This window comes from Leptodactylus fuscus, chromosome 10 (genome assembly GCF_031893055.1).
Source record: "Leptodactylus fuscus isolate aLepFus1 chromosome 10, aLepFus1.hap2, whole genome shotgun sequence".
Taxonomy (NCBI): Eukaryota; Metazoa; Chordata; class Amphibia; order Anura; family Leptodactylidae; genus Leptodactylus; species Leptodactylus fuscus.
In genome coordinates, this window is record NC_134274.1 from 63,727,161 (window position 1) to 63,798,779 (window position 71,619).

Sequence of the window (71,619 nt, forward strand, 5' to 3'; positions counted from 1 at the left end):
GACCTCTCATACTGATTCCGGCTCTAACCTCTTAGTCTGATTCCGGCTCTGACCTCTCCTACTGATTCCGGCTCTGACCTCTCAGTCTGATTCCTGCTCTGACCTCTCAGTCTGATTCCGGCTCTGACCTGTCAGTCTGATTCCGGCTCTGATATCTCATACTTAATCCGACTCTGACCTCTCAGTCTTATTCCGGCTCTGACCTCTCAGTCTTATTCTTGCTCTGACCTCTCAGTCTGATTCTGGCTCTGACCTCTTAGTCTGATTCCAGCTCCTACCTCTCAGTCTGATTCTGGTTTTGACCTCTCAGTCTGATTCTGGCTCTGACCTCTCATTCTGATTCTGGCTTTGGCCTCTCAGTCTGATTCTGGCTCTGACCTCTTATACTGATTCTTTCTCTGATCTCTCTGACTTATTCTGGCTCTGACATCTCAGTCTGTTTCCGGCTCTGACCTCTCATTCTGATTCTGGCTCTGACCTCTCAGTCTGATTCCGTCTCTGACCTCTCCTACTGATTCTGGCTCTGACCTCTCAGTCTGACTCCGACTCTGACCTCTCAGTCTTATTCCGGCTCTGACCTCTCAGTCTGATTCCAGCTCTGACCTGTCATACTGATTCTGGCTCTGGCCTCTCAGTCTTATTCTGGCTCTGACTTTTCAGTCTGATTCCGGCTCTGACTTCTCAGTTTGATTCTGGCTCAGACCTCTCAGTCTGATTCCGGCTCTGACCTCTCCTACTGATTCCGACTCTGACCTCTCAGTCTGATTCTTGCTCTGACCTCTCAGTCTGATTCCGGCTCTGACCTCTCAGTCTGATTCCAGCTCTGACCAGTCATACTGATTCTGGCTCTAACCTCTCAGTCTGATTCTGGCTCTGACTTCTCAGTCTGATTCTGGCTCCGACCTCTCAGTCTGATTCCGTCTCTGACCTCTCATACTGATTCTGGCTCTGACCTCTCAGTCTGACTCCGACTCTGACCTCTCAGTCTTATTCCGGCTCTGACCTCTCAGTCTGATTCCAGCTCTGACCTATCATACTGATTCTGGCTCTAACCTCTCAGTCTTATTCTGGCTCTGACTTTTCAGTCTGATTCCGGCTCTGACTTCTCAGTTTGATTCTGGCTCAGACCTCTCAGTCTGATTCCGGCTCTGACCTCTCAGTCTAATTTCGGCTCTGACCTCTCAGTCTGATTCCGGCTCTGACCTCTCCTACTGATTCCGACTCTGACCTCTCAGTCTGATTCTTGCTCTGACCTCTCAGTCTGATTCTGGCTCTGACCTCTCAGTCTGATTCCGGCTCTGACCTCTCCTTCTGATTCCGGCTCTGACCTCTCCTACTGATTCCGGCTCTGACCTCTCCTACTAATTCCAGCTCTGACCTCCCAGTCTGATTCCCGCTCTGACCTCTCATTCTGATTCTGGCTCTGACCTCTCAGTCTGATTCTGGCTCTGACTTCGCAGTCTGATTCTGGCTTTGACCTCTCAGTCTGATTCTGGCTCTGACCTCTTATACTGTTTCTTTCTCTGACCTCTCTGTCTTATTCTGGATCTGACCTCTAAGTCTGATTCCGGCTTTGACCTCTCAGTCTGATTCTTGCTCTGACCTCTCAGTCTGATTCTGGCTCTGACCTCTTAGTCTGATTCCAGCTCCTACCTCTCAGTCTGATTCTGGTTTTGACCTCTCAGTCTGATTCTGGCTCTGACCTCTCATTCTGATTCTGGCTTTGGCCTCTCAGTCTGATTCTGGCTCTGACCTCTTATACTGATTCTTTCTCTGATCTCTCTGACTTATTCTGGCTCTGACATCTCAGTCTGTTTCCGGCTCTGACCTCTCATTCTGATTCTGGCTCTGACCTCTCAGTCTGATTCCGTCTCTGACCTCTCATACTGATTCTGGCTCTGACCTCTCAGTCTGACTCCGACTCTGACCTCTCAGTCTTATTCCGGCTCTGACCTCTCAGTCTGATTCCAGCTCTGACCTGTCATACTGATTCTGGCTCTAACCTCTCAGTCTTATTCTGGCTCTGACTTTTCAGTCTGATTCCGGCTCTGACTTCTCAGTTTGATTCTGGCTCAGACCTCTCAGTCTGATTCCGGCTCTGACCTCTCCTACTGATTCCGACTCTGACCTCTCAGTCTGATTCTTGCTCTGACCTCTCAGTCTGATTCTGGCTCTGACCTCTCAGTCTGATTCCAGCTCTGACCTCTCCTTCTGATTCCGGCTCTGACCTCTCCTACTGATTCCGGCTCTGACCTCTCCTACTAATTCCAGCTCTGACCTCCCAGTCTGATTCCCGCTCTGACCTCTCATTCTGATTCTGGCTCTTACCTCTCAGTCTGATTCTGGCTCTGACTTCGCAGTCTGATTCTGGCTTTGACCTCTCAGTCTGATTCTGGCTCTGACCTCTTATACTGATTCTTTCTCTGACCTCTCTGTCTTATTCTGGCTCTGACCTCTCAGTCTGATTCCGGCTCTGACCTCTCAGTCTGATTCTGGCTCTGACCAGTCATACTGATTCTGGCTCTAACCTCTCAGTCTGATTCTGGCTCTGACATCTCAGTCTGATTCTGGCTCCGACCTCTCATTCTGATTGTGGCTCTGACCTCTCAGTCTGATTCCAGCTCTGACCTCTCCTTCTGATTCCGGCTCTGACCTCTCATACTGATTCCGGCTCTAACCTCTTAGTCTGATTCCGGCTCTGACCTCTCCTACTGATTCCGGCTCTGACCTCTCAGTCTGATTCCTGCTCTGACCTCTCAGTCTGATTCCGGCTCTGACCTGTCAGTCTGATTCCGGCTCTGATATCTCATACTTAATCCGTCTCTGCCCTCTCAGTCTGATTCTGGCTCTAACCTCTCAGTCTGATTCTGGCTCTGACCTCTCAGTCTGATTCCTGCTCTGACCTCTCAGTCTGATTCCGGCTCTGACCTGTCAGTCTTTTTCCGGCTCTGATATTTCATACTTAATCCGTCTCTGCCCTCTCAGTCTGATTCTGGCTCTGACCTCTCAGTCTGATTCCGGCTCTGACCTCTCAGTCTGATTCCGGCTCTGACCTCTTAGTCTGATTCCGGCTCTGACCTCTCCTTCTGATTCCGGCTCTGACCTCTCAGTCTGATTCCGGCTCTGACCTCTTAGTCTGATTCCAGCTCCTACCTCTCAGTCTGATTCTGGTTTTGACCTCTCAGTCTGATTCTGGCTCTGACCTCTCAGTCTGATTCAGGCTTTGACCTCTCAGTCTGATTCTGGCTCTGACCTCTTATACTGATTCTTTCTCTGATCTCTCTGACTTATTCTGGCTCTGACATCTCAGTCTGTTTCCGGCTCTGACCTCTCATTCTGATTCTGGCTCTGACCTCTCAGTCTGATTCCGTCTCTAACCTCTCATACTGATTCTTGCTCTGACCTCTCAGTCTGACTTCGACTCTGACCTCTCAGTCTTATTCCGGCTCTGACCTCTCAGTCTGATTCCAGCTCTGACCTGTCATACTGATTCTGGCTCTAACCGCTCAGTCTTATTCTGGCTCTGACTTTTCAGTCTGATTCCGGCTCTGACTTCTCAGTTTGATTCTGGCTCAGACCTCTCAGTCTGATTCCGGCTCTGACCTCTCAGTCTGATTTCGGCTCTGACCTCTCAGTCTGATTCCGGCTCTGACCTCTCCTACTGATTCCGACTCTGACCTCTCAGTCTGATTCTTGCTCTGACCTCTCAGTCTGATTCTGGCTCTGACCTCTCAGTCTGATTCCGGCTCTGACCTCTCCTTCTGATTCCGGCTCTGACCTCTCAGTCTGATTCCGGCTCTGACCTCTCCTACTGATTCCGGCTCTGACCTCTCCTACTAATTCCAGTTCTGACCTCCCAGTCTGATTCCCGCTCTGACCTCTCATTCTGATTCTGGCTCTGACCTCTCAGTCTGATTCTGGCTCTGACTTCACAGTCTGATTCTGGCTTTGACCTCTCAGTCTGATTCTGGCTCTGACCTCTTATACTGATTCTTTCTCTGACCTCTCTATCTTATTCTGGCTCTGACCTCTCAGTCTGATTCCGGCTTTGACCTCTCAGTCTGATTCTGGCTCTGACCAGTCATACTGATACTGGCTCTAACCTCTCAGTCTGATTCTGGCTCTGACTTCTCAGTCTGATTCTGGCTCCGACCTCTCCGTCTGATTCTGGCTCTGACCTCTCAGTCTGATTCCGGCACTAACCTCTTAGTCTGATTCCGGCTCTGACCTCTCCTACTGATTCCGGCTCTGACCTCTCAGTCTGATTCCTGCTCTGACCTCTCAGTCTTATTCCGGCTCTGACCTGTCAGTCTGATTCCGGCTCTGATATCTCATACTTAATCCGTCTCTGCCCTCTCAGTCTGATTCTGGCTCTGACCTCTCAGTCTGATTCTGACTCTGACCTCTCAGTCTGATTCCTGCTCTGACCTCTCAGTCTGATTCTGGCTCTGACCTGTCAGTCTTTTTCCGGCTCTGATATTTCATACTTAATCCGTCTCTGCCCTCTCAGTCTGATTCTGGCTCTGACCTCTCAGTCTGATTCCGGCTTTGACCTCTCAGTCTGATTCCGGCTCTGACCTCTTAGTCTGATTCCGGCTCTGACCTGTCAGTCTTTTTCCGGCTCTGATATTTCATACTTAATCCGTCTCCGCCCTCTCAGTCTGATTCTGGCTCTGACCTCTCAGTCTGATTCCGGCTCTGACCTCTCAGTCTGATTCCGGCTCTGACCTCTTAGTCTGATTCCGGCTCTGACCTCTCCTACTGATTCCGGCTCTGACCTCTCAGTCTGATTCCGGCTCTGACCTCTTAGTCTGATTCCAGCTCCTACCTCTCAGTCTGATTCAGGTTTTGACCTCTCAGTCTGATTCTGGCTCTGACCTCTCAGTCTGATTCTGGCTTTGACCTCTCAGTCTGATTCTGGCTCTGACCTCTTATACTGATTCTTTCTCTGACCTCTCTGACTTATTCTGGCTCTGACATCTCAGTCTATTTCCGGCTCTGACCTCTCATTCTGATTCTGGCTCTGACTTCTCAGTCTGATTCCGTCTCTGACCTCTCATACTGATTCCGGCTCTGACCTCTCAGTCTGACTCCGACTCTGACCTCTCAGTCTTATTCCGGCTCTGACCTCTCAGTCTGATTCCAGCTCTGACCTGTCATACTAATTCTGGCTCTAACCTCTCAGTCTTATCCTGGCTCTGACTTTTCAGTCTGATTCCGGCTCTGACTTCTCAGTTTGATTCTGGCTCAGACCTCTCAGTCTGATTCCGGCTCTGACCTCTCAGTCTGATTTCGGCTCTGACCTCTCAGTCTGATTCCGGCTCTGACCTCTCCTACTGATTCCGACTCTGACCTCTCAGTCTGATTCTTGCTCTGACCTCTCAGTCTGATTCTGACTCTGACCTCTTAATCTGATTCTTGCTCTGACCTCTCAGTCTGATTCCGGATCTGACCTCTCCTACTGATTCCGGCTCTGACCTCTCCTACTGATTCCGGCTCTGACCTCTCCTACTGATTCCGGCTCTGACCTCTCCTACTAATTCCAGCTCTGACCTCCCAGTCTGATTCCCGCTCTAACCTCTCATTCTGATTCTGGCTCTGACCTCTCAGTCTGATTCTGGCTCTGACTTCGCAGTCTGATTCTGGCTTTGACCTCTCAGTCTGACTCTGGCTCTGACCTCTTATACTGATTCTTTCTCTGACCTCTCTGTCTTATTCTGGCTCTGACCTCTCAGTCTGATTCCGTTTTTGACCTCTCCTACTGATTCAGACTCTAACCTCTCAGTCTGATTCTGGCTCTGACCTCTCGGTCTGATTTCGGCTCTGACATCTCAGCCTGATTCTGGCTCTGACCTCTCATACTGATTCCGGCTCTGACCTCTCACTCTTATTCTGGCTGTGACCTCTCATACTGATTTTGGCTGCGACTTCTCCGACTGATACTTGCGCTGACTTCTCAGTCTGATTCTGGCTCTGACCTCTCAGTCTTATTCCGGCTCTGACCTCTCAGTCTGATTCCGGCTCTGACCTCTCAGTCTGATTCCGGCTCTGACCTCTCCTACTGATTCCGGCTCTAACCTCTCAGTCTGATTCCGGCTCTGACCTCTTCTACTGATTCCGGCTCTGACCTCTCCTACTAATTCGAGCTCTGACCTCCCAGTCTGATTCCGGCTCAGACCTCTCATTCTGATTCTGGCTCTGACCTCTCAGTCTGATTCTGGCTCTGACTTCTCAGTCTGATTCTGGCTCTGACCTCTTATACTGATTCTTTCTCTGATCTCTCTGACTTATTCTGGCTCTGACATCTCAGTCTGTTTCCGGCTCTGACCTCTCATTCTGATTCTGGCTCTGACCTCTCAGTCTGATTCCGTCTCTGACCTCTCATACTGATTCTGGCTCTGACCTCTCAGTCTGACTCCGACTCTGACCTCTCAGTCTTATTCCGGCTCTGACCTCTCAGTCTGATTCCAGCTCTGACCTGTCATACTGATTCTGGCTCTAACCTCTCAGTCTTATTCTGGCTCTGACTTTTCAGTCTGATTCCGGCTCTGACTTCTCAGTTTGATTCTGGCTCAGACCTCTCAGTCTGATTCCGGCTCTGACCTCTCAGTCTGATTTCAGCTCTGACCTCTCAGTCTGATTCCGGCTCTGACCTCTCCTACTGATTCCGACTCTGACCTCTCAGTCTGATTCTTGCTCTGACCTCTCAGTATGATTCTGGCTCTGACCTCTCAGTCTGATTCCGGCTCTGACCTCTCCTACTGATTCCGGCTCTGACCTCTCCTACTAATTCCAGCTCTGACCTCCCAGTCTGATTCCCGCTCTGACCTCTCATTCTGATTCTGGCTCTGACCTCTCAGTCTGATTCTGGCTCTGACTTCGCAGTCTGATTCTGGCTTTGACCTCTCAGTCTGATTCTGGCTCTGACCTCTTATACTGATTCTTTCTCTGACCTCTCCGTCTTATTCTGGCTCTGACCTCTCAGTCTGATTCCGGCTCTGACCTCTCAGTCTGATTCTGGCTCTGACCAGTCATACTGATTCTGGCTCTAACCTCTCAGTCTGATTCTGGCTCTGACTTCTCAGTCTGATTCTGGCTCCGACCTCTCATTCTGATTGTGGCTCTGACCTCTCAGTCTGATTCCGGCTCTGACCTCTCAGTCTGATTCCGGCTCTGACCTCTTAGTCTGATTCCGGCTCTGACCTCTCCTACTGATTCCGGCTCTGACCTCTCAGTCTGATTCCTGCTCTTACCTCTCAGTCTGATTCCGGCTCTGACCTGTCAGTCTGATTCCGGCTCTGATATCTCATACTTAATCCATCTCTGCCCTCTCAGTCTAATTCTGGCTCTGACCTCTCAGTCTGATTCTGGCTCTGACCTCTCAGTCTGATTCCGGCTCTGACCTCTCAGTCTGATTCCGGCTCTGACCTCTTAGTCTGATTCCAGCTCCTACCTCTCAGTCTGATTTTGGTTTTGACCTCTCAGTCTGATTCTGGCTCTGACCTCTCAGTCTGATTCTGGCTTTGACCTCTCAGTCTGATTCTGGCTCTGACCTCTTATACTGATTCTTTCTCTGATCTCTCTGACTTATTCTGGCTCTGACATCTCAGTCTGTTTCCGGCTCTGACCTCTCATTCTGATTCTGGCTCTGACCTCTCAGTCTGATTCCGTCTCTGACCTCTCATACTGATTCTGGCTCTGACCTCTCAGTCTGACTCCGACTCTGACCTCTCAGTCTTATTCTGGCTCTGACCTCTCAGTCTGATTCCAGCTCTGACCTGTCATACTGATTCTGGCTCTGACCTCTCAGTCTTATTCTGGCTCTGACTTTTCAGTCTGATTCCGGCTCTGACTTCTCAGTTTGATTCTGGCTCAGACCTCTCAGTCTGATTCCGGCTCTGACCTCTCAGTCTGATATCGGCTCTGACCTCTCAGTCTGATTCCGGCTCTGACCTCTCCTACTGATTCCGACTCTGACCTCTCAGTCTGATTCTTGCTCTGACCTCTTAGTCTGATTCTGGCTCTGACCTCTCAGTCTGATTCCGGCTCTGACCTCTTAGTCTGATTCCAGCTTCTACCTCTCAGTCTGATTCTGGTTTTGACCTCTCAGTCTGATTCTGGCTCTGACCTCTCAGTCTGTTTCTGGCTTTGACCTCTCAGTCTGATTCTGGCTCTGACCTCATACTGATTCTTTCTCTGACCTCTCTGACTTATTCTGGCTCTGACATCTCAGTCTGTTTCCGGCTCTGACCTCTCATTCTGATTCTGGCTCTGACCTCTCAGTCTGATTCCGTCTCTGACCTCTCATACTGATTCTGGCTCTGACCTCTCAGTCTGACTCCGACTCTGACCTCTCAGTCTTATTCCGGCTCTGACCTCTCAGTCTGATTCCAGCTCTGACCTGTCATACTGATTCTGGCTCTAACCTCTCAGTCTTATTCTGGCTCTGACTTTTCAGTCTGATTCCGGCTCTGACTTCTCAGTTTGATTCTGGCTCAGACCTCTCAGTCTGATTCCGGCTCTGACCTCTCCTATTGATTCCGACTCTGACCTCTCAGTCTGATTCTTGCTCTGACCTCTCAGTCTGATTCTGGCTCTGACCTCTTAGTCTGATTCTGGCTCTGACCTCTCAGTCTGATTCCGGCTCTGACCTCTCCTACTGATTCCGACTCTGACCTCTCAGTCTGATTCTTGCTCTGACCTCTCAGTCTGATTCTGGCTCTGACCTCTTAGTCTGATTCTGGCTCTGACCTCTCAGTCTGATTCCGGCTCTAACCTCTCCTACTGATTCCGGCTCTGACCTCTCAGTCTGATTCCGGCTCTGACCTCTCCTACTGATTCCGGCTCTGACCTCTCCTACTAATTCCAGCTCTGACCTCCCAGTCTGATTCCCGCTCTGACCTCTCATTCTGATTCTGGCTCTGACCTCTCAGTCTGATTCTGGCTCTGACTTCGCAGTCTGATTCTGGCTTTGACCTCTCAGTCTGATTCTGGATCTGATCTCTTATACTGATTCTTTCTCTGACCTCTCTGTCTTATTCTGGCTCTGACCTCTCAGTCTGATTCCGTCTCTGACCTCTCCTACTGATTCCGACTCTGACCTCTCAGTCTGATTCTGGCTCTGACCTCTCGGTCTGATTTTGGCTCTGACATCTCAGCCTGATTCTGGCTGTGACCTCTCATACTGATTCCGGCTCTGACCTCTCACTCTAATTCTGGCTGTGACCTCTCATACTGATTCTGGCTGCGACTTCTCCGACTGATTATTGCGCTGACTTCTCAGTCTGATTCTGGCTCTGACCTCTCAGTCTTATTCCGGCTCTGACCTCTCAGTCTGATTCCGGCTCTGACCTCTCAGTCTGATTCCGGCTCTGACCTCTCCTAATGATTCCGGCTCTAACCTCTCAGTCTTAATCCGGCTCTGACCTTTCAGTCTGATTCTGGCTATGACCTCTCAGTCTGATTCTGGCTCTGACTTCTCAGTCTGATTCAAGCTCTGGCCTCTCAGTCTGATTCTGGTTCTGACCTCTCATACTGATTCTGGCTCTGACCTCTCATACTGAATCTGGCTCTGACCTCTCAGTCTGATTCTGGCTCTGACCTCTTAGTCTGATTAAAGCCCTGACCTCTCAGTCTGATTCCGGCTCTGACCTCTCATACTGATTCCGGCTCTGACCTCTCAGTCTTATTCCGGCTCTGACCTCTCAGTCTGATTCCGGCTTTGACCTCTTAGTCTGATTCCGGTTCTGGCCTCTCCTACTGATTCCGGCTCTGACCTCTCAGTCTTATTCTGGCTCTGACCTCTCAGTCTGATTCCGGCTCTGACCTCTCAGTCTGATTCCAGCTCTGACCAGTCATACTGATTCTGGCTCTGACCTCTCAGTCTGACTCCGACTCTGACCTCTCAGTCTTATTCCGGCTCTGACCTCTCAGTCTGATTCCAGCTCTGACCTATCATACTGATTCTGGCTCTAACCTCTCAGTCTTATTCTGGCTCTGACTTTTCAGTCTGATTCCGGCTCTGACTTCTCAGTTTGATTCTGGCTCAGACCTCTCAGTCTGATTCCGGCTCTGACCTCTCAGTCTGATTTCGGCTCTGACCTCTCAGTCTGATTCCGGCTCTGACCTCTCCTACTGATTCCGACTCTGACCTCTCAGTCTGATTCTTGCTCTGACCTCTCAGTCTGATTCTGGCTCTGACCTCTCAGTCTGATTCTGGCTCTGACCTCTCCTTCTGATTCCGGCTCTGACCTCTCCTACTGATTCCGGCTCTGACCTCTCCTACTAATTCCAGCTCTGACCTCCCAGTCTGATTCCCGCTCTGACCTCTCATTCTGATTCTGGCTCTGACCTCTCAGTCTGATTCTGGCTCTGACTTCGCAGTCTGATTCTGGCTTTGACCTCTCAGTCTGATTCTGGCTCTGACCTCTTATACTGATTCTTTCTCTGACCTCTCTGTCTTATTCTGGCTCTGACCTCTCAGTCTGATTCCGGCTTTGACCTCTCAGTCTGATTCTTGCTCTGACCTCTCAGTCTGATTCTGGCTCTGACCTCTTAGTCTGATTCCAGCTCCTACCTCTCAGTCTGATTCTGGTTTTGACCTCTCAGTCTGATTCTGGCTCTGACCTCTCATTCTGATTCTGGCTTTGGCCTCTCAGTCTGATTCTGGCTCTGACCTCTTATACTGATTCTTTCTCTGATCTCTCTGACTTATTCTGGCTCTGACATCTCAGTCTGTTTCCGGCTCTGACCTCTCATTCTGATTCTGGCTCTGACCTCTCAGTCTGATTCCGTCTCTGACCTCTCATACTGATTCTGGCTCTGACCTCTCAGTCTGACTCCGACTCTGACCTCTCAGTCTTATTCCGGCTCTGACTTCTCAGTCTGATTCCAGCTCTGACCTGTCACACTGATTCTGGCTCTAACCTCTCAGTCTTATTCTGGCTCTGACTTTTCAGTCTGATTCCGGCTCTGACTTCTCAGTTTGATTCTGGCTCAGACCTCTCAGTCTGATTCCGGCTCTGACCTCTCCTACTGATTCCGACTCTGACCTCTCAGTCTGATTCTTGCTCTGACCTCTCAGTCTGATTCCGGCTCTGACCTCTCAGTCTGATTCCAGCTCTGACCAGTCATACTGATTCTGGCTCTAACCTCTCAGTCTGATTCTGGCTCTGACTTCTCAGTCTGATTCTGGCTCCGACCTCTCAGTCTGATTCCGTCTCTGACCTCTCATACTGATTCTGGCTCTGACCTCTCAGTCTGACTCCGACTCTGACCTCTCAGTCTTATTCCGGCTCTGACCTCTCAGTCTGATTCCAGCTCTGACCTATCATACTGATTCTGGCTCTAACCTCTCAGTCTTATTCTGGCTCTGACTTTTCAGTCTGATTCCGGCTCTGACTTCTCAGTTTGATTCTGGCTCAGACCTCTCAGTCTGATTCCGGCTCTGACCTCTCAGTCTAATTTCGGCTCTGACCTCTCAGTCTGATTCCGGCTCTGACCTCTCCTACTGATTCCGACTCTGACCTCTCAGTCTGATTCTTGCTCTGACCTCTCAGTCTGATTCTGGCTCTGACCTCTCAGTCTGATTCCGGCTCTGACCTCTCCTTCTGATTCCGGCTCTGACCTCTCCTACTGATTCCGGCTCTGACCTCTCCTACTAATTCCAGCTCTGACCTCCCAGTCTGATTCCCGCTCTGACCTCTCATTCTGATTCTGGCTCTGACCTCTCAGTCTGATTCTGGCTCTGACTTTGCAGTCTGATTCTGGCTTTGACCTCTCAGTCTGATTCTGGCTCTGACCTCTTATACTGATTCTTTCTCTGACCTCTCTGTCTTATTCTGGTTCTGACCTCTCTGTCTGATTCCGGCTTTGACCTCTCAGTCTGATTCTTGCTCTGACCTCTCAGTCTGACTCCGACTCTGACCTCTTAGTCTGATTCTGGCTCTGACCTCTTAGTCTGATTCCAGCTCCTACCTCTCAGTCTGATTCTGGTTTTGACCTCTCAGTCTGATTCTGGCTCTGACCTCTCATTCTGATTCTGGCTTTGGCCTCTCAGTCTGATTCTGGCTCTGACCTCTTATACTGATTCTTTCTCTGATCTCTCTGACTTATTCTGGCTCTGACATCTCAGTCTGTTTCCGGCTCTGACCTCTCATTCTGATTCTGGCTCTGACCTCTCAGTCTGATTCCGTCTCTGACCTCTCATACTGATTCTGGCTCTGACCTCTCAGTCTGACTCCGACTCTGACCTCTCAGTCTTATTCCGGCTCTGACCTCTCAGTCTGATTCCAGCTCTGACCTGTCATACTGATTCTGGCTCTAACCTCTCAGTCTTATTCTGGCTCTGACTTTTCAGTCTGATTCCGGCTCTGACTTCTCAGTTTGATTCTGGCTCAGACCTCTCAGTCTGATTCCGGCTCTGACCTCTCCTACTGATTCCGACTCTGACCTCTCAGTCTGATTCTTGCTCTGACCTCTCAGTCTGATTCTGGCTCTGACCTCTCAGTCTGATTCCAGCTCTGACCTCTCCTTCTGATTCCGGCTCTGACCTCTCAGTCTGATTCTGGCTCTGACTTCGCAGTCTGATTCTGGCTTTGACCTCTCAGTCTGATTCTGGCTCTGACCTCTTATACTGATTCTTTCTCTGACCTCTCTGTCTTATTCTGGCTCTGACCTCTCAGTCTGATTCCGGCTCTGACCTCTCAGTCTGATTCTGGCTCTGACCAGTCATACTGATTCTGGCTCTAACCTCTCAGTCTGATTCTGGCTCTGACATCTCAGTCTGATTCTGGCTCCGACCTCTCATTCTGATTGTGGCTCTGACCTCTCAGTCTGATTCCGGCTCTGACCTCTCATACTGATTCCGGCTCTAACCTCTTAGTCTGATTCCGGCTCTGACCTCTCCTACTGATTCCGGCTCTGACCTCTCAGTCTGATTCCTGCTCTGACCTCTCAGTCTGATTCCGGCTCTGACCTGTCAGTCTGATTCCGGCTCTGATATCTCATACTTAATCCGTCTCTGCCCTCTCAGTCTGATTCTGGCTCTAACCTCTCAGTCTGATTCTGGCTCTGACCTCTCAGTCTGATTCCTGCTCTGACCTCTCAGTCTGATTCCGGCTCTGACCTGTCAGTCTTTTTCCGGCTCTGATATTTCATACTTAATCCGTCTCTGCCCTCTCAGTCTGATTCTGGCTCTGACCTCTCAGTCTGATTCCGGCTCTGACCTCTCAGTCTGATTCCGGCTCTGACCTCTTAGTCTGATTCCGGCTCTGACCTCTCCTTCTGATTCCGGCTCTGACCTCTCAGTCTGATTCCGGCTCTGACCTCTTAGTCTGATTCCAGCTCCTACCTCTCAGTCTGATTCTGGTTTTGACCTCTCAGTCTGATTCTGGCTCTGACCTCTCAGTCTGATTCAGGCTTTGACCTCTCAGTCTGATTCTGGCTCTGACCTCTTATACTGATTCTTTCTCTGATCTCTCTGACTTATTCTGGCTCTGACATCTCAGTCTGTTTCCGGCTCTGACCTCTCATTCTGATTCTGGCTCTGACCTCTCAGTCTGATTCCGTCTCTGACCTCTCATACTGATTCTTGCTCTGACCTCTCAGTCTGACTTCGACTCTGACCTCTCAGTCTTATTCCGGCTCTGACCTCTCAGTCTGATTCCAGCTCTGACCTGTCATACTGATTCTGGCTCTAACCGCTCAGTCTTATTCTGGCTCTGACTATTCAGTCTGATTCCGGCTCTGACTTCTCAGTTTGATTCTGGCTCAGACCTCTCAGTCTGATTCCGGCTCTGACCTCTCAGTCTGATTTCGGCTCTGACCTCTCAGTCTGATTCCGGCTCTGACCTCTCCTACTGATTCCGACTCTGACCTCTCAGTCTGATTCTTGCTCTGACCTCTCAGTCTGATTCTGGCTCTGACCTCTCAGTCTGATTCCGGCTCTGACCTCTCCTTCTGATTCCGGCTCTGACCTCTCCTACTGATTCCGGCTCTGACCTCTCCTACTAATTCCAGCTCTGACCTCCCAGTCTGATTCCCGCTCTGACCTCTCATTCTGATTCTGGCTCTGACCTCTCAGTCTGATTCTGGCTCTGACTTCGCAGTCTGATTCTGGCTTTGACCTCTCAGTCTGATTCTGGCTCTGACCTCTTATACTGATTCTTTCTCTGACCTCTCTGTCTTATTCTGGCTCTGACCTCTCAGTCTGATTCCGGCTTTGACCTCTCAGTCTGATTCTGGCTCTGACCTCTCAGTCTGATTCTTGCTCTGACCTCTCAGTCTGACTCCGACTCTGACCTCTCAGTCTTATTCCGGCTCTGACCTCTCAGTCTTATTCTTGCTCTGACCTCTCAGTCTGATTCTGGCTCTGACCTCTTAGTCTGATTCCAGCTCCTACCTCTCAGTCTGATTCTGGTTTTGACCTCTCAGTCTGATTCTGGCTCTGACCTCTCATTCTGATTCTGGCTTTGGCCTCTCAGTCTGATTCTGGCTCTGACCTCTTATACTGATTCTTTCTCTGATCTCTCTGACTTATTCTGGCTCTGACATCTCAGTCTGTTTCCGGCTCTGACCTCTCATTCTGATTCTGGCTCTGACCTCTCAGTCTGATTCCGTCTCTGACCTCTCATACTGATTCTGGCTCTGACCTCTCAGTCTGACTCCGACTCTGACCACTCAGTCTTATTCCGGCTCTGACCTCTCAGTCTGATTCCAGCTCTGACCTGTCATACTGATTCTGGCTCTAACCTCTCAGTCTTATTCTGGCTCTGACTTTTCAGTCTGATTCCGGCTCTGACTTCTCAGTTTGATTCTGGCTCAGACCTCTCAGTCTGATTCCGGCTCTGACCTCTCAATCTGATTTCGGCTCTGACCTCTCAGTCTGATTCCGGCTCTGACCTCTCCTATTGATTCCGACTCTGACCTCTCAGTCTGATTCTTGCTCTGACCTCTCAGTCTGATTCTGGCTCTGACCTCTTAGTCTGATTCTGGCTCTGACCTCTCAGTCTGATTCCGGCTCTGACCTCTCCTACTGATTCCGACTCTGACCTCTCAGTCTGATTCTTGCTCTGACCTCTCAGTCTGATTCTGGCTCTGACCTCTTAGTCTGATTCTGGCTCTGACCTCTCAGTCTGATTCCGGCTCTGACCTCTCCTACTGATTCCGGCTCTGACCTCTCAGTCTGATTCCGGCTCTGACCTCTCCTACTGATTCCGGCTCTGACCTCTCCTACTAATTCCAGCTCTGACCTCCCAGTCTGATTCCCGCTCTGACCTCTCATTCTGATTCTGGCTCTGACCTCTCAGTCTGATTCTGGCTCTGACTTCGCAGTCTGATTCTGGCTTTGACCTCTCAGTCTGATTCTGGATCTGATCTCTTATACTGATTCTTTCTCTGACCTCTCTGTCTTATTCTGGCTCTGACCTCTCAGTCTGATTCCGTCTCTGACCTCTCCTACTGATTCCGACTCTGACCTCTCAGTCTGATTCTGGCTCTGACCTCTCGGTCTGATTTTGGCTCTGACATCTCAGCCTGATTCTGGCTGTGACCTCTCATACTGATTCCGGCTCTGACCTCTCACTCTTATTCTGGCTGTGACCTCTCATACTGATTCTGGCTGCGACTTCTCCGACTGATTATTGCGCTGACTTCTCAGTCTGATTCTGGCTCTGACCTCTCAGTCTTATTCCGGCTCTGACCTCTCAGTCTGATTCCGGCTCTGACCTCTCAGTCTGATTCCGGCTCTGACCTCTCCTAATGATTCCGGCTCTAACCTCTCAGTCTTATTCCGGCTCTGACCTTTCAGTCTGATTCTGGCTATGACCTCTCAGTCTGATTCTGGCTCTGACTTCTCAGTCTGATTCAAGCTCTGGCCTCTCAGTCTGATTCTGGTTCTGACCTCTCATACTGATTCTGGCTCTGACCTCTCATACTGATTCTGGCTCTGACCTCTCAGTCTGATTCTGGCTCTGACCTCTTAGTCTGATTAAAGCCCTGACCTCTCAGTCTGATTCCGGCTCTGACCTCTCATACTGATTCCGGCTCTGACCTCTCAGTCTTATTCCGGCTCTGACCTCTCAGTCTGATTCCGGCTCTGACCTCTTAGTCTGATTCCGGTTCTGGCCTCTCCTACTGATTCCGGCTCTGACCTCTCAGTCTTATTCTGGCTCTGACCAGTCATACTGATTCTGGCTCTGACCTCTCAGTCTGACTCCGACTCTGACCACTCAGTCTTATTCCGGCTCTGACCTCTCAGTCTGATTCCAGCTCTGACCTATCATACTGATTCTGGCTCTAACCTCTCAGTCTTATTCTGGCTCTGACTTTTCAGTCTGATTCCGGCTCTGACTTCTCAGTTTGATTCTGGCTCAGACCTCTCAGTCTGATTCCGGCTCTGACCTCTCAGGCTGATTTCGGCTCTGACCTCTCAGTCTGATTCCGGCTCTGACCTCTCCTACTGATTCCGACTCTGACCTCTCAGTCTGATTCTTGCTCTGACCTCTCAGTCTGATTCTGGCTCTGACCTCTCAGTCTGATTCCGGCTCTGACCTGTCAGTCTGATTCCGGCTCTGATATCTCATACTTAATCCGTCTCTGCCCTCTCAGTCTGATTCTGGCTCTAACCTCTCAGTCTGATTCTGGCTCTGACCTCTCAGTCTGATTCCTGCTCTGACCTCTCAGTCTGATTCCGGCTCTGACCTGTCAGTCTTTTTCCGGCTCTGATATTTCATACTTAATCCGTCTCTGCCCTCTCAGTCTGATTCTGGCTCTGACCTCTCAGTCTGATTCCGGCTCTGACCTCTCAGTCTGATTCCGGCTCTGACCTCTTAGTCTGATTCCGGCTCTGACCTCTCCTTCTGATTCCGGCTCTGACCTCTCAGTCTGATTCCGGCTCTGACCTCTTAGTCTGATTCCAGCTCCTACCTCTCAGTCTGATTCTGGTTTTGACCTCTCAGTCTGATTCTGGCTCTGACCTCTCAGTCTGATTCTGGCTCTGACCTCTTATACTGATTCTTTCTCTGATCTCTCTGACTTATTCTGGCTCTGACATCTCAGTCTGTTTCCGGCTCTGACCTCTCATTCTGATTCTGGCTCTGACCTCTCAGTCTGATTCCGTCTCTGACCTCTCATACTGATTCTTGCTCTGACCTCTCAGTCTGACTTCGACTCTGACCTCTCAGTCTTATTCCGGCTCTGACCTCTCAGTCTGATTCCAGCTCTGACCTGTCATACTGATTCTGGCTCTAACCGCTCAGTCTTATTCTGGCTCTGACTATTCAGTCTGATTCCGGCTCTGACTTCTCAGTTTGATTCTGGCTCAGACCTCTCAGTCTGATTCCGGCTCTGACCTCTCAGTCTGATTTCGGCTCTGACCTCTCAGTCTGATTCCGGCTCTGACCTCTCCTACTGATTCCGACTCTGACCTCTCAGTCTGATTCTTGCTCTGACCTCTCAGTCTGATTCTGGCTCTGACCTCTCAGTCTGATTCCGGCTCTGACCTCTCCTTCTGATTCCGGCTCTGACCTCTCCTACTGATTCCGGCTCTGACCTCTCCTACTAATTCCAGCTCTGACCTCCCAGTCTGATTCCCGCTCTGACCTCTCATTCTGATTCTGGCTCTGACCTCTCAGTCTGATTCTGGCTCTGACTTCGCAGTCTGATTCTGGCTTTGACCTCTCAGTCTGATTCTGGCTCTGACCTCTTATACTGATTCTTTCTCTGACCTCTCTGTCTTATTCTGGCTCTGACCTCTCAGTCTGATTCCGGCTTTGACCTCTCAGTCTGATTCTGGCTCTGACCTCTCAGTCTGATTCTTGCTCTGACCTCTCAGTCTGACTCCGACTCTGACCTCTCAGTCTTATTCCGGCTCTGACCTCTCAGTCTTATTCTTGCTCTGACCTCTCAGTCTGATTCTGGCTCTGACCTCTTAGTCTGATTCCAGCTCCTACCTCTCAGTCTGATTCTGGTTTTGACCTCTCAGTCTGATTCTGGCTCTGACCTCTCATTCTGATTCTGGCTTTGGCCTCTCAGTCTGATTCTGGCTCTGACCTCTTATACTGATTCTTTCTCTGATCTCTCTGACTTATTCTGGCTCTGACATCTCAGTCTGTTTCCGGCTCTGACCTCTCATTCTGATTCTGGCTCTGACCTCTCAGTCTGATTCCGTCTCTGACCTCTCATACTGATTCTGGCTCTGACCTCTCAGTCTGACTCCGACTCTGACCACTCAGTCTTATTCCGGCTCTGACCTCTCAGTCTGATTCCAGCTCTGACCTGTCATACTGATTCTGGCTCTAACCTCTCAGTCTTATTCTGGCTCTGACTTTTCAGTCTGATTCCGGCTCTGACTTCTCAGTTTGATTCTGGCTCAGACCTCTCAGTCTGATTCCGGCTCTGACCTCTCAATCTGATTTCGGCTCTGACCTCTCAGTCTGATTCCGGCTCTGACCTCTCCTATTGATTCCGACTCTGACCTCTCAGTCTGATTCTTGCTCTGACCTCTCAGTCTGATTCTGGCTCTGACCTCTTAGTCTGATTCTGGCTCTGACCTCTCAGTCTGATTCCGGCTCTGACCTCTCCTACTGATTCCGACTCTGACCTCTCAGTCTGATTCTTGCTCTGACCTCTCAGTCTGATTCTGGCTCTGACCTCTTAGTCTGATTCTGGCTCTGACCTCTCAGTCTGATTCCGGCTCTGACCTCTCCTACTGATTCCGGCTCTGACCTCTCAGTCTGATTCCGGCTCTGACCTCTCCTACTGATTCCGGCTCTGACCTCTCCTACTAATTCCAGCTCTGACCTCCCAGTCTGATTCCCGCTCTGACCTCTCATTCTGATTCTGGCTCTGACCTCTCAGTCTGATTCTGGCTCTGACTTCGCAGTCTGATTCTGGCTTTGACCTCTCAGTCTGATTCTGGATCTGATCTCTTATACTGATTCTTTCTCTGACCTCTCTGTCTTATTCTGGCTCTGACCTCTCAGTCTGATTCCGTCTCTGACCTCTCCTACTGATTCCGACTCTGACCTCTCAGTCTGATTCTGGCTCTGACCTCTCGGTCTGATTTTGGCTCTGACATCTCAGCCTGATTCTGGCTGTGACCTCTCATACTGATTCCGGCTCTGACCTCTCACTCTTATTCTGGCTGTGACCTCTCATACTGATTCTGGCTGCGACTTCTCCGACTGATTATTGCGCTGACTTCTCAGTCTGATTCTGGCTCTGACCTCTCAGTCTTATTCCGGCTCTGACCTCTCAGTCTGATTCCGGCTCTGACCTCTCAGTCTGATTCCGGCTCTGACCTCTCCTAATGATTCCGGCTCTAACCTCTCAGTCTTATTCCGGCTCTGACCTTTCAGTCTGATTCTGGCTATGACCTCTCAGTCTGATTCTGGCTCTGACTTCTCAGTCTGATTCAAGCTCTGGCCTCTCAGTCTGATTCTGGTTCTGACCTCTCATACTGATTCTGGCTCTGACCTCTCATACTGATTCTGGCTCTGACCTCTCAGTCTGATTCTGGCTCTGACCTCTTAGTCTGATTAAAGCCCTGACCTCTCAGTCTGATTCCGGCTCTGACCTCTCATACTGATTCCGGCTCTGACCTCTCAGTCTTATTCCGGCTCTGACCTCTCAGTCTGATTCCGGCTCTGACCTCTTAGTCTGATTCCGGTTCTGGCCTCTCCTACTGATTCCGGCTCTGACCTCTCAGTCTTATTCTGGCTCTGACCAGTCATACTGATTCTGGCTCTGACCTCTCAGTCTGACTCCGACTCTGACCACTCAGTCTTATTCCGGCTCTGACCTCTCAGTCTGATTCCAGCTCTGACCTATCATACTGATTCTGGCTCTAACCTCTCAGTCTTATTCTGGCTCTGACTTTTCAGTCTGATTCCGGCTCTGACTTCTCAGTTTGATTCTGGCTCAGACCTCTCAGTCTGATTCCGGCTCTGACCTCTCAGGCTGATTTCGGCTCTGACCTCTCAGTCTGATTCCGGCTCTGACCTCTCCTACTGATTCCGACTCTGACCTCTCAGTCTGATTCTTGCTCTGACCTCTCAGTCTGATTCTGGCTCTGACCTCTCAGTCTGATTCCGGCTCTGACCTGTCAGTCTGATTCCGGCTCTGATATCTCATACTTAATCCGTCTCTGCCCTCTCAGTCTGATTCTGGCTCTAACCTCTCAGTCTGATTCTGGCTCTGACCTCTCAGTCTGATTCCTGCTCTGACCTCTCAGTCTGATTCCGGCTCTGACCTGTCAGTCTTTTTCCGGCTCTGATATTTCATACTTAATCCGTCTCTGCCCTCTCAGTCTGATTCTGGCTCTGACCTCTCAGTCTGATTCCGGCTCTGACCTCTCAGTCTGATTCCGGCTCTGACCTCTTAGTCTGATTCCGGCTCTGACCTCTCCTTCTGATTCCGGCTCTGACCTCTCAGTCTGATTCCGGCTCTGACCTCTTAGTCTGATTCCAGCTCCTACCTCTCAGTCTGATTCTGGTTTTGACCTCTCAGTCTGATTCTGGCTCTGACCTCTCAGTCTGATTCAGGCTTTGACCTCTCAGTCTGATTCTGGCTCTGACCTCTTATACTGATTCTTTCTCTGATCTCTCTGACTTATTCTGGCTCTGACATCTCAGTCTGTTTCCGGCTCTGACCTCTCATTCTGATTCTGGCTCTGACCTCTCAGTCTGATTCCGTCTCTGACCTCTCATACTGATTCTTGCTCTGACCTCTCAGTCTGACTTCGACTCTGACCTCTCAGTCTTATTCCGGCTCTGACCTCTCAGTCTGATTCCAGCTCTGACCTGTCATACTGATTCTGGCTCTAACCGCTCAGTCTTATTCTGGCTCTGACTATTCAGTCTGATTCCGGCTCTGACTTCTCAGTTTGATTCTGGCTCAGACCTCTCAGTCTGATTCCGGCTCTGACCTCTCAGTCTGATTTCGGCTCTGACCTCTCAGTCTGATTCCGGCTCTGACCTCTCCTACTGATTCCGACTCTGACCTCTCAGTCTGATTCTTGCTCTGACCTCTCAGTCTGATTCTGGCTCTGACCTCTCAGTCTGATTCCGGCTCTGACCTCTCCTTCTGATTCCGGCTCTGACCTCTCCTACTGATTCCGGCTCTGACCTCTCCTACTAATTCCAGCTCTGACCTCCCAGTCTGATTCCCGCTCTGACCTCTCATTCTGATTCTGGCTCTGACCTCTCAGTCTGATTCTGGCTCTGACTTCGCAGTCTGATTCTGGCTTTGACCTCTCAGTCTGATTCTGGCTCTGACCTCTTATACTGATTCTTTCTCTGACCTCTCTGTCTTATTCTGGCTCTGACCTCTCAGTCTGATTCCGGCTTTGACCTCTCAGTCTGATTCTGGCTCTGACCTCTCAGTCTGATTCTTGCTCTGACCTCTCAGTCTGACTCCGACTCTGACCTCTCAGTCTTATTCCGGCTCTGACCTCTCAGTCTTATTCTTGCTCTGACCTCTCAGTCTGATTCTGGCTCTGACCTCTTAGTCTGATTCCAGCTCCTACCTCTCAGTCTGATTCTGGTTTTGACCTCTCAGTCTGATTCTGGCTCTGACCTCTCATTCTGATTCTGGCTTTGGCCTCTCAGTCTGATTCTGGCTCTGACCTCTTATACTGATTCTTTCTCTGATCTCTCTGACTTATTCTGGCTCTGACATCTCAGTCTGTTTCCGGCTCTGACCTCTCATTCTGATTCTGGCTCTGACCTCTCAGTCTGATTCCGTCTCTGACCTCTCATACTGATTCTGGCTCTGACCTCTCAGTCTGACTCCGACTCTGACCACTCAGTCTTATTCCGGCTCTGACCTCTCAGTCTGATTCCAGCTCTGACCTGTCATACTGATTCTGGCTCTAACCTCTCAGTCTTATTCTGGCTCTGACTTTTCAGTCTGATTCCGGCTCTGACTTCTCAGTTTGATTCTGGCTCAGACCTCTCAGTCTGATTCCGGCTCTGACCTCTCAATCTGATTTCGGCTCTGACCTCTCAGTCTGATTCCGGCTCTGACCTCTCCTATTGATTCCGACTCTGACCTCTCAGTCTGATTCTTGCTCTGACCTCTCAGTCTGATTCTGGCTCTGACCTCTTAGTCTGATTCTGGCTCTGACCTCTCAGTCTGATTCCGGCTCTGACCTCTCCTACTGATTCCGACTCTGACCTCTCAGTCTGATTCTTGCTCTGACCTCTCAGTCTGATTCTGGCTCTGACCTCTTAGTCTGATTCTGGCTCTGACCTCTCAGTCTGATTCCGGCTCTGACCTCTCCTACTGATTCCGGCTCTGACCTCTCAGTCTGATTCCGGCTCTGACCTCTCCTACTGATTCCGGCTCTGACCTCTCCTACTAATTCCAGCTCTGACCTCCCAGTCTGATTCCCGCTCTGACCTCTCATTCTGATTCTGGCTCTGACCTCTCAGTCTGATTCTGGCTCTGACTTCGCAGTCTGATTCTGGCTTTGACCTCTCAGTCTGATTCTGGCTCTGACCTCTTATACTGATTCTTTCTCTGACCTCTCTGTCTAATTCTGGCTCTGACCTCTCAGTCTGATTCCGGCTTTGACCTCTCAGTCTGATTCTTGCTCTGACCTCTCAGTCTGACTCCGACTCTGACCTCTCAGTCTTATTCCGGCTCTGACCTCTCAGTCTTATTCTTGCTCTGACCTCTCAGTCTGATTCTGGCTCTGACCTCTTAGTCTGATTCCAGCTCCTACCTCTCAGTCTGATTCTGGTTTTGACCTCTCAGTCTGATTCTGGCTCTGACCTCTCATTCTGATTCTGGCTTTGGCCTCTCAGTCTGATTCTGGCTCTGACCTCTTATACTGATTCTTTCTCTGATCTCTCTGACTTATTCTGGCTCTGACATCTCAGTCTGTTTCCGGCTCTGACCTCTCATTCTGATTCTGGCTCTGACCTCTCAGTCTGATTCCGTCTCTGACCTCTCATACTGATTCTGGCTCTGACCTCTCAGTCTGACTCCGACTCTGACCTCTCAGTCTTATTCCGGCTCTGACCTCTCAGTCTGATTCCAGCTCTGACCTGTCATACTGATTCTGGCTCTAACCTCTCAGTCTTATTCTGGCTCTGACTTTTCAGTCTGATTCCGGCTCTGACTTCTCAGTTTGATTCTGGCTCAGACCTCTCAGTCTGATTCCGGCTCTGACCTCTCCTACTGATTCCGACTCTGACCTCTCAGTCTGATTCTTGCTCTGACCTCTCAGTCTGATTCCGGCTCTGACCTCTCAGTCTGATTCCAGCTCTGACCAGTCATACTGATTCTGGCTCTAACCTCTCAGTCTGATTCTGGCTCTGACTTCTCAGTCTGATTCTGGCTCCGACCTCTCAGTCTGATTCCGTCTCTGACCTCTCATACTGATTCTGGCTCTGACCTCTCAGTCTGACTCTGACTCTGACCTCTCAGTCTTATTCCGGCTCTGACCTCTCAGTCTGATTCCAGCTCTGACCTATCATACTGATTCTGGCTCTAACCTCTCAGTCTTATTCTGGCTCTGACTTTTCAGTCTGATTCCGGCTCTGACTTCTCAGTTTGATTCTGGCTCAGACCTCTCAGTCTGATTCCGGCTCTGACCTCTCAGTCTAATTTCGGCTCTGACCTCTCAGTCTGATTCCGGCTCTGACCTCTCCTACTGATTCCAACTCTGACCTCTCAGTCTGATTCTTGCTCTGACCTCTCAGTCTGATTCTGGCTCTGACCTCTCAGTCTGATTCCGGCTCTGACTTCTCCTTCTGATTCCGGCTCTGACCTCTCCTACTGATTCCGGCTCTGACCTCTCCTACTAATTCCAGCTCTGACCTCCCAGTCTGATTCCCGCTCTGACCTCTCGGTCTGATTTTGGCTCTGACATCTCAGCCTGATTCTGGCTGTGACCTCTCATACTGATTCCGGCTCTGACCTCTCACTCTTATTCTGGCTGTGACCTCTCATACTGATTCTGGCTGCGACTTCTCCGACTGATTATTGCGCTGACTTCTCAGTCTGATTCTGGCTCTGACCTCTCAGTCTTATTCCGGCTCTGACCTCTCAGTCTGATTCCGGCTCTGACCTCTCAGTCTGATTCCGGCTCTGACCTCTCCTAATGATTCCGGCTCTAACCTCTCAGTCTTATTCCGGCTCTGACCTTTCAGTCTGATTCTGGCTATGACCTCTCAGTCTGATTCTGGCTCTGACTTCTCAGTCTGATTCAAGCTCTGGCCTCTCAGTCTGATTCTGGTTCTGACCTCTCATACTGATTCTGGCTCTGACCTCTCATACTGATTCTGGCTCTGACCTCTCAGTCTGATTCTGGCTCTGACCTCTTAGTCTGATTAAAGCCCTGACCTCTCAGTCTGATTCCGGCTCTGACCTCTCATACTGATTCCGGCTCTGACCTCTCAGTCTTATTCCGGCTCTGACCTCTCAGTCTGATTCCGGCTCTGACCTCTTAGTCTGATTCCGGTTCTGGCCTCTCCTACTGATTCCGGCTCTGACCTCTCAGTCTTATTCTGGCTCTGACCTCTCAGTCTGATTCCGGCTCTGACCTCTCAGTCTGATTCCAGCTCTGACCAGTCATACTGATTCTGGCTCTGACCTCTCAGTCTGACTCCGACTCTGACCTCTCAGTCTTATTCCGGCTCTGACCTCTCAGTCTGATTCCAGCTCTGACCTATCATACTGATTCTGGCTCTAACCTCTCAGTCTTATTCTGGCTCTGACTTTTCAGTCTGATTCCGGCTCTGACTTCTCAGTTTGATTCTGGCTCAGACCTCTCAGTCTGATTCCGGCTCTGACCTCTCAGGCTGATTTCGGCTCTGACCTCTCAGTCTGATTCCGGCTCTGACCTCTCCTACTGATTCCGACTCTGACCTCTCAGTCTGATTCTTGCTCTGACCTCTCAGTCTGATTCTGGCTCTGACCTCTCAGTCTGATTCCGGCTCTGACCTCTCCTTCTGATTCCGGCTCTGACCTCTCCTACTGATTCCGGCTCTGACCTCTCCTACTAATTCCAGCTCTGACCTCCCAGTCTGATTCCCGCTCTGACCTCTCATTCTGATTCTGGCTCTGACCTCTCAGTCTGATTCTGGCTCTGACTTCGCAGTCTGATTCTGGCTTTGACCTCTCAGTCTGATTCTGGCTCTGACCTCTTATACTGATTCTTTCTCTGACCTCTCTGTCTAATTCTGGCTCTGACCTCTCAGTCTGATTCCGGCTTTGACCTCTCAGTCTGATTCTTGCTCTGACCTCTCAGTCTGACTCCGACTCTGACCTCTCAGTCTTATTCCGGCTCTGACCTCTCAGTCTAATTCTTGCTCTGACCTCTCAGTCTGATTCTGGCTCTGACCTCTTAGTCTGATTCCAGCTCCTACCTCTCAGTCTGATTCTGGTTTTGACCTCTCAGTCTGATTCTGGCTCTGACCTCTCATTCTGATTCTGGCTTTGGCCTCTCAGTCTGATTCTGGCTCTGACCTCTTATACTGATTCTTTCTCTGATCTCTCTGACTTATTCTGGCTCTGACATCTCAGTCTGTTTCCGGCTCTGACCTCTCATTCTGATTCTGGCTCTGACCTCTCAGTCTGATTCCGTCTCTGACCTCTCATACTGATTCTGGCTCTGACCTCTCAGTCTGACTCCGACTCTGACCTCTCAGTCTTATTCCGGCTCTGACCTCTCAGTCTGATTCCAGCTCTGACCTGTCATACTGATTCTGGCTCTAACCTCTCAGTCTTATTCTGGCTCTGACTTTTCAGTCTGATTCCGGCTCTGACTTCTCAGTTTGATTCTGGCTCAGACCTCTCAGTCTGATTCCGGCTCTGACCTCTCCTACTGATTCCGACTCTGACCTCTCAGTCTGATTCTTGCTCTGACCTCTCAGTCTGATTCCGGCTCTGACCTCTCAGTCTGATTCCAGCTCTGACCAGTCATACTGATTCTGGCTCTAACCTCTCAGTCTGATTCTGGCTCTGACTTCTCAGTCTGATTCTGGCTCCGACCTCTCAGTCTGATTCCGTCTCTGACCTCTCATACTGATTCTGGCTCTGACCTCTCAGTCTGACTCCGACTCTGACCTCTCAGTCTTATTCCGGCTCTGACCTCTCAGTCTGATTCCAGCTCTGACCTATCATACTGATTCTGGCTCTAACCTCTCAGTCTTATTCTGGCTCTGACTTTTCAGTCTGATTCCGGCTCTGACTTCTCAGTTTGATTCTGGCTCAGACCTCTCAGTCTGATTCCGGCTCTGACCTCTCAGTCTAATTTCGGCTCTGACCTCTCAGTCTGATTCCGGCTCTGACCTCTCCTACTGATTCCGACTCTGACCTCTCAGTCTGATTCTTGCTCTGACCTCTCAGTCTGATTCTGGCTCTGACCTCTCAGTCTGATTCCGGCTCTGACTTCTCCTTCTGATTCCGGCTCTGACCTCTCCTACTGATTCCGGCTCTGACCTCTCCTACTAATTCCAGCTCTGACCTCCCAGTCTGATTCCCGCTCTGACCTCTCATTCTGATTCTGGCTCTGACCTCTCAGTCTGATTCTGGCTCTGACTTCGCAGTCTGATTCTGGCTTTGACCTCTCAGTCTGATTCTGGCTCTGACCTCTTATACTGATTCTTTCTCTGACCTCTCTGTCTTATTCTGGATCTGACCTCTCAGTCTGATTCCGGCTTTGACCTCTCAGTCTGATTCTTGCTCTGACCTCTCAGTCTGACTCCGACTCTGACCTCTCAGTCTTATTCCGGCTCTGACCTCTCAGTCTTATTCTTGCTCTGACCTCTCAGTCTGATTCTGGCTCTGACCTCTTAGTCTGATTCCAGCTCCTACCTCTCAGTCTGATTCTGGTTTTGACCTCTCAGTCTGATTCTGGTTTTGACCTCTCAGTCTGATTCTGGCTCTGACCTCTCATTCTGATTCTGGCTTTGGCCTCTCAGTCTGATTCTGGCTCTGACCTCTTATACTGATTCTTTCTCTGATCTCTCTGACTTATTCTGGCTCTGACATCTCAGTCTGTTTCCGGCTCTGACCTCTCATTCTGATTCTGGCTCTGACCTCTCAGTCTGATTCCGTCTCTGACCTCTCATACTGATTCTGGCTCTGACCTCTTAGTCTGACTCCGACTCTGACCTCTCAGTCTTATTCCGGCTCTGACCTCTCAGTCTGATTCCAGCTCTGACCTATCATACTGATTCTGGCTCTAACCTCTCAGTCTTATTCTGGCTCTGACTTTTCAGTCTGATTCCGGCTCTGACTTCTCAGTTTGATTCTGGCTCAGACCTCTCAGTCTGATTCCGGCTCTGACCTCTCCTACTGATTCCGACTCTGACCTCTCAGTCTGATTCTTGCTCTGATCTCTCAGTCTGATTCTGGCTCTGACCTCTCAGTCTGATTCCAGCTCTGACCTCTCCTTCTGATTCCGGCTCTGACCTCTCCTACTGATTCCGGCTCTGACCTCTCCTACTAATTCCAGCTCTGACCTCCCAGTCTGATTCCCGCTCTGACCTCTCATTCTGATTCTGGCTCTTACCTCTCAGTCTGATTCTGGCTCTGACTTCGCAGTCTGATTCTGGCTTTGACCTCTCAGTCTGATTCTGGCTCTGACCTCTTATACTGATTCTTTCTCTGACCTCTCTGTCTTATTCTGGCTCTGACCTCTCAGTCTGATTCCGGCTCTGACCTCTCAGTCTGATTCTGGCTCTGACCAGTCATACTGATTCTGGCTCTAACCTCTCAGTCTGATTCTGGCTCTGACATCTCAGTCTGATTCTGGCTCCGACCTCTCATTCTGATTGTGGCTCTGACCTCTCAGTCTGATTCCGGCTCTGACCTCTCATACTGATTCCGGCTCTAACCTCTTAGTCTGATTCCGGCTCTGACCTCTCCTACTGATTCCGGCTCTGACCTCTCAGTCTGATTCCTGCTCTGACCTCTCAGTCTGATTCCGGCTCTGACCTGTCAGTCTGATTCCGGCTCTGATATCTCATACTTAATCCGACTCTGACCTCTCAGTCTTATTCCGGCTCTGACCTCTCAGTCTTATTCTTGCTCTGACCTCTCAGTCTGATTCTGGCTCTGACCTCTTAGTCTGATTCCAGCTCCTACCTCTCAGTCTGATTCTGGTTTTGACCTCTCAGTCTGATTCTGGCTCTGACCTCTCATTCTGATTCTGGCTTTGGCCTCTCAGTCTGATTCTGGCTCTGACCTCTTATACTGATTCTTTCTCTGATCTCTCTGACTTATTCTGGCTCTGACATCTCAGTCTGTTTCCGGCTCTGACCTCTCATTCTGATTCTGGCTCTGACCTCTCAGTCTGATTCCGTCTCTGACCTCTCCTACTGATTCTGGCTCTGACCTCTCAGTCTGACTCCGACTCTGACCTCTCAGTCTTATTCCGGCTCTGACCTCTCAGTCTGATTCCAGCTCTGACCTGTCATACTGATTCTGGCTCTGGCCTCTCAGTCTTATTCTGGCTCTGACTTTTCAGTCTGATTCCGGCTCTGACTTCTCAGTTTGATTCTGGCTCAGACCTCTCAGTCTGATTCCGGCTCTGACCTCTCCTACTGATTCCGACTCTGACCTCTCAGTCTGATTCTTGCTCTGACCTCTCAGTCTGATTCCGGCTCTGACCTCTCAGTCTGATTCCAGCTCTGACCAGTCATACTGATTCTGGCTCTAACCTCTCAGTCTGATTCTGGCTCTGACTTCTCAGTCTGATTCTGGCTCCGACCTCTCAGTCTGATTCCGTCTCTGACCTCTCATACTGATTCTGGCTCTGACCTCTCAGTCTGACTCCGACTCTGACCTCTCAGTCTTATTCCGGCTCTGACCTCTCAGTCTGATTCCAGCTCTGACCTATCATACTGATTCTGGCTCTAACCTCTCAGTCTTATTCTGGCTCTGACTTTTCAGTCTGATTCCGGCTCTGACTTCTCAGTTTGATTCTGGCTCAGACCTCTCAGTCTGATTCCGGCTCTGACCTCTCAGTCTAATTTCGGCTCTGACCTCTCAGTCTGATTCCGGCTCTGACCTCTCCTACTGATTCCGACTCTGACCTCTCAGTCTGATTCTTGCTCTGACCTCTCAGTCTGATTCTGGCTCTGACCTCTCAGTCTGATTCCGGCTCTGACCTCTCCTTCTGATTCCGGCTCTGACCTCTCCTACTGATTCCGGCTCTGACCTCTCCTACTAATTCCAGCTCTGACCTCCCAGTCTGATTCCCGCTCTGACCTCTCATTCTGATTCTGGCTCTGACCTCTCAGTCTGATTCTGGCTCTGACTTCGCAGTCTGATTCTGGCTTTGACCTCTCAGTCTGATTCTGGCTCTGACCTCTTATACTGATTCTTTCTCTGACCTCTCTGTCTTATTCTGGATCTGACCTCTAAGTCTGATTCCGGCTTTGACCTCTCAGTCTGATTCTTGCTCTGACCTCTCAGTCTGATTCTGGCTCTGACCTCTTAGTCTGATTCCAGCTCCTACCTCTCAGTCTGATTCTGGTTTTGACCTCTCAGTCTGATTCTGGCTCTGACCTCTCATTCTGATTCTGGCTTTGGCCTCTCAGTCTGATTCTGGCTCTGACCTCTTATACTGATTCTTTCTCTGATCTCTCTGACTTATTCTGGCTCTGACATCTCAGTCTGTTTCCGGCTCTGACCTCTCATTCTGATTCTGGCTCTGACCTCTCAGTCTGATTCCGTCTCTGACCTCTCATACTGATTCTGGCTCTGACCTCTCAGTCTGACTCCGACTCTGACCTCTCAGTCTTATTCCGGCTCTGACCTCTCAGTCTGATTCCAGCTCTGACCTGTCATACTGATTCTGGCTCTAACCTCTCAGTCTTATTCTGGCTCTGACTTTTCAGTCTGATTCCGGCTCTGACTTCTCAGTTTGATTCTGGCTCAGACCTCTCAGTCTGATTCCGGCTCTGACCTCTCCTACTGATTCCGACTCTGACCTCTCAGTCTGATTCTTGCTCTGACCTCTCAGTCTGATTCTGGCTCTGACCTCTCAGTCTGATTCCAGCTCTGACCTCTCCTTCTGATTCCGGCTCTGACCTCTCCTACTGATTCCGGCTCTGACCTCTCCTACTAATTCCAGCTCTGACCTCCCAGTCTGATTCCCGCTCTGACCTCTCATTCTGATTCTGGCTCTTACCTCTCAGTCTGATTCTGGCTCTGACTTCGCAGTCTGATTCTGGCTTTGACCTCTCAGTCTGATTCTGGCTCTGACCTCTTATACTGATTCTTTCTCTGACCTCTCTGTCTTATTCTGGCTCTGACCTCTCAGTCTGATTCCGGCTCTGACCTCTCAGTCTGATTCTGGCTCTGACCAGTCATACTGATTCTGGCTCTAACCTCTCAGTCTGATTCTGGCTCTGACATCTCAGTCTGATTCTGGCTCCGACCTCTCATTCTGATTGTGGCTCTGACCTCTCAGTCTGATTCCAGCTCTGACCTCTCCTTCTGATTCCGGCTCTGACCTCTCATACTGATTCCGGCTCTAACCTCTTAGTCTGATTCCGGCTCTGACCTCTCCTACTGATTCCGGCTCTGACCTCTCAGTCTGATTCCTGCTCTGACCTCTCAGTCTGATTCCGGCTCTGACCTGTCAGTCTGATTCCGGCTCTGATATCTCATACTTAATCCGTCTCTGCCCTCTCAGTCTGATTCTGGCTCTAACCTCTCAGTCTGATTCTGGCTCTGACCTCTCAGTCTGATTCCTGCTCTGACCTCTCAGTCTGATTCCGGCTCTGACCTGTCAGTCTTTTTCCGGCTCTGATATTTCATACTTAATCCGTCTCTGCCCTCTCAGTCTGATTCTGGCTCTGACCTCTCAGTCTGATTCCGGCTCTGACCTCTCAGTCTGATTCCGGCTCTGACCTCTTAGTCTGATTCCGGCTCTGACCTCTCCTTCTGATTCCGGCTCTGACCTCTCAGTCTGATTCCGGCTCTGACCTCTTAGTCTGATTCCAGCTCCTACCTCTCAGTCTGATTCTGGTTTTGACCTCTCAGTCTGATTCTGGCTCTGACCTCTCAGTCTGATTCAGGCTTTGACCTCTCAGTCTGATTCTGGCTCTGACCTCTTATACTGATTCTTTCTCTGATCTCTCTGACTTATTCTGGCTCTGACATCTCAGTCTGTTTCCGGCTCTGACCTCTCATTCTGATTCTGGCTCTGACCTCTCAGTCTGATTCCGTCTCTGACCTCTCATACTGATTCTTGCTCTGACCTCTCAGTCTGACTTCGACTCTGACCTCTCAGTCTTATTCCGGCTCTGACCTCTCAGTCTGATTCCAGCTCTGACCTGTCATACTGATTCTGGCTCTAACCGCTCAGTCTTATTCTGGCTCTGACTTTTCAGTCTGATTCCGGCTCTGACTTCTCAGTTTGATTCTGGCTCAGACCTCTCAGTCTGATTCCGGCTCTGACCTCTCAGTCTGATTTCGGCTCTGACCTCTCAGTCTGATTCCGGCTCTGACCTCTCCTACTGATTCCGACTCTGACCTCTCAGTCTGATTCTTGCTCTGACCTCTCAGTCTGATTCTGGCTCTGACCTCTCAGTCTGATTCCGGCTCTGACCTCTCCTTCTGATTCCGGCTCTGACCTCTCAGTCTGATTCCGGCTCTGACCTCTCCTACTGATTCCGGCTCTGACCTCTCCTACTAATTCCAGTTCTGACCTCCCAGTCTGATTCCCGCTCTGACCTCTCATTCTGATTCTGGCTCTGACCTCTCAGTCTGATTCTGGCTCTGACTTCACAGTCTGATTCTGGCTTTGACCTCTCAGTCTGATTCTGGCTCTGACCTCTTATACTGATTCTTTCTCTGACCTCTCTATCTTATTCTGGCTCTGACCTCTCAGTCTGATTCCGGCTTTGACCTCTCAGTCTGATTCTGGCTCTGACCAGTCATACTGATACTGGCTCTAACCTCTCAGTCTGATTCTGGCTCTGACTTCTCAGTCTGATTCTGGCTCCGACCTCTCCGTCTGATTCTGGCTCTGACCTCTCAGTCTGATTCCGGCACTAACCTCTTAGTCTGATTCCGGCTCTGACCTCTCCTACTGATTCCGGCTCTGACCTCTCAGTCTGATTCCTGCTCTGACCTCTCAGTCTTATTCCGGCTCTGACCTGTCAGTCTGATTCCGGCTCTGATATCTCATACTTAATCCGTCTCTGCCCTCTCAGTCTGATTCTGGCTCTGACCTCTCAGTCTGATTCTGACTCTGACCTCTCAGTCTGATTCCTGCTCTGACCTCTCAGTCTGATTCTGGCTCTGACCTGTCAGTCTTTTTCCGGCTCTGATATTTCATACTTAATCCGTCTCTGCCCTCTCAGTCTGATTCTGGCTCTGACCTCTCAGTCTGATTCCGGCTTTGACCTCTCAGTCTGATTCCGGCTCTGACCTCTTAGTCTGATTCCGGCTCTGACCTGTCAGTCTTTTTCCGGCTCTGATATTTCATACTTAATCCGTCTCCGCCCTCTCAGTCTGATTCTGGCTCTGACCTCTCAGTCTGATTCCGGCTCTGACCTCTCAGTCTGATTCCGGCTCTGACCTCTTAGTCTGATTCCGGCTCTGACCTCTCCTACTGATTCCGGCTCTGACCTCTCAGTCTGATTCCGGCTCTGACCTCTTAGTCTGATTCCAGCTCCTACCTCTCAGTCTGATTCAGGTTTTGACCTCTCAGTCTGATTCTGGCTCTGACCTCTCAGTCTGATTCTGGCTTTGACCTCTCAGTCTGATTCTGGCTCTGACCTCTTATACTGATTCTTTCTCTGACCTCTCTGACTTATTCTGGCTCTGACATCTCAGTCTATTTCCGGCTCTGACCTCTCATTCTGATTCTGGCTCTGACTTCTCAGTCTGATTCCGTCTCTGACCTCTCATACTGATTCCGGCTCTGACCTCTCAGTCTGACTCCGACTCTGACCTCTCAGTCTTATTCCGGCTCTGACCTCTCAGTCTGATTCCAGCTCTGACCTGTCATACTAATTCTGGCTCTAACCTCTCAGTCTTATCCTGGCTCTGACTTTTCAGTCTGATTCCGGCTCTGACTTCTCAGTTTGATTCTGGCTCAGACCTCTCAGTCTGATTCCGGCTCTGACCTCTCAGTCTGATTTCGGCTCTGACCTCTCAGTCTGATTCCGGCTCTGACCTCTCCTACTGATTCCGACTCTGACCTCTCAGTCTGATTCTTGCTCTGACCTCTCAGTCTGATTCTGACTCTGACCTCTTAATCTGATTCTTGCTCTGACCTCTCAGTCTGATTCCGGATCTGACCTCTCCTACTGATTCCGGCTCTGACCTCTCCTACTGATTCCGGCTCTGACCTCTCCTACTGATTCCGGCTCTGACCTCTCCTACTAATTCCAGCTCTGACCTCCCAGTCTGATTCCCGCTCTAACCTCTCATTCTGATTCTGGCTCTGACCTCTCAGTCTGATTCTGGCTCTGACTTCGCAGTCTGATTCTGGCTTTGACCTCTCAGTCTGACTCTGGCTCTGACCTCTTATACTGATTCTTTCTCTGACCTCTCTGTCTTATTCTGGCTCTGACCTCTCAGTCTGATTCCGTTTTTGACCTCTCCTACTGATTCAGACTCTAACCTCTCAGTCTGATTCTGGCTCTGACCTCTCGGTCTGATTTCGGCTCTGACATCTCAGCCTGATTCTGGCTCTGACCTCTCATACTGATTCCGGCTCTGACCTCTCACTCTTATTCTGGCTGTGACCTCTCATACTGATTTTGGCTGCGACTTCTCCGACTGATACTTGCGCTGACTTCTCAGTCTGATTCTGGCTCTGACCTCTCAGTCTTATTCCGGCTCTGACCTCTCAGTCTGATTCCGGCTCTGACCTCTCAGTCTGATTCCGGCTCTGACCTCTCCTACTGATTCCGGCTCTAACCTCTCAGTCTGATTCCGGCTCTGACCTCTTCTACTGATTCCGGCTCTGACCTCTCCTACTAATTCGAGCTCTGACCTCCCAGTCTGATTCCGGCTCAGACCTCTCATTCTGATTCTGGCTCTGACCTCTCAGTCTGATTCTGGCTCTGACTTCTCAGTCTGATTCTGGCTCTGACCTCTTATACTGATTCTTTCTCTGATCTCTCTGACTTATTCTGGCTCTGACATCTCAGTCTGTTTCCGGCTCTGACCTCTCATTCTGATTCTGGCTCTGACCTCTCAGTCTGATTCCGTCTCTGACCTCTCATACTGATTCTGGCTCTGACCTCTCAGTCTGACTCCGACTCTGACCTCTCAGTCTTATTCCGGCTCTGACCTCTCAGTCTGATTCCAGCTCTGACCTGTCATACTGATTCTGGCTCTAACCTCTCAGTCTTATTCTGGCTCTGACTTTTCAGTCTGATTCCGGCTCTGACTTCTCAGTTTGATTCTGGCTCAGACCTCTCAGTCTGATTCCGGCTCTGACCTCTCAGTCTGATTTCAGCTCTGACCTCTCAGTCTGATTCCGGCTCTGACCTCTCCTACTGATTCCGACTCTGACCTCTCAGTCTGATTCTTGCTCTGACCTCTCAGTATGATTCTGGCTCTGACCTCTCAGTCTGATTCCGGCTCTGACCTCTCCTACTGATTCCGGCTCTGACCTCTCCTACTAATTCCAGCTCTGACCTCCCAGTCTGATTCCCGCTCTGACCTCTCATTCTGATTCTGGCTCTGACCTCTCAGTCTGATTCTGGCTCTGACTTCGCAGTCTGATTCTGGCTTTGACCTCTCAGTCTGATTCTGGCTCTGACCTCTTATACTGATTCTTTCTCTGACCTCTCCGTCTTATTCTGGCTCTGACCTCTCAGTCTGATTCCGGCTCTGACCTCTCAGTCTGATTCTGGCTCTGACCAGTCATACTGATTCTGGCTCTAACCTCTCAGTCTGATTCTGGCTCTGACTTCTCAGTCTGATTCTGGCTCCGACCTCTCATTCTGATTGTGGCTCTGACCTCTCAGTCTGATTCCGGCTCTGACCTCTCAGTCTGATTCCGGCTCTGACCTCTTAGTCTGATTCCGGCTCTGACCTCTCCTACTGATTCCGGCTCTGACCTCTCAGTCTGATTCCTGCTCTTACCTCTCAGTCTGATTCCGGCTCTGACATGTCAGTCTGATTCCGGCTCTGATATCTCATACTTAATCCGTCTCTGCCCTCTCAGTCTAATTCTGGCTCTGACCTCTCAGTCTGATTCTGGCTCTGACCTCTCAGTCTGATTCCGGCTCTGACCTCTCAGTCTGATTCCGGCTCTGACCTCTTAGTCTGATTCCAGCTCCTACCTCTCAGTCTGATTTTGGTTTTGACCTCTCAGTCTGATTCTGGCTCTGACCTCTCCTACTAATTCCAGCTCTGACCTCCCAGTCTGATTCCCGCTCTGACCTCTCATTCTGATTCTGGCTCTGACCTCTCAGTCTGATTCTGGCTCTGACTTCGCAGTCTGATTCTGGCTTTGACCTCTCAGTCTGATTCTGGCTCTGACCTCTTATACTGATTCTTTCTCTGACCTCTCCGTCTTATTCTGGCTCTGACCTCTCAGTCTGATTCCGGCTCTGACCTCTCAGTCTGATTCTGGCTCTGACCAGTCATACTGATTCTGGCTCTAACCTCTCAGTCTGATTCTGGCTCTGACTTCTCAGTCTGATTCTGGCTCCGACCTCTCATTCTGATTGTGGCTCTGACCTCTCAGTCTGATTCCGGCTCTGACCTCTCAGTCTGATTCCGGCTCTGACCTCTTAGTCTGATTCCGGCTCTGACCTCTCCTACTGATTCCGGCTCTGACCTCTCAGTCTGATTCCTGCTCTTACCTCTCAGTCTGATTCCGGCTCTGACATGTCAGTCTGATTCCGGCTCTGATATCTCATACTTAATCCGTCTCTGCCCTCTCAGTCTAATTCTGGCTCTGACCTCTCAGTCTGATTCTGGCTCTGACCTCTCAGTCTGATTCCGGCTCTGACCTCTCAGTCTGATTCCGGCTCTGACCTCTTAGTCTGATTCCAGCTCCTACCTCTCAGTCTGATTTTGGTTTTGACCTCTCAGTCTGATTCTGGCTCTGACCTCTCAGTCTGATTCTGGCTTTGACCTCTCAGTCTGATTCTTGCTCTGACCTCTCAGTCTGATATCGGCTCTGACCTCTCAGTCTGATTCCGGCTCTGACCTCTCCTACTGATTCCGACTCTGACCTCTCAGTCTGATTCTTGCTCTGACCTCTTAGTCTGATTCTGGCTCTGACCTCTCAGTCTGATTCCGGCTCTGATCTCTTAGTCTGATTCCAGCTTCTACCTCTCAGTCTGATTCTGGTTTTGACCTCTCAGTCTGATTCTGGCTCTGACCTCTCAGTCTGTTTCTGGCTTTGACCTCTCAGTCTGATTCTGGCTCTGACCTCATACTGATTCTTTCTCTGACCTCTCTGACTTATTCTGGCTCTGACATCTCAGTCTGTTTCCGGCTCTGACCTCTCATTCTGATTCTGGCTCTGACCTCTCAGTCTGATTCCGTCTCTGACCTCTCATACTGATTCTGGCTCTGACCTCTCAGTCTGACTCCGACTCTGACCTCTCAGTCTTATTCCGGCTTTGACCTCTCAGTCTGATTCCAGCTCTGACCTGTCATACTGATTTTGGCTCTAACCTCTCAGTCTTATTCTGGCTCTGACTTTTCAGTCTGATTCCGGCTCTGACTTCTCAGTTTGATTCTGGCTCAGACATCTCAGTCTGATTCCGGCTCTGACCTCTCAGTCTGATTCCAGCTCTTACCAGTCATACTGATTCTGGCTCTAACCTCTCAGTCTGATTCTGGCTCTGACTTCTCAGTCTGATTCTGGCTCCGACCTCTAAGTCTGATTCTGTCTCTGACCTCTCATACTGATTCTGGCTCTGACCTCGCAGTCTGACTCCGACTCTGACCTCTCAGTCTTATTCCGGCTCTGACCTCTCAGTCTGATTCCAGCTCTGACCTGTCATACTGATTCTGGCTCTAACCTCTCAGTCTTATTCTGGCTCTGACTTTTCAGTCTGATTCCGCCTCTGACTTCTCAGTTTGATTCTGGCTCAGACCTCTCAGTCTGATTCCGGCTCTGACCTCTCAGTCTGATTTCGGCTCTGACCTCTCAGTCTGATTCCGGCTCTGACCTCTCCTACTGATTCCGACTCTGACCTCTCAGTCTGATTCTTGCTCTGACCTCTCAGTCTGATACTGGCTCTGACCTCTCAGTCTGATTCCGGCTCTGACCTCTCCTTCTGATTCCGGCTCTGACCTCTCAGTCTTATTCCGGCTCTGACCTCTCAGTCTTATTCCGGCTCTGACCTCTCAGTCTGATTCTTGCTCTGACCTCTCAGTCTGATTCTGGCTCTGACCTCTTAGTCTGATTCCAGCTCCTACCACTCAGTCTGATTCTGGTTTTGACCTCTCAGTCTGATTCTGGCTCTGACCTCTCATTCTGATTCTGGCTTTGACCTCTCAGTCTGATTCTGGCTCTGACCTCTTATACTGATTCTTTCTCTGACCTCTCTGACTTATTCTGGCTCTGACATCTCAGTCTGTTTCCGGCTCTGACCTCTCATTCTGATTCTGGCTCTGACCTCTCAGTCTGATTCCGTCTCTGACCTCTCATACTGATTCTGGCTCTGACCTCTCAGTCTGACTCCGACTCTGACCTCTCAGTCTTATTCCGGCTCTGACCTCTCAGTCTGATTCCAGCTCTGACCTGTCATACTGATTCTGGCTATAACCTCTCAGTCTTATTCTGGCTCTGACTTTTCAGTCTGATTCCGGCTCTGACTTCTCAGTTTGATTCTGGCTCAGACCTCTCAGTCTGATTCCGGCTCTGACCTCTCTAGTCTGATTTCGGCTCTGACCTCTCAGTCTGATTCCGTCTCTGACCTCTCATACTGATTCTGGCTCTGACCTCTCAGTCTGACTCCGACTCTGACCTCTCAGTCTTATTCCGGCTCTGACCTCTCAGTCTGATTCCAGCTCTGACCTGTCATACTGATTCTGGCTCTAACCTCTCAGTCTTATTCTGGCTCTGACTTTTCAGTCTGATTCCGGCTCTGACTTCTCAGTTTGATTCTGGCTCAGACCTCTCAGTCTGATTCCGGCTCTGACCTCTCAGTCTGATTCCGGCTCTGACCTCTCCTACTGATTCCCACTCTGACCTCTCAGTCTTATTCCGGTTCTGACCTCTCAGTCTGATTCTTGCTCTGACCTCTCAGTCTGATTCTGGCTCTGACGTCTTAGTCTGATTCCAGCTCCTACCTCTCAGTCTGATTCTGGTTTTGACCTCTCAGTCTGATTCTGGCTCTGACCTCTCATTCTGATTCTGGCTTTGACCTCTCAGTCTGATTCTGGCTCTGACCTCTTATACTGATTCTTTCTCTGACCTCTCTGACTTATTCTGGCTCTGACATCTCAGTCTGTTTCCGGCTCTGACCTCTCATTCTGATTCTGGCTCTGACTTCTCAGTCTGATTCCGTCTCTGACCTCTCATACTGATTCTGGCTCTGACCTCTCAGTCTGACTCCGACTCTGACCTCTCAGTCTTATTCCGGCTCTGACCTCTCACTCTGATTCCAGCTCTGACCTGTCATACTGATTCTGGCTCTAACCTCTCAGTCTTATTCTGGCTCTGACTTTTCAGTCTGATTCCGGCTCTGACTTCTCAGTTTGATTCTGGCTCAGACCTCTCAGTCTGATTCCGGCTCTGACCTCTCAGTCTGATTTCGGCTCTGACCTCTCAGTCTGATTCCGGCTCTGACCTCTCCTACTGATTCCGACTCTGACCTCTCAGTCTGATTCTGGCTCTGACCTCTCAGTCTGATTCCGGCTCTGACCTCTCCTTCTGATTCCGGCTCTGACCTCTCAGTCTGATTCCGGCTCTGACCTCTCCTACTGATTCCGGCTCTGACCTCTCCTACTAATTCCAGCTCTGACCTCCCAGTCTGATTCCCGCTCTGACCTCTCATTCTGATTCTGGCTCTGACCTCTTTTACTGATTCTTTCTCTGACCTCTCTATCTTATTCTGGCTCTGACCTCTTTTACTGATTCTTTCTCTGACCTCTCTATCTTATTCTGGCTCTGACCTCTCAGTCTGATTCCGGCTCTGACCTCTCCTACTGAGTCCGACTCTGACCTCTCAGTCTTATTCCGGCTCTGACCTCTCAGTCTGATTCTTGCTCTGACCTCTCAGTCTGATTCTGGCTCTGACCTCTTAGTCTGATTCCAGCTCCTACCTCTCAGTCTGATTCTGGTTTTGACCTCTCAGTCTGATTCTGGATCTGACCTCTCATTCTGATTCTGGCTTTGACCTCTCAGTCTGATTCTGGCTCTGACCTCTTATACTGATTCTTTCTCTGACCTCTCTGACTTATTCTGGCTCTGACATCTCAGTCTGTTTCCGGCTCTGACCTCTCATTCTGATTCTGGCTCTGACCTCTCAGTCTGATTCCGTCTCTGACCTCTCATACTGATTCTGGCTCTGACCTCTCAGTCTGACTCCGACTCTGACCTCTCAGTCTTATTCCGGCTTTGACCTCTCAGTCTGATTCCTGCTCTGACCTGTCATACTGATTTTGGCTCTAACCTCTCAGTCTTTTTCTGGCTCTGACTTTTCAGTCTGATTCCGGCTCTGACTTCTCAGTTTGATTCTGGCTCAGACATCTCAGTCTGATTCCGGCTCTGACCTCTCAGTCTGATTCCAGCTCTTACCAGTCATGCTGATTCTGGCTCTAACCTCTCAGTCTGATTCTGGCTCTGACTTCTCAGTCTGATTCTGGCTCCGACCTCTAAGTCTGATTCTGTCTCTGACCTCTCATACTGATTCTGGCTCTGACCTCGCAGTCTGACTCCGACTCTGACCTCTCAGTCTTATTCCGGCTCTGACCTCTCAGTCTGATTCCAGCTCTGACCTGTCATACTGATTCTGGCTCTAACCTCTCAGTCTTATTCTGGCTCTGACTTTTCAGTCTGATTCCGCCTCTGACTTCTCAGTTTGATTCTGGCTCAGACCTCTCAGTCTGATTCCGGCTCTGACCTCTCAGTCTGATTCCGGCTCTGACCTCTCAGTCTGATTTCGGCTCTGACCTCTCAGTCTGATTCCGGCTCTGACCTCTCCTACTGATTCCGACTCTGACCTCTCAGTCTGATTCTTGCTCTGACCTCTCAGTCTGATACTGGCTCTGACCTCTCAGTCTGATTCCGGCTCTGACCTCTCCTTCTGATTCCGGCTCTGACCTCTCAGTCTTATTCCGGCTCTGACCTCTCAGTCTGATTCTTGCTCTGACCTCTCAGTCTGATTCTGGCTCTGACCTCTTAGTTTGATTCCAGCTCCTACCTCTCAGTCTGATTCTGGTTTTGACCTCTCAGTCTGATTCTGGCTCTGACCTCTCATTCTGATTCTGGCTTTGACCTCTCAGTCTGATTCTGGCTCTGACCTCTTATACTGATTCTTTCTCTGACCTCTCTGACTTATTCTGGCTCTGACATCTCAGTCTGTTTCCGGCTCTGACCTCTCATTCTGATTCTGGCTCTGACCTCTCAGTCTGATTCCGTCTCTGACCTCTCATACTGATTCTGGCTCTGACCTCTCAGTCTGACTCCGACTCTGACCTCTCAGTCTTATTCCGGCTCTGACCTCTCAGTCTGATTCCAGCTCTGACCTGTCATACTGATTCTGGCTATAACCTCTCAGTCTTATTCTGGCTCTGACTTTTCAGTCTGATTCCGGCTCTGACTTCTCAGTTTGATTCTGGCTCAGTCCTCTCAGTCTGATTCCGGCTCTGACCTCTCTAGTCTGATTTCGGCTCTGACCTCTCAGTCTGATTCCGTCTCTGACCTCTCATACTGATTCTGGCTCTGACCTCTCAGTCTGACTCCGACTCTGACCTCTCAGTCTTATTCCGGCTCTGACCTCTCAGTCTGATTCCAGCTCTGACCTGTCATACTGATTCTGGCTCTAACCTCTCAGTCTTATTCTGGCTCTGACTTTTCAGTCTGATTCCGGCTCTGACTTCTCAGTTTGATTCTGGCTCAGACCTCTCAGTCTGATTCCGGCTCTGACCTCTCAGTCTGATTCCGGCTCTGACCTCTCCTACTGATTCCGACTCTGACCTCTCAGTCTTATTCCGGTTCTGACCTCTCAGTCTGATTCTTGCTCTGACCTCTCAGTCTGATTCTGGCTCTGACGTCTTAGTCTGATTCCAGCTCCTACCTCTCAGTCTGATTCTGGTTTTGACCTCTCAGTCTGATTCTGGCTCTGACCTCTCATTCTGATTCTGGCTTTGACCTCTCAGTCTGATTCTGGCTCTGACCTCTTATACTAATTCTTTCTCTGACCTCTCTGACTTATTCTGGCTCTGACATCTCAGTCTGTTTCCGGCTCTGACCTCTCATTCTGATTCTGGCTCTGACTTCTCAGTCTGATTCCGTCTCTGTCCTCTCATACTGATTCTGGCTCTGACCTCTCAGTCTGACTCCGACTCTGACCTCTCAGTCTTATTCCGGCTCTGACCTCTCACTCTGATTCCAGCTCTGACCTGTCATACTGATTCTGGCTCTAACCTCTCAGTCTTATTCTGGCTCTGATTTTTCAGTCTGATTCCGGCTCTGACTTCTCAGTTTGATTCTGGCTCAGACCTCTCAGTCTGATTCCGGCTCTGACCTCTCAGTCTGATTTCGGCTCTGACCTCTCAGTCTGATTCCGGCTCTGACCTCTCCTACTGATTCCGACTCTGACCTCTCAGTCTGATTCTGGCTCTGACCTCTCAGTCTGATTCCGGCTCTGACCTCTCCTTCTGATTCCGGCTCTGACCTCTCAGTCTGATTCCGGCTCTGACCTCTCCTACTGATTCCGGCTCTGACCTCTCCTACTAATTCCAGCTCTGACCTCCCAGTCTGATTCCCGCTCTGACCTCTCATTCTGATTCTGGCTCTGACCTCTTTTACTGATTCTTTCTCTGACCTCTCTATCTTATTCTGGCTCTGACCTCTTTTACTGATTCTTTCTCTGACCTCTCTATCTTATTCTGGCTCTGACCTCTCAGTCTGATTCCGGCTCTGACCTCTCCTACTGATTCCGACTCTGACCTCTCAGTCTTATTCCGGCTCTGACCTCTCAGTCTGATTCTTGCTCTGACCTCTCAGTCTGATTCTGGCTCTGACCTCTTAGTCTGATTCCAGCTCCTACCTCTCAGTCTGATTCTGGTTTTGACCTCTCAGTCTGATTCTGGCTCTGACCTCTCATTCTGATTCTGGCTTTGACCTCTCAGTCTGATTCTGGCTCTGACCTCTTATACTGATTCTTTCTCTGACCTCTCTGACTTATTCTGGCTCTGACATCTCAGTCTGTTTCCGGCTCTGACCTCTCATTCTGATTCTGGCTCTTACCTCTCAGTCTGATTCCGTCTCTGACCTCTCATACTGATTCTGGCTCTGACCTCTCAGTTTGACTCCGACTCTGACCTCTCAGTCTTATTCCGGCTCTGACCTCTCAGTCTGATTCCAGCTCTGACCTGTCATACTGATTCTGGCTCTAACCTCTCAGTCTTATTCTGGCTCTGACTTTTCAGTCTGATTCCGGCTCTGACTTCTCAGATTGATTCTGGCTCAGACCTCTCAGTCTGATTCCGGCTCTGACCTCTCAGTCTGATTTCGGCTCTGACCTCTCAGTCTAATTCCGTCTCTGACCTCTCATACTGATTCTGGCTCTGACCTCTCAGTCTGACTCCGACTCTGACCTCTCAGTCTTATTCCGGCTCTGACCTCTCAGTCTGATTCCAGCTCTGACCTGTCATACTGATTCTGGCTCTAACCTCTCAGTCTTATTCTGGCTCTGACTTTTCAGTCTGATTCCGGCTGTGACTTCTCAGTTTGATTCTGGCTCAGACCTCTCAGTCTGATTCCGACTCTGACCTCTCAGTCTTATTCCGGCTCTGACCTCTCAGTCTGATTCTTGCTCTGACCTCTCAGTCTGATTCTGGCTCTGACCTCTTAGTCTGATTCCAGCTCCTACCTCTCAGTCTGATTCTGGCTCTGACCTCTTATACTGATTCTTTCTCTGACCACTCTGACTTATTCTGGCTCTGACATCTCAGTCTGTTTCCGGCTCTGACCTCTCATTCTGATTCTGGCTCTGACCTCTCAGTCTGATTCAGTCTCTGACCTCTCATACTGATTCTGGCTCTGACCTCTCATTCTGACTCCAACTCTGACCTCTCAGTCTCATTCCGGCTCTGACCTGTTAGTCTGATTCCAGCTCTGACCTGTCATACTGATTCTGGCTCTAACCTCTCAGTCTTATTCTGGCTCTGACTTTTCAGTCTAATTCCGGCTCTGATTTCTCAGTTTGATTCTGGCTCAGACCTTTCAGTCTGATTCCGGCTCTGACCTCTCAGTCTGATTTCGGCTCTGACCTCTCAGTCTGATTCCGGCTCTGACCTCTCCTACTGATTCCGACTCTGACCTCTCAGTCTGATTCTGGCTCTGACCTCTCAGTCTGATTCCGGCTCTGACCTCTCAGTCTGATTCCGGCTCTGACCTCTCCTACTGATTCCGGCTCTGACCTCTCCTACTAATTCCAACTCTGACCTCCCAGTCTGATTCCCGCTCTGACCTCTCATTCTGATTCTGGCTCAGACCTTTCAGTCTGATTCCGGCTCTGACCTCTCAGTCTGATTTCGGCTCTGACCTCTCAGTCTGATTCCGGCTCTGACCTCTCCTACTGATTCCGACTCTGACCTCTCAGTCTGATTCTGGCTCTGACCTCTCAGTCTGATTCCGGCTCTGACCTCTCAGTCTGATTCCGGCTCTGACCTCTCCTACTGATTCCGGCTCTGACCTCTCAGTCTAATTCCAACTCTGACCTCCCAGTCTGATTCCCGCTCTGACCTCTCATTCTGATTCTGGCTCTGACCTCCCAGCCTGATTCTGGCTCTGACTTCGCAGTCTGATTCTGGCTTTGACCTCTCAGTCTGATTCTGGCTCTGACCTCTTATACTGATTCTTTCTCTGACCTCTCTATCTTATTCTGGCTCTGACCTCTCAGTCTGATTCCGGCTCTGACCTCTCAGTCTGATTATGGCTCTGACTTCTCAGTCTGATTCCTGCTCTGACCTCTCAGTCTGATTCCGGCTCTGACCTGTCAGTCTTTTTCCGGCTCTGATATTTCATACTTAATCCGTTTCTGCCCTCTCAGTCTGATTCTGGCTCTGACCTCTCAGTCTGATTCCGGCTCTGACCTCTCAGTCTGATTCCGGCTCTAACCTCTTAGTCTGATTCCGGCTCTGACCTATCAGTCTTTTTCCGGCTCTGATATTTCATACTTAATCCGTCTCTGCCCTCTCAGTCTGATTCTGGCTCTGACCTCTCAGTCTGATTCCGGCTCTGACCTCTCAGTCTGATTCTGGCTCTGACCTCTTAGTCTGATTCCGGCTCTGACCTCTCCTACTGATTCCAGCTGTGACCTCTCAGTCTGATTCCGGCTGTGACCTCTTAGTCTGATTCCAGCTCCTACCTCTCAGTCTGATTCTGGTTTTGACCTCTCAGTCTGATTCTGGCTCTGACCTCTCAGTCTGATTCTGGCTTTGACCTCTCAGTCTGATTCTGGCTCTGACCTCTTATACTGATTCTTTCTCTGACCTTTCTGACTTATTCTGGCTCTGACATCTCAGTCTGTTTCTGGCTCTGACCTCTCATTCTGATTCTGGCTCTGACCTCTCAGTCTGATTCCGTATCTGACCTCTCATACTGATTCTGGCTCTGACCTCTCAGTCTGACTCCGACTCTGACCTCTCAGTTTTATTCCGGCTCTGACCTCTAAGTCTGATTCCAGCTCTGACCTGTCATACTGATTCTTGCTCTAACCTCTCAGTCTTTTTCTGGCTCTGACTTTTCAGTCTGATTCCGGCTCTGACTTCTCAGTTTGATTCTGGCTCAGACCTCTCAGTCTGATTCCGGCTCTGACCTCTCAGTCTGATTTCGGCTCTGACCTCTCAGTCTGATTCCGGGTCTGACCTCTCCTACTGATTCCGACTCTGACCTCTCAGTCTGATTCTTGCTCTGACCTCTCAGTCTGATTCTGGCTCTGACCTCTTAGTCTGATTCTGGCTCTGACCTCTCAGTCTGATTCCGGCTCTGACCTCTCCTACTGATTCCGGCTCTGACCTCTCAGTCTGATTCCGGCTCTGACCTCTCCTACTGATTCCGGCTCTGACCTCTCCTACTAATTCCAGCTCTGACCTCCCAGTCTGATTCCCGCTCTGACCTCTCATTCTGATTCTGGCTCTGACCTCTCAGTCTGATTCTGGCTCTGACTTCGCAGTCTGATTCTGGCTTTGACCTCTCAGTCTGATTCTGGCTCTGACCTCTTATACTGATTCTTTCTCTGACCTCTCTGTCTTATTCTGGCTCTGACCTCTCAGTCTGATTCCGTCTCTGACCTCTCCTACTGATTCCGACTCTGACCTCTCAGTCTGATTCTGGCTCTGACCTCTCGGTCTGATTTCGACTCTGACATCTCAGCCTGATTCTGGCTCTGACCTCTCATACTGATTCCGGCTCTGACCTCTCACTCTTATTCTGGTTGTGACCTCTCATACTGATTCTTGCTGCGACTTTTCCGACTGATTCTTGCGCTGACTTCTCAGTCTGATTCTGGCTCTGACCTCTCAGTCTTATTCCGGCTCTGACCTCTCAGTCTGATTCCGGCTCTGACCTCTCCTACTGATTCCGGCTTTGACCTCTCAGTCTGATTCCGGCTCTGACCTCTCCTACTGATTCCGGCTCTGACCTCTCAGTCTGATTCCGGCTCTGACCTCTCCTACTGATTCCGTCTCTGACCTCTCTTACTAATTCCAGCTCTGACCTCCCAGTCTGATTCCGGCTCAGACCTCTCATTCTGATTCTGGCTCTGACCTCTCAGTCTGATTCTGGCTCTGACTTCTCAGTCTGATTCCGGCTATGACCTCTCAGTCTGATTCTGGCTCTGACTTCTCAGTCTGATTCAAGCTCTGGCCTCTCAGTCTGATTCTGGTTCTGTCCTCTCATACTGATTTTTGCTCTGACCTCTCAGTGTGATTCTGGCTCTGACCTCTTAGTCTGATTAAAGCCCTGACCTCTCAGTCTGATTCTGGCTCTGACCTCTCATACTGATTCCGGCTCTGACCTCTCAGTCTTATTCCGGCTCTGACCTCTCAGTCTGATTCCGGCTCTTACCTCTCAGTCTGATTCCAGCTCTGACCTCTTAGTCTGATTCCGGCTCTGGCCTCTCCTACTGATTCCGGCTCTGACCTCTCAGTCTTATTCTGGCTCTGACCTCTCAGTCTTATTCTGGCTCTGACCTCTCAGTCTGATTCCAGCTCTGACCAGTCATACTGATTCTTGCTCTAACCTCTCAGTCTGATTCTTGCTCTGACTTCTCAGTCTGATTCTGGCTCCGACCTTTCAGTCTGATTCTGGCTCTGACCTCTCAGTCTGATTCCGGCTCTGACCTCTCAGTCTGATTCCGGCTCTGAAATCTCAGTCTGATTCCGGCTTTGACCTCTCCTACTGATTCCGACTCTGACCTCTCAGTCTGATTCTTGCTCTGACCTCTCAGTCTGATTCCGGCTCTGACCTCTCAGTCTGATTCCGGCTCTGAAATCTCAGTCTGATTCCGGCTTTGACCTCTCCTACTGATTCCGGCTCTGACCTCTCAGTCTGATTCCGGCTCTGACCTCTCAGTCTGATTCCGGCTCTGACCTCTCCTACTGATTCCGGCTCTGACCTCTCCTACTGATTCCAGCTCTGACCTACCAGTCTGATTCCGGCTCAGACCTCTCATTCTGATTCTGGCTCTGACCTCTCAGTCTGATTCTGGCTCTGACTTCTCAGTCTGATTCCGGCTCTGACCTCTCAGTCTGATTCCGGCTCTGACCTCTCATACTGATTCCGGCTCTGACCTCTCACTCTTATTCTGGTTGTGACCTCTCATACTGATTCTTGCTGCGACTTCTCCGACTGATTCTTGCGCTGACTTTTCAGTCTGATTCTGGCTCTGACCTCTCAGTCTTATTCCGGCTCTGACCTCTCAGTCTGATTCCGGCTCTGACCTCTCAGTCTGATTCCGGCTCTGACCTCTCCTACTGATTCCGGCTCTGACCTCTCAGTCTGATTCCGGCTCTGAGCTCTCCTACTGATTCCGGCTCTGACCTCTCAGTCTGATTCCGGCTCTGACCTCTCCTACTGATTCCGGCTCTGACCTCTCCTACTAATTCCAGCTCTGACCTCCCAGTCTGATTCCGGCTCAGACCTCTCATTCTGATTCTGGCTCTGACCTCTCAGTCTGATTCTGGCTCTGACTTCTCAGTCTGATTCCGGCTATGACCTCTCAGTCTGATTCTGGCTCTGACTTCTCAGTCTGATTCAAGCTCTGGCCTCTCAGTCTGATTCTGGTTCTGACCTCTTAGTCTGATTAAAGCCCTGACCTCTCAGTCTGATTCCGGCTCTGACCTCTCATACTGATTCCGGCTCTGACCTCTCAGTCTTATTCCGGCTCTGACCTCTCAGTCTGATTCCGGCTCTGACCTCTCAGTCTGATTCAAGCTCTGACCTCTTAGTCTGATTCCGGCTCTGGCCTCTCTTACTAATTCCGGCTCTGACCTCTCAGTCTTATTCTGGCTCTGACCTCTCAGTCTGATTCCGGCTCTGACCTCTCAGTCTGATTCCAGCTCTGACCAGTCATACTGATTCTGGCTCTAACCTCTCAGTCTGATTCTTGCTCTGACTTCTCAGTCTGATTCTGGCTCCGACCTCTCAGTCTGATTCTGGCTCTGACCTCTCAGTCTGATTCCGGCTCTGACCTCTCAGTCTGATTCCGGCTCTGACCTCTCATTCTGATTCTGGCTCTGACCTCTCAGTCTGATTCCGTCTTTAACCTCTCATACTGATTCTGGCTCTGACCTCTCAGTCTTATTCCGGCTCTGACCTCTCAGTCTGATTCCAGCTCTGACCTGTCATACTGATTCTGGCTCTAACCTCTCAGTCTTATTCTGGCTCTGACTTTTCAGTCTGATTCCGGCTCTGACTTCTCAGTTTGATTCTGGTTTAGACCTCTCAGTCTGATTCCGGCTCTGACCTCTCAGTCTGATTCCGGCTCTGACCTCTCCTACTGATTCCGGCTCTGACCTCTCCTACTGATTCCAGCTCTGACCTCCCAGTCTGATTCCGGCTCAGACCTCTCATTCTGATTCTGGCTCTGACCTCTCAGTCTGATTCTGGCTCTGACTTCTCAGTCTGATTCCGGCTCTGACCTCTCAGTCTGATTCCGGCTCTGACCTCTCATACTGATTCCGGCTCTGACCTCTCAGTCTGATTCTGGCTCTGACCTCTCGGTCTGATTTCGGCTCTGACATCTCAGCCTGATTCTGGCTCTGACCTCTCATACTGATTCCGGCTGTGACCTCTCACTCTTATTCTGGTTGTGACCTCTCATACTGATTCTTGCTGCGACTTCTCCGACTGATTCTTGCGCTGACTTCTCAGTCTGATTCTGGCTCTGACCTCTCAGTCTTATTCCGGCTCTGACCTCTCAGTCTGATTCCGGCTCTGACCTCTCAGTCTGATTCCGGCTCTGACCTCTCCTACTGATTCCGGCTCTGACCTCTCAGTCTGATTCCGGCTCTGAGCTCTCCTACTGATTCCGGCTCTGACCTCTCAGTCTGATTCCGGCTCTGACCTCTCCTACTGATTCCGGCTCTGACCTCTCCTACTAATTCCAGCTCTGACCTCCCAGTCTGATTCCGGCTCAGACCTCTCATTCTGATTCTGGCTCTGACCTCTCAGTCTGATTCTGGCTCTGACTTCTCAGTCTGATTCCGGCTATGACCTCTCAGTCTGATTCTGGCTCTGACTTCTCAGTCTGATTCAAGCTCTGGCCTCTCAGTCTGATTCTGGTTCTGACCTCTCATACTGATTCTTGCTCTGACCTCTCAGTCTGATTCTGGCTCTGACCTCTTAGTCTGATTAAAGCCCTGACCTCTCAGTCTGATTCCGGCTCTGACCTCTCATACTGATTCCGGCTCTGACCTCTCAGTCTTATTCCGGCTCTGACCTCTCAGTCTGATTCCGGCTCTGACCTCTCAGTCTGATTCAAGCTCTGACCTCTTAGTCTGATTCCGGCTCTGGCCTCTCCTACTAATTCCGGCTCTGACCTCTCAGTCTTATTCTGGCTCTGACCTCTCAGTCTGATTCCGGCTCTGACCTCTCAGTCTGATTCCAGCTCTGACCAGTCATACTGATTCTGGCTCTAACCTCTCAGTCTGATTCTTGCTCTGACTTCTCAGTCTGATTCTGGCTCCGACCTCTCAGTCTGATTCTGGCTCTGACCTCTCAGTCTGATTCCGGCTCTGACCTCTCAGTCTGATTCCGGCTCTGACCTCTCATTCTGATTCTGGCTCTGACCTCTCAGTCTGATTCCGTCTTTAACCTCTCATACTGATTCTGGCTCTGACCTCTCAGTCTTATTCCGGCTCTGACCTCTCAGTCTGATTCCAGCTCTGACCTGTCATACTGATTCTGGCTCTAACCTCTCAGTCTTATTCTGGCTCTGACTTTTCAGTCTGATTCCGGCTCTGACTTCTCAGTTTGATTCTGGTTTAGACCTCTCAGTCTGATTCCGGCTCTGACCTCTCAGTCTGATTTCGGCTCTGACCTCTATGTCTGATTCCGGCTCTGACCTCTCCTACTGATTCCGACTCTGATCTCTCAGTCTGATTCTTGCTCTGACCTCTCAGTCTGATTCCGGCTCTGACCTCTCAGTCTGATTCCGGCTCTGACCTCTCAGTCTGATTCCGGCTCTGACCTCTCAGTCTGATTCCGGCTCTGACCTCTCCTACTGATTCCGGCTCTGACCTCTCCTACTGATTCCAGCTCTGACCTCCCAGTCTGATTCCGGCTCAGACCTCTCATTCTGATTCTGGCTCTGACCTCTCAGTCTGATTCTGGCTCTGACTTCTCAGTCTGATTCCGGCTCTGACCTCTCAGTCTGATTCCGGCTCTGACCTCTCATACTGATTCCGGCTCTGACCTCTCAGTCTGATTCTGGCTCTGACCTCTTATACTGATTCTTTCTCTGACCTCTCTGTCTTATTCTGGCTCTGACCTCTCAGTCTGATTCCATCTCTGACCTCTCCTACTGATTCCGACTCTGACCTCTCAGTCTGATTCTGGCTCTGACCTCTCGGTCTGATTTCGGTTCTGACATCTCAGCCTGATTCTGTCTCTGACCTCTCATACTGATTCCGGCTCTGACCTCTCACTCTTATTCTGGTTGTGACCTCTCATACTGATTCTTGCAGCGACTTTTCCGACTGATTCTTGCGCTGACTTCTCAGTCTGATTCTGGCTCTGACCTCTCAGTCTTATTCCGGCTCTGACCTCTCAGTCTGATTCCGGCTCTGACCTCTCCTACTGATTCCGGCTTTGACCTCTCAGTCTGATTCCGGCTCTGACCTCTCCTACTGATTCCGGCTCTGACCTCTCAGTCTGATTCCGGCTCTGACCTCTCCTACTGATTCCGGCTCTGACCTCTCCTACTAATTCCAGCTCTGACCTCCCAGTCTGATTCCGGCTCAGACCTCTCATTCTGATTCTGGCTCTGACCTCTCAGTCTGATTCTGGCTCTGACTTCTCAGTCTGATTCCGGCTATGACCTCTCAGTCTGATTCTGGCTCTGACTTCTCAGTCTGATTCAAGCTCTGGCCTCTCAGTCTGATTCTGGTTCTGTCCTCTCATACTGATTCTTGCTCTGACCTCTCAGTGTGATTCTGGCTCTGACCTCTTAGTCTGATTAAAGCCCTGACCTCTCAGTCTGATTCTGGCTCTGACCTCTCATACTGATTCCGGCTCTGACCTCTCAGTCTTATTCCGGCTCTGACCTCTCAGTCTGATTCCCGGCTCTTACCTCTCAGTCTGATTCCAGCTCTGACCTCTTAGTCTGATTCCGGCTCTGGCCTCTCCTACTGATTCCGGCTCTGACCTCTCAGTCTTATTCTGGCTCTGACCTCTCAGTCTGATTCCGGCTCTGACCTCTCAGTCTGATTCAGCTCTGACCAGTCATACTGATTCTGGCTCTAACCTCTCAGTCTGATTCTTGCTCTGACTTCTCAGTCTGATTCTGGCTCCGACCTCTCAGTCTGATTCTGGCTCTGACCTCTCAGTCTGATTCCGGCTCTGACCTCTCAGTCTGATTCCGGCTCTGAAATCTCAGTCTGATTCCGGCTTTGACCTCTCCTACTGATTCCGACTCTGACCTCTCAGTCTGATTCCAGCTCTGACCTGTCATACTGATTCTGGCTCTAACCTCTCAGTCCTATTCTGGCTCTGACTTTTCAGTCTGATTCCGGCCTGACTTTCGATTCTGGCTCTGACTTCTCAGTCTGATTCTGGCTCAGACCTCTCAGTCTGATTCCGGCTCTGACCTCTCAGTCTGATTTCGGCTCTGACCTCTCAGTCTGATTCCGGCTCTGACCTCTCCTACTGATTCCGACTCTGACCTCTCAGTCTGATTCTTGCTCTGACCTCTCAGTCTGATTCTGGCTCTGACTTCTCAGTCTGATTCCGGCTCTGACCTCTCAGTCTGATTCCGGCTCTGACCTCTCAGTCTGATTCCGGCTCTGACCTCTCCTACTGATTCCGGCTCTGACCTCTCCTACTGATTCCAGCTCTGACCTACCAGTCTGATTCCGGCTCAGACCTCTCATTCTGATTCTGGCTCTGACCTCTCAGTCTGATTCTGGCTCTGACTTCTCAGTCTGATTCCGGCTCTGACCTCTCATTCTGATTCTGGCTCTGACCTCTCAGTCTGATTCCCGTCTCTGACCTCTCATACTGATTCTGGCTCTGACCTCTCAGTCTGACTCCGACTCTGACCTCTCAGTCTTATTCCGGCTTTGACCTCTCAGTCTGATTCCAGCTCTGACCTGTCATACTGATTTTGGCTCTAACCTCTCAGTCTTATTCTGGCTCTGACTTTTCAGTCTGATTCCGGCTCTGACTTCTCAGTTTGATTCTGGCTCAGACATCTCAGTCTGATTCCGGCTCTGACCTCTCAGTCTGATTCCAGCTCTTACCAGTCATACTGATTCTGGCTCTAACCTCTCAGTCTGATTCTGGCTCTGACTTCTCAGTCTGATTCTGGCTCCGACCTCTAAGTCTGATTCTGTCTCTGACCTCTCATACTGATTCTGGCTCTGACCTCGCAGTCTGACTCCGACTCTGACCTCTCAGTCTTATTCCGGCTCTGACCTCTCAGTCTGATTCCAGCTCTGACCTGTCATACTGATTCTGGCTCAAACCTCTCAGTCTTATTCTGGCTCTGACTTTTCAGTCTGATTCCGCCTCTGACTTCTCAGTTTGATTCTGGCTCAGACCTCTCAGTCTGATTCCGGCTCTGGCCTCTCAGTCTGATTTCGGCTCTGACCTCTCAGTCTGATTCCGGCTCTGACCTCTCCTACTGATTCCGACTCTGACCTCTCAGTCTGATTCTTGCTCTGACCTCTCAGTCTGATACTGGCTCTGACCTCTCAGTCTGATTCCGGCTCTGACCTCTCCTTCTGATTCCGGCTCTGACCTCTCAGTCTTATTCCGGCTCTGACCTCTCAGTCTGATTCTTGCTCTGACCTCTCAGTCTGATTCTGGCTCTGACCTCTTAGTCTGATTCCAGCTCCTACCTCTCAGTATCAGTCTGATTCTGGCTCTGACCTCTCATTCTGATTCTGGCTTTGACCTCTCAGTCTGATTCTGGCTCTGACCTCTTATACTGATTCTTTCTCTGACCTCTCTGACTTATTCTGGCTCTGACATCTCAGTCTGTTTCCGGCTCTGACCTCTCATTCTGATTCTGGCTCTGACCTCTCAGTCTGATTCCGTCTCTGACCTCTCATACTGATTCTGGCTCTGACCTCTCAGTCTGACTCCGACTCTGACCTCTCAGTCTTATTCCGGCTCTGACCTCTCAGTCTGATTCCAGCTCTGACCTGTCATACTGATTCTGGCTATAACCTCTCAGTCTTATTCTGGCTCTGACTTTTCAGTCTGATTCCGGCTCTGACTTCTCAGTTTGATTCTGGCTCAGACCTCTCAGTCTGATTCCGGCTCTGACCTCTCTAGTCTGATTTCGGCTCTGACCTCTCAGTCTGATTCCGTCTCTGACCTCTCATACTGATTCTGGCTCTGACCTCTCAGTCTGACTCCGACTCTGACCTCTCAGTCTTATTCCGGCTCTGACCTCTCAGTCTGATTCCAGCTCTGACCTGTCATACTGATTCTGGCTCTAACCTCTCAGTCTTATTCTGGCTCTGACTTTTCAGTCTGATTCCGGCTCTGACTTCTCAGTTTGATTCTGGCTCAGACCTCTCAGTCTGATTCCGGCTCTGACCTCTCAGTCTGATTCCGGCTCTGACCTCTCCTACTGATTCCGACTCTGACCTCTCAGTCTTATTCCGGTTCTGACCTCTCAGTCTGATTCTTGCTCTGACCTCTCAGTCTGATTCTGGCTCTGACGTCTTAGTCTGATTCCAGCTCCTACCTCTCAGTCTGATTCTGGTTTTGACCTCTCAGTCTGATTCTGGCTCTGACCTCTCATTCTGATTCTGGCTTTGACCTCTCAGTCTGATTCTGGCTCTGACCTCTTATACTGATTCTTTCTCTGACCTCTCTGACTTATTCTGGCTCTGACATCTCAGTCTGTTTCCGGCTCTGACCTCTCATTCTGATTCTGGCTCTGACTTCTCAGTCTGATTCCGTCTCTGACCTCTCATACTGATTCCGGCTCTGACATGTCAGTCTGATTCCGGCTCTGATATCTCATACTTAATCCGTCTCTGCCCTCTCAGTCTAATTCTGGCTCTGACCTCTCAGTCTGATTCTGGCTCTGACCTCTCAGTCTGATTCCGGCTCTGACCTCTCAGTCTGATTCCGGCTCTGACCTCTTAGTCTGATTCCAGCTCCTACCTCTCAGTCTGATTTTGGTTTTGACCTCTCAGTCTGATTCTGGCTCTGACCTCTCAGTCTGATTCTGGCTTTGACCTCTCAGTCTGATTCTGGCTCTGACCTCTTATACTGATTCTTTCTCTGATCTCTCTGACTTATTCTGGCTCTGACATCTCAGTCTGTTTCCGGCTCTGACCTCTCATTCTGATTCTGGCTCTGACCTCTCAGTCTGATTCCGTCTCTGACCTCTCATACTGATTCTGGCTCTGACCTCTCAGTCTGACTCCGACTCTGACCTCTCAGTCTTATTCTGGCTCTGACCTCTCAGTCTGATTCCAGCTCTGACCTGTCATACTGATTCTGGCTCTGACCTCTCAGTCTTATTCTGGCTCTGACTTTTCAGTCTGATTCCGGCTCTGACTTCTCAGTTTGATTCTGGCTCAGACCTCTCAGTCTGATTCCGGCTCTGACCTCTCAGTCTGATATCGGCTCTGACCTCTCAGTCTGATTCCGGCTCTGACCTCTCCTACTGATTCCGACTCTGACCTCTCAGTCTGATTCTTCCTCTGACCTCTTAGTCTGATTCTGGCTCTGACCTCTCAGTCTGATTCCGGCTCTGACCTCTTAGTCTGATTCCAGCTTCTACCTCTCAGTCTGATTCTGGTTTTGACCTCTCAGTCTGATTCTGGCTCTGACCTCTCAGTCTGTTTCTGGCTTTGACCTCTCAGTCTGATTCTGGCTCTGACCTCATACTGATTCTTTCTCTGACCTCTCTGACTTATTCTGGCTCTGACATCTCAGTCTGTTTCCGGCTCTGACCTCTCATTCTGATTCTGGCTCTGACCTCTCAGTCTGATTCCGTCTCTGACCTCTCATACTGATTCTGGCTCTGACCTCTCAGTCTGACTCCGACTCTGACCTCTCAGTCTTATTCCGGCTTTGACCTCTCAGTCTGATTCCAGCTCTGACCTGTCATACTGATTTTGGCTCTAACCTCTCAGTCTTATTCTGGCTCTGACTTTTCAGTCTGATTCCGGCTCTGACTTCTCAGTTTGATTCTGGCTCAGACATCTCAGTCTGATTCCGGCTCTGACCTCTCAGTCTGATTCCAGCTCTTACCAGTCATACTGATTCTGGCTCTAACCTCTCAGTCTGATTCTGGCTCTGACTTCTCAGTCTGATTCTGGCTCCGACCTCTAAGTCTGATTCTGTCTCTGACCTCTCATACTGATTCTGGCTCTGACCTCGCAGTCTGACTCCGACTCTGACCTCTCAGTCTTATTCCGGCTCTGACCTCTCAGTCTGATTCCAGCTCTGACCTGTCATACTGATGCTGGCTCTAACCTCTCAGTCTTATTCTGGCTCTGACTTTTCAGTCTGATTCCGCCTCTGACTTCTCAGTTTGATTCTGGCTCAGACCTCTCAGTCTGATTCCGGCTCTGACCTCTCAGTCTGATTTCGGCTCTGACCTCTCAGTCTGATTCCGGCTCTGACCTCTCCTACTGATTCCGACTCTGACCTCTCAGTCTGATTCTTGCTCTGACCTCTCAGTCTGATACTGGCTCTGACCTCTCAGTCTGATTCCGGCTCTGACCTCTCCTTCTGATTCCGGCTCTGACCTCTCAGTCTTATTCCGGCTCTGACCTCTCAGTCTTATTCCGGCTCTGACCTCTCAGTCTGATTCTTGCTCTGACCTCTCAGTCTGATTCTGGCTCTGACCTCTTAGTCTGATTCCAGCTCCTACCACTCAGTCTGATTCTGGTTTTGACCTCTCAGTCTGATTCTGGCTCTGACCTCTCATTCTGATTCTGGCTTTGACCTCTCAGTCTGATTCTGGCTCTGACCTCTTATACTGATTCTTTCTCTGACCTCTCTGACTTATTCTGGCTCTGACATCTCAGTCTGTTTCCGGCTCTGACCTCTCATTCTGATTCTGGCTCTGACCTCTCAGTCTGATTCCGTCTCTGACCTCTCATACTGATTCTGGCTCTGACCTCTCAGTCTGACTCCGACTCTGACCTCTCAGTCTTATTCCGGCTCTGACCTCTCAGTCTGATTCCAGCTCTGACCTGTCATACTGATTCTGGCTATAACCTCTCAGTCTTATTCTGGCTCTGACTTTTCAGTCTGATTCCGGCTCTGACTTCTCAGTTTGATTCTGGCTCAGACCTCTCAGTCTGATTCCGGCTCTGACCTCTCTAGTCTGATTTCGGCTCTGACCTCTCAGTCTGATTCCGTCTCTGACCTCTCATACTGATTCTGGCTCTGACCTCTCAGTCTGACTCCGACTCTGACCTCTCAGTCTTATTCCGGCTCTGACCTCTCAGTCTGATTCCAGCTCTGACCTGTCATACTGATTCTGGCTCTAACCTCTCAGTCTTATTCTGGCTCTGACTTTTCAGTCTGATTCCGGCTCTGACTTCTCAGTTTGATTCTGGCTCAGACCTCTCAGTCTGATTCCGGCTCTGACCTCTCAGTCTGATTCCGGCTCTGACCTCTCCTACTGATTCCGACTCTGACCTCTCAGTCTTATTCCGGTTCTGACCTCTCAGTCTGATTCTTGCTCTGACCTCTCAGTCTGATTCTGGCTCTGACGTCTTAGTCTGATTCTAGCTCCTACCTCTCAGTCTGATTCTGGTTTTGACCTCTCAGTCTGATTCTGGCTCTGACCTCTCATTCTGATTCTGGCTTTGACCTCTCAGTCTGATTCTGGCTCTGACCTCTTATACTGATTCTTTCTCTGACCTCTCTGACTTATTCTGGCTCTGACATCTCAGTCTGTTTCCGGCTCTGACCTCTCATTCTGATTCTGGCTCTGACTTCTCAGTCTGATTCCGTCTCTGACCTCTCATACTGATTCTGGCTCTGACCTCTCAGTCTGACTCCGACTCTGACCTCTCAGTCTTATTCCGGCTCTGACCTCTCACTCTGATTCCAGCTCTGACCTGTCATACTGATTCTGGCTCTAACCTCTCAGTCTTATTCTGGCTCTGACTTTTCAGTCTGATTCCGGCTCTGACTTCTCAGTTTGATTCTGGCTCAGACCTCTCAGTCTGATTCCGGCTCTGACCTCTCAGTCTGATTTCGGCTCTGACCTCTCAGTCTGATTCCGGCTCTGACCTCTCCTACTGATTCCGACTCTGACCTCTCAGTCTGATTCTGGCTCTGACCTCTCAGTCTGATTCCGGCTCTGACCTCTCCTTCTGATTCCGGCTCTGACCTCTCAGTCTGATTCCGGCTCTGACCTCTCCTACTGATTCCGGCTCTGACCTCTCCTACTAATTCCAGCTCTGACCTCCCAGTCTGATTCCCGCTCTGACCTCTCATTCTGATTCTGGCTCTGACCTCTTTTACTGATTCTTTCTCTGACCTCTCTATCTTATTCTGGCTCTGACCTCTTTTACTGATTCTTTCTCTGACCTCTCTATCTTATTCTGGCTCTGACCTCTCAGTCTGATTCCGGCTCTGACCTCTCCTACTGAGTCCGACTCTGACCTCTCAGTCTTATTCCGGCTCTGACCTCTCAGTCTGATTCTTGCTCTGACCTCTCAGTCTGATTCTGGCTCTGACCTCTTAGTCTGATTCCAGCTCCTACCTCTCAGTCTGATTCTGGTTTTGACCTCTCAGTCTGATTCTGGATCTGACCTCTCATTCTGATTCTGGCTTTGACCTCTCAGTCTGATTCTGGCTCTGACCTCTTATACTGATTCTTTCTCTGACCTCTCTGACTTATTCTGGCTCTGACATCTCAGTCTGTTTCCGGCTCTGACCTCTCATTCTGATTCTGGCTCTGACCTCTCAGTCTGATTCCGTCTCTGACCTCTCATACTGATTCTGGCTCTGACCTCTCAGTCTGACTCCGACTCTGACCTCTCAGTCTTATTCCGGCTTTGACCTCTCAGTCTGATTCCTGCTCTGACCTGTCATACTGATTTTGGCTCTAACCTCTCAGTCTTATTCTGGCTCTGACTTTTCAGTCTGATTCCGGCTCTGACTTCTCAGTTTGATTCTGGCTCAGACATCTCAGTCTGATTCCGGCTCTGACCTCTCAGTCTGATTCCAGCTCTTACCAGTCATGCTGATTCTGGCTCTAACCTCTCAGTCTGATTCTGGCTCTGACTTCTCAGTCTGATTCTGGCTCCGACCTCTAAGTCTGATTCTGTCTCTGACCTCTCATACTGATTCTGGCTCTGACCTCGCAGTCTGACTCCGACTCTGACCTCTCAGTCTTATTCCGGCTCTGACCTCTCAGTCTGATTCCAGCTCTGACCTGTCATACTGATTCTGGCTCTAACCTCTCAGTCTTATTCTGGCTCTGACCTCTCAGTCTGATTCCGGCTCTGACCTCTCAGTCTGATTTCGGCTCTGACCTCTCAGTCTGATTCCGGCTCTGACCTCTCCTACTGATTCCGACTCTGACCTCTCAGTCTGATTCTTGCTCTGACCTCTCAGTCTGATACTGGCTCTGACCTCTCAGTCTGATTCCGGCTCTGACCTCTCCTTCTGATTCCGGCTCTGACCTCTCAGTCTTATTCCGGCTCTGACCTCTCAGTCTGATTCTTGCTCTGACCTCTCAGTCTGATTCTGGCTCTGACCTCTTAGTTTGATTCCAGCTCCTACCTCTCAGTCTGATTCTGGTTTTGACCTCTCAGTCTGATTCTGGCTCTGACCTCTCATTCTGATTCTGGCTTTGACCTCTCAGTCTGATTCTGGCTCTGACCTCTTATACTGATTCTTTCTCTGACCTCTCTGACTTATTCTGGCTCTGACATCTCAGTCTGTTTCCGGCTCTGACCTCTCATTCTGATTCTGGCTCTGACCTCTCAGTCTGATTCCGTCTCTGACCTCTCATACTGATTCTGGCTCTGACCTCTCAGTCTGACTCCGACTCTGACCTCTCAGTCTTATTCCGGCTCTGACCTCTCAGTCTGATTCCAGCTCTGACCTGTCATACTGATTCTGGCTATAACCTCTCAGTCTTATTCTGGCTCTGACTTTTCAGTCTGATTCCGGCTCTGACTTCTCAGTTTGATTCTGGCTCAGTCCTCTCAGTCTGATTCCGGCTCTGACCTCTCTAGTCTGATTTCGGCTCTGACCTCTCAGTCTGATTCCGTCTCTGACCTCTCATACTGATTCTGGCTCTGACCTCTCAGTCTGACTCCGACTCTGACCTCTCAGTCTTATTCCGGCTCTGACCTCTCAGTCTGATTCCAGCTCTGACCTGTCATACTGATTCTGGCTCTAACCTCTCAGTCTTATTCTGGCTCTGACTTTTCAGTCTGATTCCGGCTCTGACTTCTCAGTTTGATTCTGGCTCAGACCTCTCAGTCTGATTCCGGCTCTGACCTCTCAGTCTGATTCCGGCTCTGACCTCTCCTACTGATTCCGACTCTGACCTCTCAGTCTTATTCCGGTTCTGACCTCTCAGTCTGATTCTTGCTCTGACCTCTCAGTCTGATTCTGGCTCTGACGTCTTAGTCTGATTCCAGCTCCTACCTCTCAGTCTGATTCTGGTTTTGACCTCTCAGTCTGATTCTGGCTCTGACCTCTCATTCTGATTCTGGCTTTGACCTCTCAGTCTGATTCTGGCTCTGACCTCTTATACTAATTCTTTCTCTGACCTCTCTGACTTATTCTGGCTCTGACATCTCAGTCTGTTTCCGGCTCTGACCTCTCATTCTGATTCTGGCTCTGACTTCTCAGTCTGATTCCGTCTCTGTCCTCTCATACTGATTCTGGCTCTGACCTCTCAGTCTGACTCCGACTCTGACCTCTCAGTCTTATTCCGGCTCTGACCTCTCACTCTGATTCCAGCTCTGACCTGTCATACTGATTCTGGCTCTAACCTCTCAGTCTTATTCTGGCTCTGATTTTTCAGTCTGATTCCGGCTCTGACTTCTCAGTTTGATTCTGGCTCAGACCTCTCAGTCTGATTCCGGCTCTGACCTCTCAGTCTGATTTCGGCTCTGACCTCTCAGTCTGATTCCGGCTCTGACCTCTCCTACTGATTCCGACTCTGACCTCTCAGTCTGATTCTGGCTCTGACCTCTCAGTCTGATTCCGGCTCTGACCTCTCCTTCTGATTCCGGCTCTGACCTCTCAGTCTGATTCCGGCTCTGACCTCTCCTACTGATTCCGGCTCTGACCTCTCCTACTAATTCCAGCTCTGACCTCCCAGTCTGATTCCCGCTCTGACCTCTCATTCTGATTCTGGCTCTGACCTCTTTTACTGATTCTTTCTCTGACCTCTCTATCTTATTCTGGCTCTGACCTCTTTTACTGATTCTTTCTCTGACCTCTCTATCTTATTCTGGCTCTGACCTCTCAGTCTGATTCCGGCTCTGACCTCTCCTACTGATTCCGACTCTGACCTCTCAGTCTTATTCCGGCTCTGACCTCTCAGTCTGATTCTTGCTCTGACCTCTCAGTCTGATTCTGGCTCTGACCTCTTAGTCTGATTCCAGCTCCTACCTCTCAGTCTGATTCTGGTTTTGACCTCTCAGTCTGATTCTGGCTCTGACCTCTCATTCTGATTCTGGCTTTGACCTCTCAGTCTGATTCTGGCTCTGACCTCTTATACTGATTCTTTCTCTGACCTCTCTGACTTATTCTGGCTCTGACATCTCAGTCTGTTTCCGGCTCTGACCTCTCATTCTGATTCTGGCTCTTACCTCTCAGTCTGATTCCGTCTCTGACCTCTCATACTGATTCTGGCTCTGACCTCTCAGTTTGACTCCGACTCTGACCTCTCAGTCTTATTCCGGCTCTGACCTCTCAGTCTGATTCCAGCTCTGACCTGTCATACTGATTCTGGCTCTAACCTCTCAGTCTTATTCTGGCTCTGACTTTTCAGTCTGATTCCGGCTCTGACTTCTCAGATTGATTCTGGCTCAGACCTCTCAGTCTGATTCCGGCTCTGACCTCTCAGTCTGATTTCGGCTCTGACCTCTCAGTCTAATTCCGTCTCTGACCTCTCATACTGATTCTGGCTCTGACCTCTCAGTCTGACTCCGACTCTGACCTCTCAGTCTTATTCCGGCTCTGACCTCTCAGTCTGATTCCAGCTCTGACCTGTCATACTGATTCTGGCTCTAACCTCTCAGTCTTATTCTGGCTCTGACTTTTCAGTCTGATTCCGGCTGTGACTTCTCAGTTTGATTCTGGCTCAGACCTCTCAGTCTGATTCCGACTCTGACCTCTCAGTCTTATTCCGGCTCTGACCTCTCAGTCTGATTCTTGCTCTGACCTCTCAGTCTGATTCTGGCTCTGACCTCTTAGTCTGATTCCAGCTCCTACCTCTCAGTCTGATTCTGGCTCTGACCTCTTATACTGATTCTTTCTCTGACCACTCTGACTTATTCTGGCTCTGACATCTCAGTCTGTTTCCGGCTCTGACCTCTCATTCTGATTCTGGCTCTGACCTCTCAGTCTGATTCAGTCTCTGACCTCTCATACTGATTCTGGCTCTGACCTCTCATTCTGACTCCAACTCTGACCTCTCAGTCTCATTCCGGCTCTGACCTGTTAGTCTGATTCCAGCTCTGACCTGTCATACTGATTCTGGCTCTAACCTCTCAGTCTTATTCTGGCTCTGACTTTTCAGTCTAATTCCGGCTCTGATTTCTCAGTTTGATTCTGGCTCAGACCTTTCAGTCTGATTCCGGCTCTGACCTCTCAGTCTGATTTCGGCTCTGACCTCTCAGTCTGATTCCGGCTCTGACCTCTCCTACTGATTCCGACTCTGACCTCTCAGTCTGATTCTGGCTCTGACCTCTCAATCTGATTCCGGCTCTGACCTCTCAGTCTGATTCCGGCTCTGACCTCTCCTACTGATTCCGGCTCTGACCTCTCCTACTAATTCCAACTCTGACCTCCCAGTCTGATTCCCGCTCTGACCTCTCATTCTGATTCTGGCTCAGACCTTTCAGTCTGATTCCGGCTCTGACCTCTCAGTCTGATTTCGGCTCTGACCTCTCAGTCTGATTCCGGCTCTGACCTCTCCTACTGATTCCGACTCTGACCTCTCAGTCTGATTCTGGCTCTGACCTCTCAGTCTGATTCCGGCTCTGACCTCTCAGTCTGATTCCGGCTCTGACCTCTCCTACTGATTCCGGCTCTGACCTCTCAGTCTAATTCCAACTCTGACCTCCCAGTCTGATTCCCGCTCTGACCTCTCATTCTGATTCTGGCTCTGACCTCCCAGCCTGATTCTGGCTCTGACTTCGCAGTCTGATTCTGGCTTTGACCTCTCAGTCTGATTCTGGCTCTGACCTCTTATACTGATTCTTTCTCTGACCTCTCTATCTTATTCTGGCTCTGACCTCTCAGTCTGATTCCGGCTCTGACCTCTCAGTCTGATTATGGCTCTGACTTCTCAGTCTGATTCCTGCTCTGACCTCTCAGTCTGATTCCGGCTCTGACCTGTCAGTCTTTTTCCGGCTCTGATATTTCATACTTAATCCGTTTCTGCCCTCTCAGTCTGATTCTGGCTCTGACCTCTCAGTCTGATTCCGGCTCTGACCTCTCAGTCTGATTCCGGCTCTAACCTCTTAGTCTGATTCCGGCTCTGACCTATCAGTCTTTTTCCGGCTCTGATATTTCATACTTAATCCGTCTCTGCCCTCTCAGTCTGATTCTGGCTCTGACCTCTCAGTCTGATTCCGGCTCTGACCTCTCAGTCTGATTCCGGCTCTGACCTCTTAGTCTGATTCCGGCTCTGACCTCTCCTACTGATTCCAGCTGTGACCTCTCAGTCTGATTCCGGCTGTGACCTCTTAGTCTGATTCCAGCTCCTACCTCTCAGTCTGATTCTGGTTTTGACCTCTCAGTCTGATTCTGGCTCTGACCTCTCAGTCTGATTCTGGCTTTGACCTCTCAGTCTGATTCTGGCTCTGACCTCTTATACTGATTCTTTCTCTGACCTTTCTGACTTATTCTGGCTCTGACATCTCAGTCTGTTTCTGGCTCTGACCTCTCATTCTGATTCTGGCTCTGACCTCTCAGTCTGATTCCGTATCTGACCTCTCATACTGATTCTGGCTCTGACCTCTCAGTCTGACTCCGACTCTGACCTCTCAGTTTTATTCCGGCTCTGACCTCTAAGTCTGATTCCAGCTCTGACCTGTCATACTGATTCTTGCTCTAACCTCTCAGTCTTTTTCTGGCTCTGACTTTTCAGTCTGATTCCGGCTCTGACTTCTCAGTTTGATTCTGGCTCAGACCTCTCAGTCTGATTCCGGCTCTGACCTCTCAGTCTGATTTCGGCTCTGACCTCTCAGTCTGATTCCGGGTCTGACCTCTCCTACTGATTCCGACTCTGACCTCTCAGTCTGATTCTTGCTCTGACCTCTCAGTCTGATTCTGGCTCTGACCTCTTAGTCTGATTCTGGCTCTGACCTCTCAGTCTGATTCCGGCTCTGACCTCTCCTACTGATTCCGGCTCTGACCTCTCAGTCTGATTCCGGCTCTGACCTCTCCTACTGATTCCGGCTCTGACCTCTCCTACTAATTCCAGCTCTGACCTCCCAGTCTGATTCCCGCTCTGACCTCTCATTCTGATTCTGGCTCTGACCTCTCAGTCTGATTCTGGCTCTGACTTCGCAGTCTGATTCTGGCTTTGACCTCTCAGTCTGATTCTGGCTCTGACCTCTTATACTGATTCTTTCTCTGACCTCTCTGTCTTATTCTGGCTCTGACCTCTCAGTCTGATTCCGTCTCTGACCTCTCCTACTGATTCCGACTCTGACCTCTCAGTCTGATTCTGGCTCTGACCTCTCGGTCTGATTTCGACTCTGACATCTCAGCCTGATTCTGGCTCTGACCTCTCATACTGATTCCGGCTCTGACCTCTCACTCTTATTCTGGTTGTGACCTCTCATACTGATTCTTGCTGCGACTTTTCCGACTGATTCTTGCGCTGACTTCTCAGTCTGATTCTGGCTCTGACCTCTCAGTCTTATTCCGGCTCTGACCTCTCAGTCTGATTCCGGCTCTGACCTCTCCTACTGATTCCGGCTTTGACCTCTCAGTCTGATTCCGGCTCTGACCTCTCCTACTGATTCCGGCTCTGACCTCTCAGTCTGATTCCGGCTCTGACCTCTCCTACTGATTCCGGCTCTGACCTCTCTTACTAATTCCAGCTCTGACCTCCCAGTCTGATTCCGGCTCAGACCTCTCATTCTGATTCTGGCTCTGACCTCTCAGTCTGATTCTGGCTCTGACTTCTCAGTCTGATTCCGGCTATGACCTCTCAGTCTGATTCTGGCTCTGACTTCTCAGTCTGATTCAAGCTCTGGCCTCTCAGTCTGATTCTGGTTCTGTCCTCTCATACTGATTTTTGCTCTGACCTCTCAGTGTGATTCTGGCTCTGACCTCTTAGTCTGATTAAAGCCCTGACCTCTCAGTCTGATTCTGGCTCTGACCTCTCATACTGATTCCGGCTCTGACCTCTCAGTCTTATTCCGGCTCTGACCTCTCAGTCTGATTCCGGCTCTTACCTCTCAGTCTGATTCCAGCTCTGACCTCTTAGTCTGATTCCGGCTCTGGCCTCTCCTACTGATTCCGGCTCTGACCTCTCAGTCTTATTCTGGCTCTGACCTCTCAGTCTTATTCTGGCTCTGACCTCTCAGTCTGATTCCAGCTCTGACCAGTCATACTGATTCTTGCTCTAACCTCTCAGTCTGATTCTTGCTCTGACTTCTCAGTCTGATTCTGGCTCCGACCTTTCAGTCTGATTCTGGCTCTGACCTCTCAGTCTGATTCCGGCTCTGACCTCTCAGTCTGATTCCGGCTCTGAAATCTCAGTCTGATTCCGGCTTTGACCTCTCCTACTGATTCCGACTCTGACCTCTCAGTCTGATTCTTGCTCTGACCTCTCAGTCTGATTCCGGCTCTGACCTCTCAGTCTGATTCCGGCTCTGAAATCTCAGTCTGATTCCGGCTTTGACCTCTCCTACTGATTCCGGCTCTGACCTCTCAGTCTGATTCCGGCTCTGACCTCTCAGTCTGATTCCGGCTCTGACCTCTCCTACTGATTCCGGCTCTGACCTCTCCTACTGATTCCAGCTCTGACCTACCAGTCTGATTCCGGCTCAGACCTCTCATTCTGATTCTGGCTCTGACCTCTCAGTCTGATTCTGGCTCTGACTTCTCAGTCTGATTCCGGCTCTGACCTCTCAGTCTGATTCCGGCTCTGACCTCTCATACTGATTCCGGCTCTGACCTCTCACTCTTATTCTGGTTGTGACCTCTCATACTGATTCTTGCTGCGACTTCTCCGACTGATTCTTGCGCTGACTTTTCAGTCTGATTCTGGCTCTGACCTCTCAGTCTTATTCCGGCTCTGACCTCTCAGTCTGATTCCGGCTCTGACCTCTCAGTCTGATTCCGGCTCTGACCTCTCCTACTGATTCCGGCTCTGACCTCTCAGTCTGATTCCGGCTCTGAGCTCTCCTACTGATTCCGGCTCTGACCTCTCAGTCTGATTCCGGCTCTGACCTCTCCTACTGATTCCGGCTCTGACCTCTCCTACTAATTCCAGCTCTGACCTCCCAGTCTGATTCCGGCTCAGACCTCTCATTCTGATTCTGGCTCTGACCTCTCAGTCTGATTCTGGCTCTGACTTCTCAGTCTGATTCCGGCTATGACCTCTCAGTCTGATTCTGGCTCTGACTTCTCAGTCTGATTCAAGCTCTGGCCTCTCAGTCTGATTCTGGTTCTGACCTCTCATACTGATTCTTGCTCTGACCTCTCAGTCTGATTCTGGCTCTGACCTCTTAGTCTGATTAAAGCCCTGACCTCTCAGTCTGATTCCGGCTCTGACCTCTCATACTGATTCCGGCTCTGACCTCTCAGTCTTATTCCGGCTCTGACCTCTCAGTCTGATTCCGGCTCTGACCTCTCAGTCTGATTCAAGCTCTGACCTCTTAGTCTGATTCCGGCTCTGGCCTCTCTTACTAATTCCGGCTCTGACCTCTCAGTCTTATTCTGGCTCTGACCTCTCAGTCTGATTCCGGCTCTGACCTCTCAGTCTGATTCCAGCTCTGACCAGTCATACTGATTCTGGCTCTAACCTCTCAGTCTGATTCTTGCTCTGACTTCTCAGTCTGATTCTGGCTCCGACCTCTCAGTCTGATTCTGGCTCTGACCTCTCAGTCTGATTCCGGCTCTGACCTCTCAGTCTGATTCCGGCTCTGACCTCTCATTCTGATTCTGGCTCTGACCTCTCAGTCTGATTCCGTCTTTAACCTCTCATACTGATTCTGGCTCTGACCTCTCAGTCTTATTCCGGCTCTGACCTCTCAGTCTGATTCCAGCTCTGACCTGTCATACTGATTCTGGCTCTAACCTCTCAGTCTTATTCTGGCTCTGACTTTTCAGTCTGATTCCGGCTCTGACTTCTCAGTTTGATTCTGGTTTAGACCTCTCAGTCTGATTCCGGCTCTGACCTCTCAGTCTGATTCCGGCTCTGACCTCTCCTACTGATTCCGGCTCTGACCTCTCCTACTGATTCCAGCTCTGACCTCCCAGTCTGATTCCGGCTCAGACCTCTCATTCTGATTCTGGCTCTGACCTCTCAGTCTGATTCTGGCTCTGACTTCTCAGTCTGATTCCGGCTCTGACCTCTCAGTCTGATTCCGGCTCTGACCTCTCATACTGATTCCGGCTCTGACCTCTCAGTCTGATTCTGGCTCTGACCTCTCGGTCTGATTTCGGCTCTGACATCTCAGCCTGATTCTGGCTCTGACCTCTCATACTGATTCCGGCTGTGACCTCTCACTCTTATTCTGGTTGTGACCTCTCATACTGATTCTTGCTGCGACTTCTCCGACTGATTCTTGCGCTGACTTCTCAGTCTGATTCTGGCTCTGACCTCTCAGTCTTATTCCGGCTCTGACCTCTCAGTCTGATTCCGGCTCTGACCTCTCAGTCTGATTCCGGCTCTGACCTCTCCTACTGATTCCGGCTCTGACCTCTCAGTCTGATTCCGGCTCTGAGCTCTCCTACTGATTCCGGCTCTGACCTCTCAGTCTGATTCCGGCTCTGACCTCTCCTACTGATTCCGGCTCTGACCTCTCCTACTAATTCCAGCTCTGACCTCCCAGTCTGATTCCGGCTCAGACCTCTCATTCTGATTCTGGCTCTGACCTCTCAGTCTGATTCTGGCTCTGACTTCTCAGTCTGATTCCGGCTATGACCTCTCAGTCTGATTCTGGCTCTGACTTCTCAGTCTGATTCAAGCTCTGGCCTCTCAGTCTGATTCTGGTTCTGACCTCTCATACTGATTCTTGCTCTGACCTCTCAGTCTGATTCTGGCTCTGACCTCTTAGTCTGATTAAAGCCCTGACCTCTCAGTCTGATTCCGGCTCTGACCTCTCATACTGATTCCGGCTCTGACCTCTCAGTCTTATTCCGGCTCTGACCTCTCAGTCTGATTCCGGCTCTGACCTCTCAGTCTGATTCAAGCTCTGACCTCTTAGTCTGATTCCGGCTCTGGCCTCTCCTACTAATTCCGGCTCTGACCTCTCAGTCTTATTCTGGCTCTGACCTCTCAGTCTGATTCCGGCTCTGACCTCTCAGTCTGATTCCAGCTCTGACCAGTCATACTGATTCTGGCTCTAACCTCTCAGTCTGATTCTTGCTCTGACTTCTCAGTCTGATTCTGGCTCCGACCTCTCAGTCTGATTCTGGCTCTGACCTCTCAGTCTGATTCCGGCTCTGACCTCTCAGTCTGATTCCGGCTCTGACCTCTCATTCTGATTCTGGCTCTGACCTCTCAGTCTGATTCCGTCTTTAACCTCTCATACTGATTCTGGCTCTGACCTCTCAGTCTTATTCCGGCTCTGACCTCTCAGTCTGATTCCAGCTCTGACCTGTCATACTGATTCTGGCTCTAACCTCTCAGTCTTATTCTGGCTCTGACTTTTCAGTCTGATTCCGGCTCTGACTTCTCAGTTTGATTCTGGTTTAGACCTCTCAGTCTGATTCCGGCTCTGACCTCTCAGTCTGATTTCGGCTCTGACCTCTATGTCTGATTCCGGCTCTGACCTCTCCTACTGATTCCGACTCTGATCTCTCAGTCTGATTCTTGCTCTGACCTCTCAGTCTGATTCCGGCTCTGACCTCTCAGTCTGATTCCGGCTCTGACCTCTCAGTCTGATTCCGGCTCTGACCTCTCAGTCTGATTCCGGCTCTGACCTCTCCTACTGATTCCGGCTCTGACCTCTCCTACTGATTCCAGCTCTGACCTCCCAGTCTGATTCCGGCTCAGACCTCTCATTCTGATTCTGGCTCTGACCTCTCAGTCTGATTCTGGCTCTGACTTCTCAGTCTGATTCCGGCTCTGACCTCTCAGTCTGATTCCGGCTCTGACCTCTCATACTGATTCCGGCTCTGACCTCTCAGTCTGATTCTGGCTCTGACCTCTTATACTGATTCTTTCTCTGACCTCTCTGTCTTATTCTGGCTCTGACCTCTCAGTCTGATTCCATCTCTGACCTCTCCTACTGATTCCGACTCTGACCTCTCAGTCTGATTCTGGCTCTGACCTCTCGGTCTGATTTCGGTTCTGACATCTCAGCCTGATTCTGTCTCTGACCTCTCATACTGATTCCGGCTCTGACCTCTCACTCTTATTCTGGTTGTGACCTCTCATACTGATTCTTGCTGCGACTTTTCCGACTGATTCTTGCGCTGACTTCTCAGTCTGATTCTGGCTCTGACCTCTCAGTCTTATTCCGGCTCTGACCTCTCAGTCTGATTCCGGCTCTGACCTCTCCTACTGATTCCGGCTTTGACCTCTCAGTCTGATTCCGGCTCTGACCTCTCCTACTGATTCCGGCTCTGACCTCTCAGTCTGATTCCGGCTCTGACCTCTCCTACTGATTCCGGCTCTGACCTCTCCTACTAATTCCAGCTCTGACCTCCCAGTCTGATTCCGGCTCAGACCTCTCATTCTGATTCTGGCTCTGACCTCTCAGTCTGATTCTGGCTCTGACTTCTCAGTCTGATTCCGGCTATGACCTCTCAGTCTGATTCTGGCTCTGACTTCTCAGTCTGATTCAAGCTCTGGCCTCTCAGTCTGATTCTGGTTCTGTCCTCTCATACTGATTCTTGCTCTGACCTCTCAGTGTGATTCTGGCTCTGACCTCTTAGTCTGATTAAAGCCCTGACCTCTCAGTCTGATTCTGGCTCTGACCTCTCATACTGATTCCGGCTCTGACCTCTCAGTCTTATTCCGGCTCTGACCTCTCAGTCTGATTCCGGCTCTTACCTCTCAGTCTGATTCCAGCTCTGACCTCTTAGTCTGATTCCGGCTCTGGCCTCTCCTACTGATTCCGGCTCTGACCTCTCAGTCTTATTCTGGCTCTGACCTCTCAGTCTGATTCCGGCTCTGACCTCTCAGTCTGATTCCAGCTCTGACCAGTCATACTGATTCTGGCTCTAACCTCTCAGTCTGATTCTTGCTCTGACTTCTCAGTCTGATTCTGGCTCCGACCTCTCAGTCTGATTCTGGCTCTGACCTCTCAGTCTGATTCCGGCTCTGACCTCTCAGTCTGATTCCGGCTCTGAAATCTCAGTCTGATTCCGGCTTTGACCTCTCCTACTGATTCCGACTCTGACCTCTCAGTCTGATTCCAGCTCTGACCTGTCATACTGATTCTGGCTCTAACCTCTCAGTCCTATTCTGGCTCTGACTTTTCAGTCTGATTCCGGCTCTGACTTCTCAGTTTGATTCTGGCTCAGACCTCTCAGTCTGATTCCGGCTCTGACCTCTCAGTCTGATTTCGGCTCTGACCTCTCAGTCTGATTCCGGCTCTGACCTCTCCTACTGATTCCGACTCTGACCTCTCAGTCTGATTCTTGCTCTGACCTCTCAGTCTGATTCTGGCTCTGACTTCTCAGTCTGATTCCGGCTCTGACCTCTCAGTCTGATTCCGGCTCTGACCTCTCAGTCTGATTCCGGCTCTGACCTCTCCTACTGATTCCGGCTCTGACCTCTCCTACTGATTCCAGCTCTGACCTACCAGTCTGATTCCGGCTCAGACCTCTCATTCTGATTCTGGCTCTGACCTCTCAGTCTGATTCTGGCTCTGACTTCTCAGTCTGATTCCGGCTCTGACCTCTCAGTCTGATTCCGGCTCTGACCTCTCATACTGATTCCGGCTCTGACCTCTCAGTCTGATTCCGGCTCTGACCTCTCAGTCTGATTCCGGCTCTGACCTCTCAGTCTGATTCCAGCTCTGACCTCTTAGTCTGATTCCGGCTCTGGCCTGTCCTACTGATTCCGGCTCTGACCTCTCAGTCTTATTCTGGCTCTGACCTCTCAGTCTGATTCCGGCTCTGACCTCTCATACTGATTCTTGCTCTGACCTCTCAGTCTGATTCTGGCTCTGACCTCTTAGTCTGATTCAAGCCCTGACCTCTCAGTCTGATTCCGGCTCTGACCTCTCATACTGATTCCGGCTCTGACCTCTCAGTCTGATTCCGGCTCTGACCTCTCAGTCTGATTCCGGCTCTGACCTCTCAGTCTGATTCCAGCTCTGAACTCTTAGTCTGATTCCGGCTCTGGCCTCTCCTACTGATTCCGGCTCTGACCTCTCAGTCTTATTCTGGCTCTGACCTCTCAGTCTGATTCCGGCTCTGACCTCTCAGTCTGATTCCGGCTCTGACCAGTCATACTGATTCTTGCTCGAACCTCTCAGTCTGATTCTGGCTCTGACTTCTCAGTCTGATTCTGGCTCCGACCTCTCAGTCTGATTCTGGCTCTGACCTCTCAGTCTGATTCCGGCTCTGACCTCTCAGTCTGATTCCGGCTCTGACCTCTCCTACTGATTCCGGCTCTGACCTCTCCTACTAATTCCAGCTCTGACCTCCCAGTCTGATTCCCGCTCTGACCTCTCATTCTGATTCTGGCTCTGACCTCTCAGTCTGATTCTGGCTCTGACTTCGCAGTCTGATTCTGGCTTTGACCTCTCAGTCTGATTCTGGCTCTGACCTCTTATACTGATTCTTTCTCTGACCTCTCTGTCTTATTCTGGCTCTGACCTCTCAGTCTGATTCCGTCTCTGACCTCTCCTACTGATTCCGACTCTGACCTCTCAGTCTGATTCTGGCTCTGACCTCTCGGTCGGTTTTCGGCTCTAAAATCTCAGCCTGATTCTGGCTCCGACCTCTCATACTGATTCCGGCTCTGACCTCTCACTCTTATTCTGGTTGTGACCTCTCATACTGATTCTGGCTGCGACTTCTCCGACTGATTCTTGCGCTGACTTCTCAGTCTGATTCTTTCTCTGACCTCTCTGTCTTATTCTGGCTCTGACCTCTCAGTCTGATTCCGTCTCTGACCTCTCCTACTGATTCCGACTCTGACCTCTCAGTCTGATTCTGGCTCTGACCTCTCGGTCTGATTTCGGCTCTGACATCTCAGCCTGATTCTGGCTCTGACCTCTCATACTGATTCCGGCTCTGACCTCTCACTCTTATTCTGGTTGTGACCTCTCATACTGATTCTTGCTGCGACTTCTCCGACTGATTCTTGCGCTGACTTCTCAGTCTGATTCTGGCTCTGACCTCTCAGTCTTATTCCGGCTCTGACCTCTCAGTCTGATTCCGGCTCTGACCTCTCAGTCTGATTCCGGCTCTGACCTCTCCTACTGATTCCG